This window comes from Capsicum annuum, chromosome 7 (genome assembly GCF_002878395.1).
Source record: "Capsicum annuum cultivar UCD-10X-F1 chromosome 7, UCD10Xv1.1, whole genome shotgun sequence".
Lineage (NCBI taxonomy): Eukaryota > Viridiplantae > Streptophyta > Magnoliopsida > Solanales > Solanaceae > Capsicum > Capsicum annuum.
Window position 1 is genome coordinate 206,603,001 of NC_061117.1, and position 72,089 is coordinate 206,675,089.

At 34.3% G+C, this 72,089-nt stretch overlaps 2 protein-coding genes and 2 long non-coding RNA genes across 4 annotated transcripts; all 4 read left to right on the forward strand.

Moving 5' to 3' along the window:
• The first annotated feature begins 30,391 nt into the window (after window positions 1–30,391).
• Window positions 30,392–31,012, forward strand: LOC107878352 (non-specific lipid-transfer protein 13). Its single transcript, XM_016725306.2, has 2 exons — window positions 30,392–30,753; window positions 30,865–31,012. Exons 1-2 carry the CDS (start codon window positions 30,392–30,394, stop codon window positions 30,869–30,871), a joined length of 369 nt encoding a protein of 122 aa, XP_016580792.2. The 3' UTR covers window positions 30,872–31,012.
• Window positions 31,013–32,177: 1,165 nt separating this feature from the next.
• On the forward strand, window positions 32,178–32,903 carry LOC107878351 (non-specific lipid-transfer protein 13). The gene is made up of 2 exons (XM_016725305.2): window positions 32,178–32,571; window positions 32,710–32,903. Exons 1-2 carry the CDS (start codon window positions 32,210–32,212, stop codon window positions 32,717–32,719), a joined length of 372 nt encoding a protein of 123 aa, XP_016580791.1. The 5' UTR covers window positions 32,178–32,209; the 3' UTR covers window positions 32,720–32,903.
• Window positions 32,904–48,280: 15,377 nt separating this feature from the next.
• On the forward strand, window positions 48,281–49,096 carry LOC124900096. Its single transcript, XR_007057814.1, has 2 exons — window positions 48,281–48,717; window positions 48,858–49,096. It is a non-coding gene; the product is annotated as an uncharacterized LOC124900096 (long non-coding RNA).
• A 1,475-nt stretch (window positions 49,097–50,571) lies between these two features.
• LOC107878350 lies at window positions 50,572–52,097 on the forward strand. Its single transcript, XR_001676848.2, has 2 exons — window positions 50,572–51,041; window positions 51,836–52,097. It is a non-coding gene; the product is annotated as an uncharacterized LOC107878350 (long non-coding RNA).
• Window positions 52,098–72,089: the final 19,992 nt, after the last annotated feature.

Sequence of the window (72,089 nt, forward strand, 5' to 3'; positions counted from 1 at the left end):
ATCACTAGTATTTCCTGCATGTTCATCATGCTCCAAGCTGGTGAGTTTATGGTTAAATGCTAGAGGATTTAATACAGTTTTAGGACCACTCAATCCTACTTCAGAGATAAGCTGCAAAGCATATTTTTTTTTATTCAACAGTATACCTTCTCTTGACTTCAATACTTTTATCCCCAGAAAATACCTTAGTGCACCTAAATCCTTCATCTTGAAGTTTTGACTCAAGGTGTCTTTAGCATCTTGTATCATTTTTGAGCTCGAACCTGTGATAAGTAAATCATCAACATAAATCAATATCAATAATATATCAGTTCTTGTCTTCTTGGTAAATATTGAGTGATCATGTATACTTTGACAATATCCTGCCTGTAATAATGCATCTGTCAACTTGATATTCCACTGTCTTGAGGCTTGCTTCAAACCATACAAGGACTTCTTCAGTTTGCATACCTTGTCCTTCCCCTATCTGTGAAATACCTGAGGCAATTCCATGTAGACATCTTCTTCTAAATCGCCTTAAAGAAAAATATTGTTGACATCCATTTGACATAGATCCCAACCATTTGAGATAGCTAGACTGATGACTGTCCTTACGATTACCATTTTAGCTACTGGTGAGAATGTTTTATGGTAGTCTAGACCCTCTTGTTATTTGTAGCCTTTGGCCACTAACTTGGCCTTGAACCTTTCTACATCACCGTTGACTTTGTATTTTACTTTGTAGACCCATTCTAACCCAATAGAATTGACACCAATTGGAAGATTAACAATAGACCAGGTTTGATTGTTCTCCAGGGTAGTGATTTCATACTGCATTGCATCAATCCATCTGCTATCTTGAGAAGCTTCTTTATAAGAGCTTGGTTCAATGATGGCAGAGAATACACTAAGATATCCTTAGTAGGAATGAGATAAGTGATCATATTGAACATAATTTGTGATGGAATGAGGTATTTTATTCTTATTGGGAACAATGTAATCCTTAATCCAGATAGGAGGTTTAGATGACCTTACTGGCCTCTGTTGAACTGCAACATCAGGTGGTGGTACTGAGATATGATCATTTGTTAACATCTCAGTTTCATCAATTGAATCAGTAGTTATAGGTGATTCTGTTGGCATTAATGCATCTGCAATACCAGTGTGATCTTGATATATGCCTGTGTTATGTACTGGTTCATCAGTTGAGAGAACTGAACCTGAACCTTCAGAATTAGGCGACATGGTATGATAGTATCAGCTTCATGTTCAGCATCTTGCACAAAAGGTGATAGTAAAGGTAGAGCCACTTTAGGTCCTGTGGTATCCTTGAATGGAAACACATGCTCCTTAAATACTACATCTTTACTAACAAAGTGCGTATGTGTGTCAAGGTCATATAGCTTGTATCCCTTTTGTGTATTTGAAAACCCAATCAGCACAGCTTTTCTTGCCCTTAGTTCAAACTTATCCCCTCTTGGCAACACACTTGCAAAACACAAGCATCTAAAAGTCCTCAAGTGCTCAAGTTGTGGCGGTTTACCATACAACAACTCATAAGGTGCCTTCCCTTTCAACAAACTGGTTGGCCACCAATTTATCAAATACATAAATGTTTGCACACACTCAACCCAAAATCTTGCAGGAATATGAAACTAAAATTTCAATGCTCTTCCTACTTCAAGAATGTGTCTATGTTTCCTTTCTACCACTCTATTTTGTTGTGGAGTATATGGACAACTACTTTGATGGATTATACCATTATTAATCAACAATTCATTCATTTGACTATTGAAAAATTTCGTACCATTATCAGACCTCAACACTTTTATTTTTGCATCAAATTATATACAGATCATAGCAATAAAACTTTTCAAAACAACAATCACTTCCTTCTTAGATTGTAAAAGAGATATCCAAGTAAATCTACTGAAATCATCAACTATGGTAACAAAGTAATGCTTTCTATCATTTGTTGGATGCTTATGATGGCCCCAAACATCTAAGTGAACCAGATCAAACAAACCACTAGAGATACTGCTACTGGAACTAGGAAAATGTAACCTGCATTGTTTAACCAAAGGGTATACTAGACAATCCTGTTGTGATGCATACTATTGTAATCTCCAACATTATTATGTGCTTTATAATCTCTTGTGAAGGATTCCCAAGCCTGAAATGCCATAACGATTGACTCACTTGACTCCTTATTATTGTGTTAGCAATTGAAGATATTTTATTCCTCAAGATATTCTGTTGATTCCTTACCAATCCTAATCACTTTGCTAGTGAAGAGATCCTGCACCACACACAAATCAGGATAAAAGGATACAGAATACCTTAGTTCCTTAGTGATCTTTAACACTGAGAGTAAATTGAATTTAAAATATGGGACATGCGAGACATCTTTCAATATGTAATATCCCAGAATCACTGTGTTTCCTATGTGTTGTATTTGTATCTTGCTTCCCGTTGGTACTTGTACTTGACTTTTCTTTTGAGCAGTAACATCTCTAACATTATTTAACACCTTATCTAATGGTGTTATATGGTGTGTGGCACCGGAGTCAATAATTCACTCCGTGCAATCTACACTACCTATATTACTGAATAATGAGATCATACCTGATCCCTCAGATTTGCAAGCTCCTTTTGAGTCAGATCAATCCATCATGTTCAACAACTCCTCATATTATTATTTAGTGAAACAACTTCCTTTGTATTGATCAACACTCCTTGAGCCACTTCTTGCTTCCACAAATGTGCTATTGACATGAGGTCTGAAAGTTTCACCTTGAGGTTTCCTCTGTCTCTTGAAATCTAGTGGAAATCCAACAATTCTGTAACAATTTTCTTTATTGTGACCTTTGTATCCATAATGCTCACATGTTAGTCCTGGTTTTCTTTTTTGAAAACTCTGATTCTTATAGTAGTGGTCTCTTCTAAAGGGCTGAGCCTGGTTCTTCAAAAATGCAAATCCCTGCTGCTTGTCTGCTAGCATAATCATAGGATTTTTCCCCCATCTGTGTTTACGAGCTTTCTTTGGCTTTCCTCTTGGATTGTCATCGCATATGCTTAGTTCACACTAGGAACAGTAGCATTAAACAAAATATTACTTTGCACCTGTGCGAAACTTTCATTTACCTCAACCAAAAATTATAACAATCATTGCTGCTTTATGTGCTCTACATGATGCCTCAATTCAACACAACCACACGCAGGTGAACGCACTATAACATCAAGCTCATCCCATAAATCTCTCAATTTGGAGTAATATGTAGTAACAGAGTCAGTACCTTGTGTCAACATGTTGATTTCCTTCCAAAGATAATAAATTCTATTTAGGTTAGATTTATAGAACCTTTCCTTCAAATCTCCCCAAATCTTCTTCGAACTAGATGCATAGACGATGCTAGTCATCAATTCCGATGCTACCATTGCACTGATCCACGACATCATCACTGCGTCATATCTCTCCCGCTTTGCCACCAAAGCACCTTTGTATGAGCCTTTTGCACAAGTTCCGCCAACAAATCCTAGTTTATTTTTGACTAAACGTGCTAATCTCATCAACCTGCTCCATACACCATAGTTTTCCAGCTCAGTGAGCTTCATAGGAATCAATGCTACGCCTGGTATATCTGACGCTTGCAAGTGCAGGGGATGATTGTGATCCATCTATGGATCTTTAACACTTTCTGCTGTTTGTGGTTCCACCATTACTAAGCTTTCAAATTCAGCAAATCAAGTCAAAAAATGAAGATTAACGGTCTTCAATCGTAACCTGTCGCTCTAATACCATATAAACTTTGTAATCTATTGAAGCTATAAGCTATCTGCGATTATGAAACAATGGAGAAATCTGTTTCATTCAGTAACTGCCATGGGCAAAGTGCCTGTTTTATTGGAAATGTTTATAATCTCTATTGAAGAGAAATCCACATATACAATGATAGTGTGTATATATAATGACAACTCACACTACTAATCGACTCTAACAACTCCATGTTCTAATCACGTGCACTATTCTTTTCTAACTAACTCAATGTAGCTACACTTCTTCACTGTATTCACAACACACTTAATAAAACTTGTATTGGAGAAAGAAGAGTTGTTGATCATTGGGAAATGAATATATATATATATATATATATATATATTCTATGTTGTATAATGAACTTTGAATTGGAAGAATAATGATGTGTTCTATATATTATAGTAATACATACTCTATGTTGTATTTATTAATAAGGTTAGAATGGAATTTATATATGGAGTTCAAGTTTATGTTTTAGTTAATTAGTTGTTGCTCGATAATTTAGATTATGAATATTGGATCATGTGAATGAATGAAATCCAAAATGATATACTTCCATATGTATGTTTTTTGGACACTTATATAGAATTCTACTTATTGGATATTGGGTCACCCGTTTGTGAGTATTGAAATTTTATTAAATTTAAATTCCTATATTTATTTGAACTATATTAAATTAAAGAAAATAGTTCAAATAATGTGACTAATATAATTGAGTTAATCAGCTAATCTCAAATTCATTGGGCTAATTCAATTGAAATGATGAGCCCATATTTATCAACCCAAAGCCCAAATGGGTGCTAGCCCAGGTTAAAAGTCCAAACTCATGCATCTTGTCACATGAGGTGGCAATCCATGTTAAATGAAATGAGTCACTAAAAATATGTCATATGTTAATATGATGTGGCAATCCAAGTTAAATAAAATGAGCCACTAAAATCATGCCATGTGTATAGATGACATGTTCTAACCAATCAAATTACAGCTTGTCACCAAAAGAACGTGATTGGTCAATTTTGAATCAACCAATTAAATCATACTATGGTCTTACCCCCTCCAACTATAAATAGGGGTCCTTATAATTCACAAAAGGAGGATTTTTGAAAAATAAGAAGCAGGAAGAGAGCTCGTGGATCAAAAATCATAATTTCTCTACAAGTTATAAGTTTTAAGCAATCACGCTCAAGATCAAGTTCAAGATCAAGAACGAAGGAAATTTTATTCAAGATCAAGTTACTTATTCATATTTACCATTCGTGGCAATCATTCAAGTGTTTGTAATGAATTAATATCCAAATTCAAATCCGAAGACAAAGATTCAAGATCAATCTACTCAAGCCCTTGAATTCAAATGAAGTTCAATTCCAAGTTCATTTTACTTTGAAGAATTAGAGGATTATCATAGAGATTGTAACACTTACTACCTTTGAAATCAAATATTACATTTTGTTACTTCAAGTTTTCTGTCTCGATTATTATTTTCTTGACTCGGAGAATATATCGTCTACAAATTATGGCATGCCCAGTGGGACACTTTCTACCTCTCATCTCTTCGCATTAATCATCTTATTTAAGAATACCGAAATGGCTTCCAAGAAATTTTACTCCAAATTTGTTATTGCTAAAACTACTCACTTCAAGTTTTTCTCTGAGGTGGATAACATACTTGATGCTACCATGGAAAGTGTGGGGCCTATTACTAGAAATAAAATAAATTTACTAGGACAACAAACTCTTGAAGTGTCATCCGTATCAACTCCTGTATTTGATATGCAACCCTCTAAGGGGGCAAGATTTTTTCCCAATGAGTTGGAAAAAGAGGAGAATATCGCTAAGATCATTGAGAAGACTTTAGCTCTACTTAGCCTATTTAAGGCTACGGACCACACCATGCATGAAGATGATCATGCCTTGATCACTAAGTCTACTCTAATTACTCCGTTGAACTATTTTACTCAGATTTTAGTTTGAGGTAAATCCATGTTTTGATCCTTCCTCTTCGGTGGCTATCCAAGCAATGGTGACTAACACCTCAATTGTTGAAGAACAACTTGCAAGTTAGACTAAGGCAATTGAAGGCCTAACAAAATATGCGCAAGATCAGAATAATCGAATTGCCAAGTTAACATACAGGGTTGAAAGTGCTATGGAGGGGGGATCAAGTCATGCATCTGGGAAGCATCCGATGGAACAAGACAAAGGAGACTCATATGCAAGGCAAAGACATGTTTCTGATGAACTACAAGTATCTGCTGATGGGTTAATCCCAATTCACCAACTGAAGGACTTTATTATGAGAGCCATTAAACAATGCTGCTTTCAAACCCTCTCTCACATATGCTAAGCCATATACTTCAAGAATTTAGGATTTGAAGATGCCTGCAGGTTATCAACCTCCAAAATTTCAACAATTTGATGGTAAAGGAAACCCAAAGCAACATGTTGTACACTTTATTGAAATATGCAATAATGCTGAAACTTAGGAAGATTATCTTGTTAAACAGTTCGTGCGCTCTTTACAAGGAAATGTATTTGATTGGTATACTGACCTTGAGTTTGGTTTTATTGATAATTTGGACAACTCGAACAAGAATTTCCCAATTATTTCTATATCACGGGACACATTGTAAGTATGGTTGAACTTACAAATATATGCCAACGAGAAGATGAACGATTGATTTTATCAATCTAAGGAGGAATGCAAGTCTTAATTGTAAAGACAGACTTAGTGAGGTTTTTGGAATAAAAATGTGTATTTAAGGAATGCATTGGGGACTTTGTTACATCCTACAAGGCATCAAACCCAAGTCATTTGAAGAACTTGCCACACATGCTCATGATATAGTATTAAGCATGTCCTCAAGTAGAAATCAAGGACCACCTATTTACGAGCCCCAAAAAGGAAAAGGCAAACTAGAAGTGAAGAAAGGGGGCAAGTTTGTGCCAAAGTTCGAAAGTAAAGAGGCAATGAATGTTAATGTCGCACCATTGAGGGTCACCATAAAGCTATGTAAAAAGCAAAGTGTGAAAACCACATCTTTCCATAATAATACCAGTAAAAAGTTGACTTTAAAAGAGATACAAGCAAAAGAGTATCCGTTTCCATTTTTGGACTCAGATGTCATAATAATTTTTAAAGAGATCCTTTCATCAAAACTCTTTGAGTTACCTGAAATGAAGCATCCAGATAAAGATGAAAGGAATAGTGATCCAAACTACTGCAAATATCATCGGTTGTTGGGTCATCTCATAAAAAAGTGTTTTATCTTCAAGGAAAAGGTCATGGACTTGGCCCTCGAAGGAAAGATACTGCTCGAAGATGAGAAAGAAAGTTCAAATCAAGTATCTGTAACTTTTGGTTCACTTGATTCCATATTTCCTTGCAACTTTGTTAAAGTGTATAAATATGATGATGTCCTAATCCAGATCTTACAAAAGATGATTAAATTTGGCAACTTTGAACCCATCGATGTTAGTAAGTTATTGCTTCTTTCTATGATGAATGAAGTAATAGTGAACGAGGAATTATTAGAAGGAAGTCAAACCCTTATTGAGAACATTGATAATGAAGGATGAATCTTGGTGACTCAGCGAAGACGTAGTAAAATGAGCTCATGAAAAGAGCCGAGCAAACAAGCAATAAGAGGAAAGATGGTCAAAAAACCCTAAAAGAAAATGATGGAGAAGAATGTGAGAAAGATGAAAATTGAGAAGAATTATTGTCTAAAGCCCTATTACCCAGTGACATTAGAGAAATTCTTGTAGAGTTGGTCTCATGTGGAAATGTCTTATATTGGCGTCAAGGACTCATGTTATAATATCAATAAAGAAGACGCAAAAATGAGAGATTCATCTCCATCAATCCTATCACATCAAGATCCCATTAAGTCTCTTTCTAATGAAGCGAACACTTGTGATGCAAATATCACATTCACTGATAATGACCTCTTGTTAGGCAAGACATCACATAATCGTCCCTTGTATATGGTTGGCAATGTGCGCAAGCACAAAGTGAAAAGAATTATGATTGATAGTGGTTCTGGAGTTAATATTCTTCAAATTCACATGGTGAAAAATCTTGGAATCTCGATGGATAAATTGTCTGAATGTCATCTTATGATTCAGGGATTCAATCAAGAGGGGCAAAGAGCCATAGTTTTTATAAATCTGGAAATCAACATGGGAGATGTGATTTCAAGCGTATTAATGTATATGATTGATGCGAAGACCTCATATAACATCTTAGTAGGAGGGTCATAGATACATGATAACAAAGTGATCATGTCCACCTTCCATCAATGCTTTATGTACTTTGAAAATTGAGTCCAAAAGAAGGTAGTTGTTGACGATGAGCCTTTTACTGAAGCAGAAGCCCATTTTGCAGATGCAAAATTTTATTTGAAGAAACATATTAGGAGGAGGTAAATATTGGTGAGGTGTTCCCTAGGAGGTTGATAGTACAAAGAAGAATGATGACACAGCTGGAGAGGCAAGAGTGGTGGTTGAAAAGAGTCTAACATTTCTGATATGAATAAAGTACCTGAGATAGCTATGGCATTGTCAAGTAAGAAGGTGACTACAATTATTCATTTTGTCCCAAATAAAAAGAAGGTTGAAGTCCAATCATCTAGGTTGCAGCAAAATATGTTAGGAAGGTTGACTTTTTCTATTAAGCAAATCGATGTGATCAAGCCACCTTCAAGGTCGGTGGAAGGATTTGTTAAGTCATCTAATCTTTATCCGTATAAAATATTTCCTAATAAACATATAAATGAGGGTTTTGACCCAAACTCCTATAAGTTATTGGCAAAAGCTGGATATAATCCCGATGAATCTTTTAAACTAGGGAAGCTCCCACCTGAAGCATAAGGAGGGCCAAACCATGGTCTAAATCCTACTCAGAGGATGATGATAGAGAAAAGGTATGTCATCAAACAATCGCATAAAGTTTTGGGTTATAAACAACCATCACTAATACGTATATCTATAAATAGGGTATGTATCAACTGCATTACCCCTAAGGACGATTTTATGGCATCTAACAAAAAGGTTTCTGTGTTTGATTTGCTCACTGACCCAAGTGTATAAAATTTGGTGTTTGATAGTTTGGGGACAATAAAGAAGAAATACAAATTCCAAGAAAATGATAGAAGGATGAAAGACTATGTTTATGCTAAAGAGCCTAATTTTCACAAAATTTTCTCCAGTTTGATTCCTTCTAGAATGAGGAGAGAAACCAAAGTCTTAGTTTCATGCAGAGATGTCTTCAAAGCAAGAACTCATACTATAGTTCATACTAAAAAGCATGAAAAAGATGTAGAAAGTATAGGATCATCATATCACATCATAATGTGCGACAAGAAAGGTACTCTACCACATGTGAAGATCGAAGATGAGTTCGTTAATATCAACACATGTCATCACATATATTTCAATGATGGTGATCCTCAAAAAGATGATGACACTAAAAATACACCTCCTGAACTTGACGAAGCGGTGAAGAACACTGTTGATGCATTAAAGGAAGTCAATCTTAGGACTCAAGAAGATCGAAGGCCTATATATGTAAGCGCCTTACTGGAAGAAGATGAAGAAAACAAATATGTTGAGTTGCTTATAGAGTATAGATATATATTTTCTTTGAGCTATAAAGAAATGCCAGGATTAGATCCTAAAATTGTAATTCATCATCTTGTTATGAAGAGAGGTGCTCGCCCCATTAAGCAGGCTCAATGTTGCTTTAGACCTGAATTAGTACCTTTGATTGAAACTAAAGTTAACAAGCTCATTGAAGCAGGTTTCATCCGTGAAGTCAAGTATCCCACATGGATTTAAAGTATAGTACCTGTAAGAATGAAGAATGCTCAAATTCAAATTTGTATTGACTTTAGGGATCTTAATAATGCGTGTCCTAAAGATGAATTTCCTCTTTAGATACTCGAGCTTATGATTGATTCCATAACAGGATATGAGATAATGTATTTCATGGATGGTTCATTTGGTTATAATCATATTTGTATGGCACCAAGAGATGAAGAACTCACTGCATTCCGTACTCTTAAAGGAATATATTGCTACAAAGTAATGCCTTTTGGTTTAAGAAATGCTGATGGTACTTACCAACGAGCTATGTGAATTATTTTTGATGATATGCTTCACAAGAATGTTGAGTGCTACATTGATGACTTAGTGGTGAAATCAAGAAAGAGAGATGACTACCTACATGATCTGAGAATGGTATTCGAATGACTCCAAAGATGCCAACTCAAAATGAACCCTTTGAAGTATGCTTTTATAGTTGCTTGTGGAAATTTCCTTGGATTTATTGTTCAACATCGCGGGATTAAAATTGATCAAGATAAGGTAGATGCTATTTTGAAGATGCCTGATCCTAAAGATATTCACGAGATGAAAAGTTTGCAAAGAAAGTTGGCGTATCTTAAGAGGTTTATTCAAACCTAGCTAGGAGATGTCAACCATTCAGTCGTTTTATAAAGAAAGATGTACCCTTTAAAAGGGACCAGGCCTGCACCAATGCTTTTGAGAGTATCACGTATTATATAATGAAGCCTCCAGTGCTTTTAGCTCCCATACCTAGAAAGCCATTGTTATTGTATATTGCGGTATAAGACAATCAGTAGGAGCACTTCTAGCACAAGAAAGACATGAAGGGAAATAAAATACCCTTTATTACTTGAGTAGGATGATGACACCAAATGAGATAAAGTATTCTCCTATAGAGAAGTTGTGTTTGGCACTTGTATTCTCAATTCAGAAAATGAAGCATTACTTTCAAGCTCATGTTGTACGACTCATCTCAAAAGCAAATCCTATCAATTTTGTTATGTCCAAGCCTGTCATCAGCGCTGAAAGGACAAGTTCTGGCAGATTTCTTGGCCGACCATCCAATTCCACATGATTGGAATTTTTCTGATGAACTACCTGATGAAGATGTTATGTTTGTAGAAATCTAATCTCCTTGGAAGATGTAATTTGATAGCGCCGCACATCGTGAGAGAGCTGGTGATGGAGTAGTGTTTATCACTCCTAATGGGGAAGTTTTGTCATATTCCTTCACTTTAACACAGTGTTGCTCTAATAATGTTGCTGAATATCAAACGTTCATACGTGGACTCAAAATGGCTATTGATATAAAACATTACAATTACAAGTCTTTGGAGATTCCAAGTTAGTGATCAACCAAGTTTTGGGTAGTTATGACGTCAAGAAGCCTGAGTTGCTTCCTTATCGCAATTACGCTCAGGAGTTGATAAGTTGGCTTGGAGAGGTTACCATTCAACATGTCCCTGCGAAAAAAAACAAAAGGGTTGATGCATTGGTAACCTTAGCTTCTGCATTGGTATCTTCTGATCAAATGTAAGTTATCATTTGCCAAAGATGGGTAGTACCACCAAATGAAAATATAGAGAAAGTTGAACAAGTTATCACTGCTTTTGAGGCCAAGATTAAATACTGATAGCAACCAATAATTGATTACTTATGTTATGGAATTTTACAAGAAATCCCTAGAAAGAGGACAAAAATTCAATGATGAGCCCCTCGCTTTATTTACGATAAGGGTATACTCTATAGATGATCATTTGATGAAGTACTCTTATGTTGTTTAGGAACAGATGAATCTATTCAAGATATTCAAAAAAACTTATTCTAGAGTGTGTGGGGCGCATCATTCTGGGCTAAAGCTTCATTTTCATATAAAAAGGATGGTTATTATTGGCAGAATATGGTGAAAGATTGCTTAGATTACGCTCGAAGGTGTAAAGTTTGTCAATTTTATGCAAATTTCATACATCAACCCCAAGAGGTATTACACCCGGCTGTTGCTTCATGGCCATTTATGGCATGGGCATTGGATATTGTTGGACCATTACCAAAGTCTTCCGGTGGACATTTATACATCCTAGCTGCAATTGATTATTTTTCAAAATGGGCTGATTCTCTGAAAAAAGTAAAGATAGAGAATGTGGAAAACTTCATTTGAGTCAATATTATCTATCGCTTTGGCATTCCTAGATATATACTGACTGATAATGGTAAGCCATTTGATAATAAGTTGATGACCAAGATATGTGATCTTTTTTTCTTTAAGCAACGAAACTCCTCTATGTATTATACTGCTACCAATGGGCTTGATGAAGCATTAAATAAGACACTCTGTAACTTGTTGAAGTAGGTCGCTTCAAAATCTAAGAGGGATTGGCACGATAGAATGAAAGAAGCTCTTTAGGCATATAGAACAATGTATCACACACCAATATAGGCAACTCCTTATTTACTTGTTTATGGAGTTGAAGCAATTTTGCCACTTGAGCATCAAATTCTATCATTATGGCTTGCTATTAAAAAAGGGATTACTGATGAAGAAAATGCTTAGTTACACCTTGAAGAATTGGAGGCTTTTGATGAAAAGAGGTTAGATGCTCAACAAAGCCTTGCATGTTATCAAGCCCGCCTGTCTCAATCTTTTAATAAAAAGTCCGCCTTAGATGCTTTCAAGTAGGTGACCAAGTTTTTGTTGTAAAAAGACCCATTATCACCTCTCGTCGATCTTGAAACAAGTTCTCAGCTAAGTGGGATGGGCCATATGTCGTACAAGTGGTATACTCAAGTGGTGCTTACAAGCTTGTTGACTCGAAAGGTTTGTATATTGTCCCCATCAGTGGAAAGTTCATAAAGAGATACTATCCTTAAGGAGAAGAAGAATGCTCCTTAAGACACTCGCCTAAACTGCATGTCACTCCTGGCCCTCAAGAGTAGAAACTGTGTACGATCCAAAAAGAAAGAAAAAAAAGTCCGCTAGGTTGAAAATCTCGAAAACGGCGGCCTAGGCAAAAGTTAGGACACAACAAAAAAATTAAAAAAAAAACAAATAAATAAGCAAATTTATTGCTCCTTCAAAACTACATTATGACTTGATCCTCTTCACTGAGGTACATAGGCGCATAGAGTTTCATTATAAGTTTAGTCTCATTAATTGTCGCACCCCTTTTTTAACCAAAAAGATTAATTTTAAGGTTCAAAGAATTTTTATTATTAAGTGACAAAAGATGAAAATTTGTTTCGAAAAGGATTATTTATATTCAAAACTCAGAGCCGTCACTTGGCATAAATTGAGTGTGCCAAGTTACCTTTGGAAATCCTTTATCAAAAACGGTTTGACTCTAAAATTGATCCGCGAACAGAGATTTCGATTAAGAAATTCTGTTGACCGAGGGGAAGGTGTTAGGCACCCCTCGATCTCGTGGTTCGACCACGGTCGCTTGATGGAGTATATCGGCTAATTTGAACAATATGAATGTATAAAATACATAAAATAATCAAACCAAATGAAAATTCAAAAGTTAATGTCCAGTCCAATTATTATAAACCCAAAATAAAAAGATACTGAAATGTAAACCTACACTAATCCTAAACTACGCTCCACCCGGTGCCTCAGGTCTTGATCACGAACATATTTCGTCAACATAATACGTCGGGGCATTCCCCGGTGAATAAGTACATAAGGCCTCGGGGCATTCCTCAACGAATAAATACATTTGATAAAATACGATATAAATAGAAAAGCATTTCAAACAAACATGCACTCATTCGTGAATATAGAATCCTAAGGCTTGCCTACCCCAAAAACCTATAATTTGCCTATCGACTTCAACCTATCATGATACTATCATGTTCCAACAACATTCATGCTTATTTAGAATTAAACCGCTAAAAATGAATCAAAATAAATAACATTCACTTTTATCAATTTCAATTCTGCCCTCAAATAACCAATTTTTATTCTCAAACGAGATACCATTTCACCATGCAAATCATAATCAAAGGAACCAACTACAAATCAAAATAAATACGCATTCATCACCAACAAGGATCAAACAAAACACACGATATTCAATTCAATACACCGAATATAGTAAATAATGAAATAGAAAAGGGAGAGAATAGAATTGGACCTCATTCGTAGCTTTCGAACTCAAATATTAATCGAGTAAAAAGACAAAGACCGTGTCCGAATACCCCAAGTAGAACCTTAATCAACGAACCCACAACTCGATTAAAAAATCACCAAATAAAATAAAATTGTACCCAAACCCATGCACGACGTCACTGTATCGTTCGTTTTTCGGTGGTTCTCCAGCAGGGTCAACGGAGAACGGATCTATTTCGGGTGTTGGTCTCCATTTTTTGATTATTTAGACAGCCGATGAGCTCAGAACCAATGTTTTCATAACCTCGAAACTCCGACAACCTCCGATAGTCGGAATGAATGTCTTAACTGTTTCTCTTCCTCTCCGTTCAACTTTTCCCCCTCCCCGTGAATATGTTCGGTGTGTGTTTATGTGTTGCTCTGTAAAATCGATATCAGTAGTGAGTGTATTCTTCCATGGAAATTGAGAGTGTATGGAATTTAAGTGTGCGTTAATGGAGTCTGTGTAAGGTTTGTGAATGGAGAAGCTATTTTTGTGTGTGTTGTGTGCAGCGAAGAAGAAAAGAAAAGGGACCCTGGAGTCCTCCCTGGTGCGCGTGATCTATTGGTGTATTTTTTGATGTGATCCCCCCCCCCCCCCCCCAAAAAAAAAAAAATGGAAAGAAAATGGGGACCCCCCTTTGTGAATGATATGTTGCTCTCTCTATTCGTGGGCACCCTTCTTTTTGTTTTATTGGTCCTCATGAATTGTGTGAAAAATTCTCCTTATATTCTGTGAGTGTAGTATATGCTGTGTATTATGCGTATATGATATGAGAAAACAAATGTGTAAAGAGGTAGGAGGTAGGGGTGTGGGGTGTGAGGTGGGGTAGGGGTGGTTAGGATGGGATAGAATTTGTTAGGATAAGAGATTAGGGATTTAATTTGTTAGAAATTTATTGAAATTTTATTATTTTTTGTATTTTTGTGGGGTACAATCACATGGGTGAGGGTGTATGATAACGTGAGGTAAAAATGGATGAATTGAGTTTTTTAGAGGGACAAAATTAGGTGTCTACATTAATGAAAAAATTCGTAGTTCGAGCATTCACATTTCGAGTTATAAGTTTTGTATCACAAGACGTGCAAAGCTGAAAAGTCAAGAAAAAAAGAACCTGAGCTGACTTCAAAATATTATTAAGAACGATCCAAATGCTCTAAAATTCTAAATTTTGGATATGTTTTAGATTTCGGAGTATAGTTAATGGTGAATTAAACGGATTTCAATTTCGGTACTTCTACATCAAGATCTAATTTTTTTTGGTGTAGTCGCGCAAACCTGAAAATATTTGTCTGACAACATTTAAACTTGACTTCAAAATATTATTTAGAACGATTCAAATGCTCTACAATTTTAAATTTTGGATATGTTTTAGATCTGGGAGTCTAGTTTATGGTGAATTAAACGAATTTTAATTTCGGTACTTCTACAACAAGATGCAATTTTTTTTTGTGTAGTCGCACAAACCTAAAAATGTTTGTCTGGCGACATTTAAACTTGACTTCAAAATATTAATTAAAACATCCCAAATACTTTAAAATTCTAAATTTTGGGTATGTTTTAATTCGAGAAGTCTAGCTTTTGAAAAAAAAATGAAGTAGCTTATAATTTTTGGTATTCTCACCTCTGAATACGAATTTTCTACCGTAAAGGCACAAACTGTTGTACAACGAAGCTTAGCTGAATTTGAGGCTTAATACAATATCACCAATGCATTATAAGTAAATAATTTTGAAAGATAAAAAGCAAGAGAAGTTTTGAAAAGAATGCAAAATGTAAAGCCAAACAGAAGGGGTTTATTAATGTTACTGAATTCAACTGATCAGATAAAATAGAAGGAAAGAAAACAAAAAGGTTTGAAAACAAAGAAAGACATATACTAAAGCTAATCTAAACAGTTTATAATTAACTAAATCCTAGAGAGAATCCTCTAACTCTTTCTTCTTCTTTTCAACATCATTCCAAGCATTTTTAGTTGCCAACTAAACGTCAGCACATTTGGCAAACTCCTCTTCAGAAATGGAGACTTTCGATTCAATTTCCTTAGCTTCTTCCTTGGCATCATCTCGGAGAGCTTTCAACTTATTTGCCTCCTTTCTTGCCTCCTCAAGAGATTGACAAGCAACAGATAGTTTTTCAAATTTCTCATTTCTTTCCTTCATCACAAGTTCAAGATGCTCCTTGACTTTTCTATATGACTTTAATTTTTCAATTTCTGTAGCCTTATTAATAAGGGTCTATCGTGTTTGGTCATAGGAAATAATGAGCTCGAAGAAAGACTCCAATAAATACTGTAAAGGAGAAATGTCTACACCCATTCCCCTCATGTCTTTAAGTACTACTTGGACCTCATCAGTAAGAGAAGAAGCACAGTCCGCAGTAAGGCTTTCTAACTTGGTGCGGATGCTAGCCCAAGCTTTCATAACGAATTCTTTTCTAAGCTTGAAAACAACCTTCTTTCCATAAAAAATAGACATGATCATTGTTGGTTGTTTGTGGAAGTCTGATTCTGCACTTTTTTTAGCTTTCACACCGGGGGTAGAAGTGACCTCTTTCTCTAATTTTGATGCGGAACATGCTTTTATGGAGTTTGATCCGGCGACAAATTCACCACTGGCTTGTGGCCTACCGTAATTTTGATTATCCAGTATGTTGATATTTTTTGGCCGTAAAAAGGGGGGAACAATTTGTGAAATAATTGAATAACCATAGAATAAGTGAGAAAGCTTGAATTATTACCTCTTTGATAGCTGTCAGTGTCCTTGAAGAACTAATATTATCGCCAAAAATCTCCACCATGTGCAAATTATCATTTGACAGTTCTTCTAAGGATTGTCTCACTTTCTTCCAACAATAATCTCCATGACTACTAGCATTCTCATCTTCAGATAGTCACTTGTTGGGAACTTGATGAGGAAGGATTGGCATCTTTTATTCTTGAATTTCTTCATGCAAATGTTCTTTAATCTCTTCTACGACTTCTTTGAACTTTAAAATGAGAGGCCTGTTCACAACTAATGCCTCTTTCTCACATTTTGAGGGGCGTTAGTGTTAGGACCCACGACACTCACTAGAAATCCTATGTGATCTTTTAGAACACTCTCGTGCACCTTTTTCCACCAAGACTTATAATTTTGATGAAGATAATCTCTTTAATTTGGAGTCACTAGGGGGAAACGTCGCCTTGGCCATGGATTTAGCAAACACACAAATACGTGCAAGTCTCAATCCATCTTCAAACAAATCTTCTCAAAAATCTTTGTCTATTAAGGTAGGAGAATGTTAGAAGAAGCCAAATTGATGGCTAAATTTGTGGGGACTATAAGGCTCAATAATGAAGGCATTTCTATTTCTTAAAGCAAGATATTTGGAGTTAATGCTCATGAGTAAATTCGACTGGAATTCCTTGGAATTTCCGTCATCACGGCAGCGATAGGCTTGAGTCCTCTTAAGTAATGTTCCCTCCCAAGTAATAGTTCCTCATCCATGTATAATTTTTCTTGCTTCTTTCTTACCATAATACCTAGAAGCACCTTCACCAGAATATTCAACCATGAAAGGAACGGTTGGTCCATTTGTCAATAAAAAATGAGTATTGAAGTAGCGGGCCAACCAATCATATACGTAATGAACTGGGAATCATGCCCGAACAAGATTAAGTTGAGGGCATTTTGATATTGTGTTTAGTCCCCTATAGATACTATCTAAGACCGAAACTACAAGACTAACTCTTCGTCCGCTTGCTATGTGACAGACAACTCTAAGGACTCCTGGATAGATAACATCTCCGTCCTTCGTAGGAAACACAAATACACACAGCTAACAAGACAAAAAGGCAGTCAAGTATGTATCATCCTTCTTATGACTCTTAACTCCTAGCTTATAAAATAAGCCTTCCTCTTTAGATGACCAATTAACAACCTTATTGAGTTTTCTAGTCAGGTTATGTGATGATTTTAGATGGATGGATTTTTTCTCTCTTCTTGGCGGAGGTGGTTCGTATATAGAAGCTTTCTTACACTAAAACTTTATCCATTTGCTCACAGAAATGCTCGAATTATCACCAGGCTCTTGGGGAGGAACCTTTAAGTGCCTATAAGTTCTGTAACATCCGACACGACTTCCTCATAAAAACTTTTGGTTATTGAAAGACCTCCAATTGTGTGTAAATCCCAAAGAGATAAGGATATTTCTCCAATCGCGGTAAGCAACGTATTCGTAATAGGACACCAAGATTCACAAAAGGCTTGTAAGATGTTTGTATTATGGTTATAAGTAAAGAGTGAACCATATATGGCATAGTAAATCCTTGAATCCTTTAAAGTTTGGCAGCTCCTACTAAGAACATCTTTAGCCCGTTTCTAATATCCAGGAATGTAGTGAAACTCGCCACTAAGCTGAAAAGTTTCACCCCACCTGTTATCTTCATTTATGATTCGCCGTCCCAAGCATGGGAAAGTACTAGCAATATTTTTGGTATGATGATTGGAAAACGAAGTACCCATGTCTTAGGTGGATGACTATGGAATTCAAGAGTCTATTAGTCTAAACCAAGTATATTTTTCAAAAATGGCCACAGAGCAATATATTGTCCAGCCAATGGCATACCAATGAGTAGCTTTGTCTTCACCTCACTATTATTTTGATTTGATATTATAATATATCGCGGCTCGAAGGAAGAAGATATTGAATCTCTAAAGTAAACCATGATTTAAACTACAAAATAAGAAGAGTATTTCATTAGCAATTACTTGATAGTTCAATAATCATGAATTTATGAACTCTAAATTCAAATGCGATCAACTTCAGTTAAGTATTGATCATATGAAGTCGTCGACTTGGACAAAGTGATGCCTTCAGTGCAGACAGTGTAAAGTGGTTGCCTCAAATAATGTAAGGTCTTTGGCTTAAGCAGTGTAAAAGTCTTGGTGGCAGATCATTTAAAGTCTCTGTCTTAGACGGTGTGAAGTCTTTAGCTCGGATAAGGCAATATTTTGGCTCAAACTGTGTAAAATCTTTGCCTCAGGCAACATAAAGTGTTTGGCTTAGATGGTGTAAAAGTCTTATACCGCGGACCATGTAAAGTTTTTTGCATTAGACGGTGTACAATCTTTGACTCGAATAAGGCAACACTTACGACACCTTATGCTCAAATATTCAATGTTTCATAAGGCCTCAAATTTATGATATTGAAGAAAGGACATTAAACACAATCCTTTGCGTCATATTAGAATATTATGTTATGGTAAAGTTGTCCATTTTATGGTATCCACGATATGCACATTGTTCATCTTGGCCTACGAAAAAAGAGGAGGCAACGGAATAATAGACACAAAAATGAGAAAGAGAGAGAGAAAGGGTTTACCTTAGTGTTGGTATCTCTTGATTTTCAAAGATAGTAAAGCTTGTTAGTGCACCGGAGAAAGAAAATCATGATGTCAAATTATAAATTTATTAAAAAAAAAGGATATAATACATCAAAACCCCCCTAAACTTGTGTCCCCAACTTACTTTAGCACTTAAACTAATCTTCTATTATTTACCCCCTTAACATCTTTATGGTGAATTTATTTCCCCTCCTTATGCTGGCGTGACATTTTTTTTTACAATACGTGAACAGTAAAAGAAAAAATATCCTCCTCTTCTTCACCTAACCCCGCCAACAGCCCCCCCACTTCTCCTTAGCCAACACCCCCACCCCACTTCTCCTCCAATTATGAAAGTTCATGGGCGGAGCCAACTTAAAGGAAGGGTGGTCAGATGAACACCCTTCGTCGAGTAATTACGTGGTCTACAAAGGTTAAATGTTAGATATTATGAGTAAATATTTAATTTTGTACACCCTTAATATAATTGGGAAGAAAATTTGCAAACCCTTTACTAAATTCTTGGCTCTACCACTGTGAAAGTTGTCACCTCCACTTTTAATTTATCCTCCTTCGACCTCTTAGATCAATAAAAAAAAGTTGAATTTAAAAATTAAAAAATCTACATGGTTTGGATGTTTGATTGTTGATATCTCTATTCTCTACCATTCAGGCAAGGTGAATATGGTAGCGGATGCCTTGAGTCGGAAGTCAGTAAGTATGGGTAGTTTAGCTTTCATTTAAGATTCTTAGTGGCCGTTGGCTTTGGAAATTCAATCCTTAGCTAACATGATAGTTCATTTGGATATTTCTGAACCTCGAAGAATCATTGCTAGTGTTGAGGCTAGATCCACCTTGTTGGAGCAGATTTGGAGTCGTCAGTTTGAGGATGACAGGCTTTGCAGCCTTCGAGAATAAGTGTTGAGGGGTGAGTCTCAGCGGGCTACCCTAGATTCTGAGGGTGTCTTGAGGTATGGCGGTCGTATTTTTGTTCCAAGGGTTGGAGATCTAATCCAGTTGATTCTTCATGAGGTTCATAGCTCCAGATACTCTATTCATCCTAGGATAACTAAGATGTACAGAGATTTAAGGAAGCAATACTGGTGGAGTGGTATGCGGAGAGATATAGCAGGGTTTGTGGCTCGATGTCTTTGTTGTTAGCAGGTAAAGACCGAGCATCAGAGGCCTAGTGGATTGTTGCAGTAGCTACCCATTCCCGAGTGGAAATGGGAGCAAGTTACTATAGATTTCGTAGGTGGATTGCCTCGTACATCACGTGGTTTTGATAGCATTTAGGTCATCATGGATCGGTTGACCAAGTCTGCAAATTTTATCCCCGTTCGAGTTTCCTATAGTGCCGAGAGGTTAGCTCGTGTTTACATTCAGGAGGTGGTTCACCTATATGGGGTCCCTGTGTCCATTATTTTTGATTGAGGCTCTTAGTTCACTTCTAGATTTTTGAGGGTATTTCAGGAGGAGTTGGGGACCCGGGTTGACCTTAGCACAGCTTTTCATCCCTAGACTGATGGTCAGTCAGAGAGGACTATCCAGGTTCTAGAGGATATGCTCCGCACTTGTGTGTTAGATTTTGAAGGTCAGTGGGACTAGTTTCTACCTTTAGCAGAGTTTGCTTATAATAACAGCTTTCACTCGAGTTTGAGGCATTATATGGTAGGAGATGTCGATCTCCTATTGGTTGGTTTGAGACTTCTGAGGCTAGACCTCGTGGCACAGATTTTCTTTGTGATTCGTTGGTTCAGGTTCGAGTGATTCAGGATAGGCTACGAGCAGCTCAAAGCAAACAGAGAAGTTATGCTGATCGCAGACGTCATCCATTGAGTTTCAGAGTTGGTGATAGGGTATTCCCACGAGTATCACCCATTAAGGGCATGATGAGGTTCGGAAGGAGGGGAAAGCTTAGCCCTAGATATATTGGACCTTTTCAGATCCTACAGAGAGTTGGGGAGGTAGCTTATGTGTTGGCATTGCCACCTGCCTTCTCAGCCATTCACCCGGTGTTTCACGTATCTATGTTGCGGCAGTATATCCCATATGAGTCACACATACTTCGATGGGACTCGGTTCAGTTGGACAAGGGATTGACGTTTGAAGAGGAGCCATCGTCTATTTTGGAGAGGGATGTCAGGCGGTTGCGCTCCAGAGATATTCTGGTAGTTAAGGTTCAGTGGCGTCACCGTTCAGTTGAGGAGGCTACCTGGGAGATCGAGCGTGATATGCGCACCCAATATCCCTACCTGTTTGAGCCTTTAGGTATGACCTTATCTTTTACTTTCGCGGACGAAAGTCCTTTTAGTAGTGGATGTTGTAATGACCCTTACGGTCATTTTGCGGTATTTTTCATATAATTCTAGTACTATCTAAATATATTGTGGATTATTTAATTTAATTTGGCATTTGGTACAAATATAATTTAGTACCCTTATAACATATATTCGATATTGATAAAATTCTTTAAGGGACGATATATTTATATCACTTTATAATGAACTTTTATGATTTATTAATATTTTAAGCGGAGATAGTAATTTTAGAAATGTTAAAATATTATTATTATTATTATATAATAGAGGTTTTGTTAGAAATATTTTTTTATTAATTATGGTATATTCAAATTATTAAAATTATTTTACCATGAATTTATGCAATGCCCAAATATATATATGCTGTGCAAAAAATTAATTAGTGTGTCCACCACCACCGCACACTTGGAAACGAATGGATGGACACACGTTGCTGCTACTTTCTAGGAAGTAGCCTTTGCTTTTTAAAAAGGAAGTAAAAACAATCAAGAGGAGTGAACTTTCATTCACTACTTCTGCACACATATACACGTCCATATCTATATTTCTCTTATATTGGCATTCTCTGTTCTCTTCTTTATTTTTTTTCTCTCTTTAGAAAATCAATTAAAGTTCTTGATTAGTCTTATAAAATTTGATATAAATTAATTGTTCGAATCAAGTATTCAAGCTCGGGTTCTACTAGTATTATTCGGAGGCTTCGCGGATAGATATTATAGTTTTGACGTCCAGGTAGGCTAGGTTTACCCCTATTTTAGATTGATCTTACTTACCGAAAATGTTAACTATTATGTTACCTTTGGATAAGTGCTTGTAGATACGTATTATTTGATATGTATAAACTGTCATATTTATTCGGATTGGGACCCCGTTGTAGTAGATTTTGGTATTTTATCTTTCGATATAATATAACACCTTTCACTTTGGGACATAAAATTTAATTGTAAAATCTTTAATTTAGCCCTTTTTAATTAAAATAGGTGGATGATTATTTAAATGTTGACATTGTTATAATATGGAATGGATTTTAATATTATCGGTGGGTTATGATTACTATAAGTTCTGGTTTGAGTCCGACATTTGACTATTATGGTTACTATGAGTTCCGGTTCGAGTCCAACATTTGACTATTATTGTTACTATGAGTTCCGGTTCGAGTTCGACCTTTGATTATGGTTGTGATTCCTCTGATTTTTGATTCGAGTCCGGCATCTGATTATGAGTTCTGTATATGTGGCCTATCGTTATTACGCAATATGTCCGGTTCGAATCCGACACGTGTCCTCTCGTTACTACCCATTGGTATCGGTTTAAGTCCGGTGCACATCTGGATGACTATTATGATTGCTTGAGATCAGTTCGGTTACAGATTATTTATGTTTATTTTCATTACTTGTGTGTCCCACTGGCTTATGGGGTGGGGGGTACAATTGGGTTAATTGTCTTCTTCAGTGTGCCTAGTGGGCTTATGGGGGCCCCAGCTAGGTTATGTTTGACTTGTCTGTCATTACTGCATTATTTATTTTCTATACCGCTTGCATTTAATCCTTTATCTCATTGGCGTAACTTGGCAGTTGTTTGCCCTTTTTGTCCCTTTACTGTTGACTCAGATTACGTCCTTGCATTGTAGTTACACCTTTTTTGTATTAAGCTCAATCGGCCGATGATGCCTATTGAGTACCCGTGATTTTTGGTACTCATACTACACTTCTGCATCTTTTTCTGATGCAGATCAGGGTAATAGCAGTCGACGTTAACATGGTTCCTACCTTCGATCATTGATTCAGAGTAGGGTGAGCTTACTGTCGTCCGAGGTTGATCCTCTTCTATCTATTCCAGTTAGTCTTTTGTTCTCGAGACTGCTTGTGTATATTGTGTACATTTTATATTTTTGTCTAGTACTCTAGGTACCTTTTAGTAATGGCTCTAGTACTGACGTTATCAGGTCTTGGGAGGAATTCATTGTAAGTTGGTCCTTTTTCCTCATCTCGTTTTGATATAATATATATGCTTCTTTCTTAGTTTTTACTTATTATTATTATACATAATCCTTTATTTGGTCTCTGCCTGTTAGCCCGTTACTTATCATTCTGGACTATGGCTTGACTTGCCTACTGGTGGGTTAAAGTAGGCGCCATCATAACTTGAAAAATCAGGTCGTGACAATAATTCTGCAGGAAAATATTTATTTCAAAATGTATAATTACTTGGAAAGCTTGTGTTAGAAAGAAGTGTATGTAACAAGTTTTACACTTGTCAAGTGGATAGCATTTGCATGAAGTCTCGAAGACTAGTGTCCTTACACTTGTCAAAATTTTACTTGTTCATCCCCACTATAAATACCCCCTCAATTCTTACTACAAAACACAACAAACAATTCTAATTTACTCTTTATCATCTCCTCACAAGCTTCTCTGCCTTTTCCATTTTTTTTTTTGGCTTCTTTTATTAAATAATTTTTTTGTTAACTTGTTGGTATTTGTATTAATAATTTTGTTGATTCTTGTATCCTCTAATTAATTAGGAAAGTGCTTGTTTAATCCTGGACAAATATTTCACGCAATTGAAATAGTTTCGTAGGACAGTGCCTAGCACGACTCAAGTATAATTAATATCACTTAAGATAATATTGCAACAATATTTATTTAATATTCAGTATCATTAATTTGTCAATAAGAAATTATATTACTGTTATAATTATAATATCGGTTATAATATTATTATTTTATTAGTAGTAGTATACAATGTTATGTTATTGTACTACTAATATTATTATTATATTATTATTTTGTTAACAGTTAAATAATATTTTTATTATTATTTTACCACTGTTTTCCAACAATCTAAGAAACTACGAAAAATAATTCTACTCCTGGTACTTCTACTACTGACACAACTCCTAATACTCCTGTTCCGGTTATTCTATCATATGCGATGCCGTTTCTTGATGTTTCAAATATTGAAATATTTACTAATGAAAACTTTAAAAGGTGGCAAGAACGAATTTTTTACTACTTGATGTTCATGGTGTGACATATGCTTTGTCACAAACACAACCTGATGCAAACATTGACAGTCAAATTTTGGAATCATGACAATACGCCAATAGGGTATATCGCCATACTATTTTACAAACAATTTCTAATGAACTATTTGATGTGTATTGCAGTTGTAAAGAAACAAGAGTCATTTGGGAAGCTTTAATTAAGAAATTCATTATTGAAGATGTAACCAAACAAAAACTTGTGGTTGAAAATTTTTATAATTGACAAATGAGTGATGTGAAAGAAATGAAAATTCAAATAAATGAATATTAAAAATTGCTAAAAGATTTGAAGACAGAGGAGATCTCATTACCAAAAAAATTTGTTGCTAGAGTGTTGATTGAAAAATTGCCCAAATCATGGAATGACTATAAAAATAATTTGAAACATAAGCAGACAAACTTTACTATCGAGGAAATAATAACTCATATTCTAATTGAAGATACCAACAGAAAGGAGTCATGCAAAGCTAAGCAAGCTGCGCTCAAAGCAAATTTACTATAAGGTCAACACAACAATAATAGAACGTATGGTAGTAAGTCCCAATATGATAATAAGTCTCAAGATTACAAGCCTACTAATCCAAATTTTAAGAAAAAAAAAAGGCACTTAGTTTACTTGTGAAAATCAGGTCATTACGCCGCCCAATGTTGGCACATAATAAGAAATAACAAAGAAATGAGAAATCCTCCCAAAGCTAATTTAGCTGAAGGGGATTAAATAATTGCACCTGTTATTTATCAAGTGAATATGGTGGCACATATAAAAGAATGGGCGGTAGACTCTAGGGCCACTTGACATATTTGTAGGGGTGTGCATCGGTCGGTTCGGTTTAATTTTATATATTATTGGTTCGTTTTATCGGTTTTTGATTTTTAAATATGCTAAACCAATAAGATATTTTTTATCGGTTTTCGGTTTATTGATTTCTAGTCCTTAACGGTTCGATTTTTGGTTTAACCGATAAGAAAATACTCATAAAATAGAAATAGTAGTAACTAACATGAAAAAAATTGAATCTTAGTTGCAACCAAAAATCCTACATGATGTGTTTTAATTTACAAGAATCGTCAAGTTTTGACTAAATGTTGTTAGGAGAAATTAAGAGTTTGTATTATTGAAATAATAAATTTGTTAATTTGTAGAAATTAAAGAATATATATATATATATATATATATATATATATATATATTCTTATTGGGTTATCGGTTTAACCAATAACCCAATAAGAAAAAATCGAACCAAACCAATAACCCAATAATCTTTTTTGTAAAACCATTAATAAACCGTTAATCCAATAACAATAAACCAATAACATTTTTATCGGTTTGATTTATCGGTTGGTTCAATTTTTGCACACCCCTACACATTTGTACAAACCGAGAAGCATTTGCCTCTTATACATCAATAGGAGATGACAGTGAAGTGGTCTACCTTGGTGACTCAAGAACTGCTTAAGTCTTGGGCAAGGGTAAAGTGCTCCTAAAACTCACTTCGGGAAAAACTTTAGCCTTCACGGATGTGCTACATGTTCCTACAATACGAGAAAACCTGATTTCTGTGACTTTGCTGGATGAAGCTGGAATGAAAGTGTCTATTAAATCTAATAAGATTATTTTGACAAAAAATACTGTATTTGTGGAAAAAAGCTATTATAACCATGAACTTTATGTACTTAATATTATCAATTATAATGCATCATCATCTGCTTATATGATTGAGTCTATTTCTGTATGACATGCTAGATTAGGACATATTAATATTAAATATATAAAGAATATTCTATAACTTGGTTTAATATCTGGTTTAGATTCAAGTAATTTTGATAAATGTGAAATATGTTCTGAAGCTAAAATTACTAAAAAAAGTCATGTTTTCAGTTAATAGAGAAACTGAAATGTTATCTTTGATTCACTTTGATTTGGGTGATTTAAAACAAACTATAACTAAAGGCGGAAAAAGATATTATGTAACCTTTATTGATGAATTTTCTAGATTCACTAAGTTATATTTACTTAGAAATAAAAATGATGCATTTGATGCTTTTATTTCTTATAAAACTAAAGTTGAAAATCAGCTTAGTAAAAAATCAAGAGATTTAAATCTGATAGAGGTGGAGAATATATATTTTTAAATGCTTTTTGTGAAAAAGAAGAAATTATTCAAGAAGTAACTCCACCTTATTCACCTATGTCTAATGGTGTAGCTGAAAGGAAAAATAGGACATTGAAATAAATGATGAACTTTATGTTAATTAGCTCTAATGCACCTGATAATTTGTGGGGTGAAGCTATTTTATCTGCATTGTTATTTACAAAATAGAATTTCTCATAAAAGAACTGGCAAAACTCCTTATGAATTGTGGAAAGGTTATAAACCTAATTTGAAATATTTAAAAGTGTGGGATTGCCTTGCTAAAGTTCTTCTTCCTGAACCTAAAAAGAGAAATATAGATTCTAAAACTGTTAATTGCATGCTTAATGGATGTGCTGAACATAGCATTGCATATAGCTTTCTTGTATTGAAAAGTGATGTACTTGATAGTAATACTATAATTGAGACAAAGAATGCTGAATTTTTTTAACATATTTTTCACCGTGTGATAAAATCTCCGATGCACCTATTAAAAGAGAAAATGAATCTACCTCTAATATTGAGGAATAGAGAAGGAGTAAAAGGCCTATAAAAGAATATTCTTCTTTTGAAAATGATTTTCGGACTTTTCTTATTGATAATGAACCATCAAATTATTTTGAAGCTATATCTTTTTCTGATGCTAAATTTGGAAAGAGGCAATAAAAATTGAACTTGATTCAATTATGAAAAATAATACATGGATTTTAATTGTTTTACCTCCTAGTGCAAAACCAATTGATTGTAAATGAATTTTCAAAAAGAACTTGATCCGGATGGATCTGTAGATAAATATAAAGCTCGGTTAGTAGCTAAAGGATTTTCTCAAAAGCAAAATATTGATTATTTTGATACATTTGCACCAGTAACAAGAATTTCTTCTATTCAAATATTAATTGTTTTGGCATCTATTCATATGCTTTTTATCCATCAAATGAATGTAAAAACAGCTTTCTTAAATGGCGATTTAGAAGAAGAAATTTATATGGTTCAACCTGTGGGATGTGTAATTTCTGGACAAGAAAATAAAATTTGTAAATTAATTAAATCTCTTTATGGCCTTAAACAATCTCCTAAACAGTGGCATGAGAAATTTGATCAAGTCTTTAATAAAAAACAGATTTTCTTCTTTTGAGGTGGATAAATGTGTTATGCAAAAGTAGTAGATGTTGACTATGTGATAATTTGCTTATATGTTGATGATATGCTTATATTTGGTACTTGTTTAAATATTATAGAACGTACCAAATTATTTTTGTCTACTAATTTTGATATGAAAGATCTGGGTGAAGTGAATATGATATTGAGAATTAATGTTATAAGGAGTGAAGATGGTATAATGTTGTCTCAAGAACATTGTGTGGAAAGACTTCTTAAGAAGTTTGAATGTTGGAAGGTAACTACTGTAACCACTCTTATCATGCTAATTCTAAATTAAAAAGGAATAATGGTGACCCAGTTGCTCAGTCTAAGTATGCATACATCATTGAGAGTCTAATGCATTTTATGAATTTTACTAGGTCTGGTATAGTCTGTGTTGTGTGTAGATTGAGTAGATATATTTACAATCTCAATAATGAGCATTGGTCTGCATTAATGCGACTGATGAAATATTTCAGAGGAACCGTGAATTATGGTATCTCGTATAGTGAATTTTCTTCTACTTTAGAAGGGTATTGTGATACAAATTGGATCTCTAATTCAAATGAGACAAAACCACTAGTGGTTATGTGTTCATCCTTGGTGGTGGTGCGGTATCACAGAGATTAGCTAAGAAGAAGATCATTGCTAGATCAACTATGAAATCAGAATTTGTGGCTTTGGAGTTAGCTGGTTCTTAGTCTGAATGGCTAAGAAATTTCTTAGCGAATATCCCTTTTAAAAAAGATGATTTGTTGTCTAATATCTCTTTAAAAAGGACGATCTGGTGTTTCCTGTGTATATACACTGTTATTGTCGAGCCGCATTTGCTATTGTGAAGGATAAATCTTACAATTACAAGAGAAGACATATGAAATTGAGGCATGATGTTATTAAGAAATTATTGAAAGATGAAATAATTTCTATTAATTACGTGAAGTCAGAATTGAATTTGTCTCTACTCTATAGCTTGGCCTGGAGATTAGGTATGCAAAGAGCTGACTTCAAGAATAAGTCTTTACTCTGTAGCTTGGCCTGGAGATTCATCAAAAATCCCCATAGTCTCTAGGCTAAATACCAAAATGGGACTAACCATTGTAGACCTAACTCCTCAAGAATTTAGAAGAACCTCTACAAGGGCTATCTCCTCCGTGAGGAAGCCACTCGATGGGTTGCCCATGATAGTAGTCAAATTAGTTTCTGGTTTGACAAGTGGATTCTCCCCCCCCCCCCCCCCCCCCTCAGGCAGCTCATATATGGGCTTTTCACTGAATCTGAGAGCACCCACAGACTCTCAGATATCTGGTGAAAGTTTGAGAACCTTTTCTTTGAAATCCCCCCTTCCATAAAAATATCCATCATAAGCATCTTCTTCCCTAATCCTAGGATGGATAAAGACTTACCAACCTGGGGTCTCACTGGAAATCGTATGTTTACCAGTGCCAATGCTTATTCCTTCATTACCAATAAAAGGAGCCATGGCTCTACCACCTCCACTCAAACAGAAGACTTCCATTGGCTATGGAAACTTCCTGCTCCCAACAAAATAATTTTCTTTCTCTAGATGATGCAGCATAACAGTCTTCCAACCAACTTCACTTTACACAGAAGAGGCATAGACATAAACCCCCTGTGTCACTTCTGTAACCATCCTTTTGAAGACATTAACCATATCCTCTTTGATTGCAATGCCAACCATGATTTCTGGACATCTACCCTCAACAAATCTACCTAGGGTCACACCCATTATTCAATGAAGCAACAACTGATACATAAAAATGCAACCATGAAATCAATGATGAACAATCGTCAAACCATAAAAATTAAAGGGAATAAGCCAATGTGTGAAGTTATGTCATAACAGAATTTTTAATATTCGCAAAAATTATTAAATTTTTTATTTCACGAGAAGTAGAAATATTATTGGAAGCTAATCTTACTAAAGTATTTGGCCTCTATATATTGGACCTAAAACCTTTAAATTTGAACCTTAAATCAGTCTCTTTCACATAGGATTTTCTCTTAAATAAGTTTTCTCATGATACTGATGGGGAACTTATCCACGATAAGAAAAGACGAGGTTTTTGTTGAAAGGTTTTTGACGCCCAACTCAAATGAAGTTGAAAGTACTTTTTTCTTATATGTATAAACAAAATAACTCTTTGAAAGTGCGGCGGGTGTTCATTATTCGATTTAATTCGATTTTATGTATTATTGATTTAGTATTAATTTTTGATTTATAATCACCCTACACCGATAACCAAACCAAAAGTTTGAGAATAAATTTTTCCAACGTTACCTGCCAGTCAATGAAAACTTAAGCATTGATTTGAACTTCTTTACTGGTGTTTGTTACCAGGCAGCAGTCAAACTTTTATTCTTTTTTTCAATTTTGTCTTTCTATTTTCCTAATACAAGTTAATTAAACAATAGAAATCAATTTAGTTACGCATTTAACTATAATAATCTCATCCAAATTAAATTATCCCAACTGCAAACCATAATTCATTGACATCTAATTAAATGAATTATATCTCCTATACTAAATATTCTATATAATCCTGCTCTAATTACTTACTAATCCAATTAATTAGCATAAAAATGACAACCAAAAATCTACTACTAGTTTTTGTTGCACTTGTTGCTCTAAGTCCATGCAATGCATTCACACTTCTCAAAGAAGATCCAATTTGTGAAAATGTGAATGCTTGTTTTGAATATTGTGAAAATTTTGTAGATGGAATTACTGGATCTCCATCTCAGGAGTGTTGTGACAACTTAATGATATTGAATGGCAATGTAAATGACGAGGATGATGGAGTCCGTAGATATTGTTCATGCATCGAAGATTTCAGCAATAACCACGATCATCCTCCTTATCTCCAGTCACGAATCGAACTACTTAATCAAATATGTAGTATTCATCTTAAGTTCCCCATCTCTGAACATATGGACTGCTCTAAGTACTTTCACTTACTCTCCTTTAATTTTTCTCTTCCTTTAATCCATCTTTTCTATGTTTTATTCCTTTTTTCTTGGGGTTAAGTGAGTTCTTTTTAATTTTGTGCTTGCAGGCTTTAGTAAGAGACTTGTGTTTGAGGGAAGCTATAGTATGTATGTTCGTTCACCTAATCCATTAAATTAAAATGGCCTGCGAAATTAATGTATACGTACGGCTGAAAATATAATAAATTTATCTAGCTATTGTATACGATCTCAAATTACACCATATATAAAATTTAATTGGTAAGCTATTTGTATCATATTTTGGTCACTTCGTTTTAATTAATTTCACTCTTACCATGGATCATTATTTGAGATAATTGCAATGCCATATTTGATTTATAAAGTTCAAAAGTATTATTGCTAACAAATATTTAGCTAAAATAACCTCATTTGTTTGCACTTATAATTTGTTTAGTCAAGCTTTTGAGGAGTTAAAATAATTTTTTTGAGAAACACTTTTTTAACTTTCGAAAAGCTATAAGAGGTGTTTGATCAAATAAAATGCGCTTCAATTTTGAGTATAAGCTATAATTTTCTGCTTCTTTTCAAAACAAAAGCAAAATATAAATTTATTCAAGATAATATTCTTTCCAAAATTTATATTTATCAAACTATCTCTCGTTAATTTAATCAATATATCTCCTGAATATATAAATGTAACCCTTTCTCTTCTTTTCTTTTCCTGTTTAACCTATATATATTGATTAAAAACCTTAATGGAGTATATAATATACCTACTATAAATAATACTAGATACAACATAAATTTTATATTGATATTTTAAGTTATTATTATTTTTTTAAAAGATTAGCCAAACAAAATTTGCTAATCAAATAATAAAGAAGCACTTTTCAAATAAAACTGCAAAATACAAATTGTTTCCCTTCAATAGTACTCTTCTAAAAACTATTTTATTACAAATTCTTGTCAAATAAGCATTTTTCGTAAAATTTGGCCAATCAAAAGAATAATAATAACTGGGTCTCAAATATCTAATGAATATTATACCCACAATATTCAATCATACTATTGTTATCCACGATGGAACAATAATACGATTTGATAAAACTAATGTTTAGAAATCTTTTACGTCGTAAGAAGATGACGACCTATTAGTATAAAAATTTATGAATAAGTTGTTACAATATTTATTTATTTATTTTTCTTAAAAAAGCACAACCCAATCTAAACTCTCAGACCATAGCAATAAAATCCACACAATAGAGAAATCTATTTTTATCACGTATCAACTATAATAATCTCATACAAGTTGAATGATTACAACTGCTAACCACGTACAATTCATGCACACACACTTAATTAATAAATCTCCTCAACAACTACGTATATAAAACTATGCTACCAATATTGTGTCTTTCCAATTAATTAAATCTAACAACAAATTAAATTAATATGGCAGCCAAGAAGATTGATCTGCTAGTTTTTGTTGCAATTGTATTAATAATATTAAGTCCATGCTACATATCCCGAGACGCTCAAGTCTGCGACTATGTCGCTTATTGCTTCGCGTATTGTGAAGATTATGTAGATGGAACCGTTGAGAAACTCACACGCGAATGTTGTAACATGTTAGTTGCGTTGAATAAATCGGTAAAATATCATGCTGATGGCCCCCGTAGGTATTGCTATTGTATCGAAGAGTTCAGTAATAGCCACTATCATCCTCATTATCGCCAGTCTCGTATTGTAAATATGACTAGAATATGTGGTGTTCATCTTAGCTTCCCCATCTCTGAACGCATGGACTGCTCTAAGTACGTATATTGGTTACACTTAATTATTCTTTTTTTTTTTTTTCTTTTCCCTTTTGTAGTTGGTTTTAGGTATATTTTATTTTTAGAATTAACTAACACTTGTTTCTCTCTCTTCGTAATTTAATTTGGTGCTTGCAGGGTAAAGTAATAAGAGTTTGAGGAAGAATAACTGTTCTCTCAAATTTGATGCTGTAATAAGTTAAAATATATTTCTTATTCTCTCTTATCATGAGCCTTGTATTGGGAAGTATAACTTTATTGGAGGTATATATTAATGAATAAATGTAACTTTGTGTTTATATTAATGAAAAATTCAAATTTTAGATACTGTAGATTTTGAGAAGAGTTAATGGATTCCAAAATGTATATACTAGTTTAACTGCACGTGCATCACACGTGTAACATTTGATTATTTAAAATTAAATAATTTTATCTACTGCAGAGATTTTTAATGAAGTACAAAAAGTTCAAATCACTTTTCAAAAATTCCTTCATACTTTAACATAATAATGTAAACATAAACATATATTTTAGTGTAAGTACATCTATATTTTACCACCAGAAGTTTCAAGTGATTGATGGATTATCATTTTTGCATTTTCCATGCGGTACCTCTTTCCTGGCTGGCTAAGAGAAACACATCAATTTAGTATTTGTGGCGCGATATTCTTTTTATATTTAAAATATTTTCTTACCTTTAAAGTCAAATCTTTACAAAATCATTGATTACATCACTTAAAACTTTTAAAAAATTGGTACTTCTTAAATTTTTTTTATTCTAACAATTTAATGTTTATTTCTAGATTTTTCAAATCTTCTTAAAATCAAATTTAGTTGATTTAGAATTCTTAAACTAATTAAAAAGTATTAGTAGTCATTAATTCTATTGACTTCTAATAAGAAAAGATTTTACCATAAATATATTTAATTAATTTCAACTCTTAAATATTAAAAAAATAGTGAAAAGACGATTTGTCTGAAACAAAAACTTTTAATGAAGGGTAAAAAGTCCAAATAACATTTTTAAGGCCCTTCACACTTTTAATATAACTAGTCTAAGAATACGTGCCACGCGCGTGTATCTTACTTCAATGAGTTCACTTTGATATTATTTTTTAAAAATACCGAATTAATCAATAAATTAATAATTTAAACGCATGCATGCATCTCGCACGTGGAGCCTTTGCTTATTTAAAATTAAAATTTAATTATTTCAATTAATTTCAAAATGTTAAATACTAAGAAAACAATAGATTAAAAATTTAGACCCTACAAAATTAAAATTACTTATTACACAAAGATTATTTGATATTGAATGAAATTATCATAAGCTAAGTTGGTAAGTAGTATGATTGTACTTAAACTTGGTTTCTGACAAAAGTACTATCTTTCAAATCTATTATTTATTAAGTCTTTAAAACCAAACATCTTGTTCCTTACATTTTATTTTAAAATTTTAACAAAAGTTTAACGTAAATATGATTCATAAGTAAAAAATATCAAGTTCATATAAATCTTTATTGAAAACATACGTAATAACCTGAAACAGTAGTAATCACTATCTGTTATTTTGAAAAGAAATTGAATTGGATGGTCATTACAAAATTCTTTCAAAATCATATTAAACAAAATTAAAATAAAAGACACGATGAACTAAACAAAGTAAAGAAAATATTATATATCACATGCTACAAAATAATAGCTTGAAGAACTCACATTGTTAAGGAGAAATCAACCTCAATGGAGGATAAAAAAAGTAGGATGTTACTAAAGTTTTAAAGTTTATTAATATTATATATCACTAGCTTTTTTAAAAAAAAAGTTTTAAAGACGCACGGGTTCCTGACCGCACTTAGTAGCTCAAACTATCAGTAGCAGACTTAGTGGTGAGTCCTCATAGTTCGAAGACAGAGTTGTTATTTCAGCATTTTTAGTATATTTTCAGTAGTTGGAGTTAGTTGAGGACTTGTCCCATCAACTCCACCTTCAATAGTTAGAGGCTTTCGAACTAGAGTATTTACAGAGAGATGTTCAGTTTTCAATGTTTTGATTTCAGTTTTAAACCTTGTGGCTATTTTCGCCTAATTTTTGCATTATACAGTATTATTATTATTATTCAGTGATTGCAGCAGTACCAGTCATGGGTTAGCTTGTGGTCCTTCCGGATTATCAGTACTGTGTAGCGTCCGGAGTACAGACTCAGGACGTTACAGATAGCCGGATCCGTCAGAGCTCTGGCAGTAGTGAACTAATCGAAGAGAGAGATTATAGAGAGAGGTGAGGTGCTACTATTTTAGTGAGATGTGCGTGTGGTGTGTGGTGTGTGGTGTGTAGTGTGTGTTTTTTAAAGAAAAGAAATGTCAGTGTATTTGTGACTTTTCTTTTCTCAAGGTGTAATTTGTGGCTCCCCTTTTTTCAAGCTGAGAGGGTTTCAAATATACTGTAAAAATAATTGATCCGATTTAGTGTTTGTGGATCGTAAAAATACAAAAAATAATTTGTAATTATGAAAAAATAAAAAAACATGTTGAAAATATTAAAAATAAAATGTAATTAATTTTAAAATGTTATAAAAATATGATGTAAGGTTGTGTAAGTATGTATTTGTGTATTTATTGTGTGTATGTATGTTGAGTATTTAAAAAGGAAAAATAATAATAAAAAATAAATATCAAATCTACTTTCTTCCCAACATATCCCTTAAATTATGGATAGTAAGTGAAGGAAAAGTCAAGTGTCATAATAATGACGAGACCTTGATTTAACTGATTTGTTGTTCTATGTATTAAAATAATTGACTCGACTCAACTTTTGTGGATTGTAATAAATATACAAAAATACAGGTATTGATATGTAATTACAGAAAAAATATAAATAATATTGAAATTATTGAAATGTAATTAATTTGAAAATACTGTAAAAATGTGACGTTATGTCGTGCACGTGTGCGGGTGATTGGAAAATGTTAAGAACGATAATAAGTTGATAAAAATTCTAAAATAAGAAAAAATATTAATAAATCATAAAAATAATAATATGACAACAAATTGACTAAAATCCTAAAGTAAAGATGATTATCATCAAGTTGTCAAACAATTATAAAAAAAATGTGAAAAATTGTATTTTGTGCCTTTTAGCGATTAGAAAATCTGAAGACGTTAATTTTAGGAGCAAAAATTGGGTGTCAACACTCTCAATACATTCCTTAAATAAATTTAGAAAACTTTGGCCAATTTCTTATGGAGCATGAAAGGTAACATGAACAAAAAGCATTGGATGACTTAGAGTGATCTATGTTATCCAGTGTGTGAAGGAGGGGTTGGATTTAGGTTTGTGGGTTATATTTGCATTACATTCACAGAAAATTTATGATGGAAGTTGCAGACTGAAAATTCTCTCTTTAAAACTCTTTTAGAAGCTAAATATTGCAAGAGATATCATCTCGTGGCTAAGAAATAGTCTTCCAAACAAGCTCATACTTGGAAGAGATTAATGGATAGTAAAAGAACTATTGAAACTTACATATTCTGGAAGTTGGGTAGAAGGGATATCTCTTTCTGGTGGAATGATTGGACAGGTATTGGTCCATTAGCCAATCTGGTACAGGGTCAAATAACTCCCAACAGTACTCTTGTTAAAAGCTTCTTTGCCAACGATAACCGAAAACGGGTAAAGCTAAGGAGACTTCAGCCCCCCAATATCATTTATACTATTTTAATTATCAAGATCGATACTAGTAAGATAGACAACCCAGTATGAACTTCTGAGAGCTCGAATATTTTAACTGCAAATCTGCATGGCATGTGGTGAGATACAAAAATGGCACAACTCTTAACGATAATAAAATCTGACATAAGAAGGTACCTTTTAAGATAACATTCTTTATGTACAGAGCACTTCATAATCGAGTGCCTACCGATGTTTCTATCAAGAAAAAAAACACCACACATCTACTCAGCGAGGGTCAAAATTGCTACTCAGGTTTGAAACTTCTTTTGTAAAGCATATGGTATTAAATTTGCACACGGTCAATTGAGACAATCTACTATGAAGTACTGAATTGCAAAAGGAAAAAAATAATGTTCATAGTTATATTTTACACGTGTACCAACAGTTATGTGTTGAAAAATCTGAAAAAATAGATGCAGAGCCAGATTTGAGAACAAGAAAATGCCTTCTTGGTTCATTGTCCAACAAGTGAACAAACTAATATCTATGATTTTGAGTATGGAATTCCCTAATCTAAAGTTTCTTACGAACTGGAATGAGAAAATTAAGATAATAGAAAATTTGTCCTCAGTGACTACCTTTATAATTGTATTCCGGTGGAAACTCGAGATTAATTGGCTTAAATTGAATATGGATGATTGTAGTAAATGCAATTCAGGGTCAGCACGAGTGGGGATTATCAAGGACCACTTTGTCCATATGGTCTATGCTTTTGCAGAATTCTATGGGCATTAATGCAGTAATAATTTGGCTGAATCCAAAGCAATCTTGAAGGGAATTAATATTTGCAATGATGTGGATCTTTACAATGTAATTGTGGAATCTGATTCATTGTTGATGATTAATTAGATTAATGGTAAAATAAAATCACCTTGGCAAATTGATCATATGATTGAGCAAATAAGGATGAGCATCATAGGGTCCAATTTTATTTGTAAACACATTCTCAGAGAAGGCAACTCAACTTATGAGCTTCTAGATATTCTGGGAGAAGAGTCCAAGACAGTGCTGACCTTCAATCAAGCTCTTTCTCTTCCTCCAAGAGTTAAAGCTTTGTCATTGATGGCTACCAAACAAGAGTGTATGTTAATGATGAGTTCTGTTTATATAGTAGTCTTTATTATTAATCATTTAAGGGCTACTCATGCTTACTCTTTTGTACAATCTCATTATAAGATGTATTTTTCCAACCTTCACTCTGTAACCGAGGTCAAGTACTACGTCTCATCCGTGTAATTATTATTTTTGATATAGTCGAGTGGCGCTTTTTGGCATTTGAGAATCTTTATCTGCTTTAAGTGGGCACGAGCTAGAATTCGTATGTCAGCTTGGTTGTTCAAAAGACTGTCTCTTTATCCCTTGAGTCTTTATCTTTTCGAAAGTCTGGGCCTTGGGGATAGTTTTTCTCTTAACTGCGCAGGAATATGAACAAAACACGTGCATCCAAACACTCGCAAATGTCTGTTATAGTACTGCCCCAGTAAGAAGCTCGTGAGGTGCCGCTGCAGCTTCGATTATCATAGAGTAAGAGGAGTCGTCTTAGGAAATGACTTAACTTAAAAGACAAATGCCGCCGCTGCGAGGCGAAGGAGAAACTTGTCTGGTTTTGCGGTGCACTTATTCCCGTTACGAGAATGAAATGACGCCCCATCTTGACTCAAAATTAAGACTTCTTACAACTCACACCAATAGCGGTACTAAGCGGCCGGAGATTGATTGACAAGTTAAAATCATACCTAAATCCTCCATCATAAGGATGGACTATTAATTTTAAAAAAAAAATCTATCGAATTCGTAAAATTATAGCTGGATCATGAATGATTGAATTTGCTTGTGATAAAAACTTACACATCACCAATTACTTGAACGTTGAGACATCACATAGTTAGATTTCATTCTTATTGGCCAAATATATTAACAGATCCTTAAACTTCATCTTTATTTTCATTTTGGCACTTTAACTCAAGCTTGTTTCACTTAAGACTCTTTTTTTTTTGGTTAAAAGGGGGGCAATTCATTAACAGCTTAGCCAAGGTAAACATGAGTATCAGTGTGTAGAGCTACTACTCCACTCGAAGTATTGGAGGGTGGGGGTTTAGATGAGTTAGCATGAGCCACATCCCGACCATGTAGGTCCAAAATAGAAGGATTAATTAGCCTAGCAAAAACTTTTCCTTTCTTGTCTACTTCTACAAAAGGTACTGCAGAAGCCGGTGGGCTTGACAAAATAATTGGCACGCCAAGTTGCATGAGTTTGCTGCCTTCCTTAGCCAAGCTGTCCGCGACTCTATTTTGTTCCCTGAAGGTATGGTTGATTCTTGTTGCCTCGACCACCTGTAGGCGGGACCTGCACTCAAAAATCAGGTTAGCATAAAGTTCGTGGCCACGGGTAATAGCGTTGACAAAATCCTTTGAGTCAGTACAAATGATGAAAGGTTTGATACACATTGTACTAGCAATCCTCAGGCCTCTCAGCAGTGCCTTGAACTCAGCATGCAGGGGGGTCGAAGGAGGGGTGCATTTTATGTATCCAACAACCCATTCCCCCTTATAGTCTCTAATAATACCTTCTAACCCTCCATTGTCCAGATTGGATGGGTTAGCCCTATCAGTATTAAGCATGAATAAACCCTCCGGGGGGGCTCCCATTTAAGGTAAATGGTTTTGGTTGCCCTAGTGGTCGTTTTCTTTTAGAAAGCAATCATGCAGAATTCCTGAGCCATACTAATGGCATGCTTCCAGTTAACGGGATTTATTTTATTGTTAAAGAGGTTTTCATTTCTACTAAACCAAATGGTCCATAAGAGTTAGGGTAGCAGATAGTCCCAAGTAATATACACATTGTATTGGACATTATGTAAGTATTTTCAGGCCTTAAGGGCCTGGTTGACAGTAGAGTATTTTCCTATGGAGATGTGATGTATTTGCCTGTGATTGATTATGTTGTTCCAGGCAGTGGAGGCATTGGTGCAAGTCAAGAAGATATGGTCAATATTCTCACATGGATGTCTGCACAAAGAGCATGAGGAGTTATTGGTTATGCCAAGTCTGTGCAAGTAGTATTTGGTTTGTAGCCTGCCATGGGCAAGTAGCCAAATGAAAATCTTGATCTTATTGGGAGCTGGCAGCTTCCAGATCCAAGGGAAATCAAAGGGAGGCTGGGCATTCCCTTTTTCAGCAATGGAGGTGTAGACATTATTAGTAGTGAATCTTCCATTAAGAATTGTACTCCAGTATATAATGTCCTCTTTGGTGGGGTTGGAGTGAGCTAGAGTGTCCTCCATGTGTTAAAGGATAGCCGAAGGGAGTTTAAAGGGTATGCTGGACAGATTCTAACCTCCATCAGTTAGCAAGGTGCTAACAGTGATGTTATCCCTATTATGAGGAAGAGGGCCTTCTATGAGTTCTCTTAAGAGTGGTTTATGAGGGATCCATCTATCCAAGAAGAACTTGGCCTTATCACCCTTGTTCACATGCCATCTAAGACTTCTGGTGCATTGGTTCCATCCCTGTTGAATGTTTCTCCAAGTGCTAGACACCACTTTATTAGCCGAGTGACCCCTGGGGGGTCTCTGATAGTTAGAGGTGAGGATTTTCCCCCATAGGGAGGTAGGATTCTTGACTAACCTCTAATCCAAGCTTCCATTGAGTGCCCTGTTTCTGATGTCAGTTTTGTGAAGACCAAGCCCCCCTTTGGTATTAGGTTTGGTGATAGTATCCCAACTGAGCAAGTGTAATTTCTTCTTCCCATCCTCAGTTCCCCAGATAAAGTCTCTTTGCATTTTATCCGTGGAGCTAGTGACTTTTGTAGAGATTTTTATGTATTGCATGAGGTGGGTGGGCATGCTGCTAAGGGTAGCCTTAGCCAGAACAGTCCTACTAGTCATATTGAGCAGCTTGGTTTTCCAACCAGAAAGTTTGTTAGCCATGTTGTCAATAATAGATTGGAAATCAACATTATGGGGTCTTTGTAGAAGATAGGGAAGCCCAAGTATTTGTCAAACTCAGATTTCCTATCTATGCCTAGGATGGTAGAGCAAGTGGTAGCATTGTGGTTGGTGGTGTTGGAAGAGAAGAGGACTCTAGACTTAGCTTTATTTATTTTCTGTCCATAGAGAGAGAGCTGAATTGGTCTAGGGTAGACAGGATGGTTTTTGCAGTTGGCTGTATCAGCTCTAGCAAATAGAGTGAGGTCATCTGCAAAAAACATATGGGAGATTTTTGGACCACCTATAGTGATGAAGATAGGGGTCCAATCTTTTTTAATGACATGAAGGTCTATGGCTCTAGTTAGTCTCTCCATGTAAATGATAAAGAGGTAGGGGAAATAGGGTCGCCTTGTCTGATCCCTCTGGCAGGGAGAAGTGGGTAGTAGGGGTCCCATTAACAATGATGGAGAGAGAGCTAGTGGTGACACAGGACATGATGAGTCTAGTGATCTTGTTAGGGAAATTGAAGAAGTGGAGAGAGTCATAAATGAACGACCACTCTAGCTTATCAAAGGTTTTTTCAAGATCAATTTTGAGGATCATATTATGGTGTTTGCCATGCATTTTTTAAAGTGTGAGATGTATTCCTGGACAATGATGGCATTGTCTGCAACTCTTCTATTGGCTAGGAAACTAGCCTGAAAGGGGTCAATGATGGTCCATAGGATAGGCTTGATTCTATTGACAATAATCTTAGTGATGAGCTTATAGGAAGTGTTGCAAAGGCTAATAGGCCTGAAGTTCTTCATTGAAGATGCATTGGGGCATTTAGGGATAAGGTAGATGAGGGTTTTGTTTATCTTTTCTAGGATAGTGTAGTCCTGGAAGACCTTGTGACAAAAGGTTGTTGTTTTATCACCTACAATGTCCTAATATTTCTGATAGAAGAAGGGGTGGAGGCCATCAGGCCTAGGATCTTTAAGAGGTTTGAGAGCAATGGTGATCTCAGAGTCTCCAAGAAGGTGTTCAAGGTTCTCCCTTTGAGTTGAGGGAAGGATGTGGGTAGTATCTCCAGTGTGGTTTCTGTGGAGGCCACTGGAGGTGTGGTCAGAGGTATAAAGCTTGTGGTATAAGGTGGATATGTGGTTCGTAATACCACCTTTATCAGAGATGATGTTACCTGCCTCGTCCTTAAGAAAATGGATCTTTTTCCTCCTCCTCCTTACCAAGGTTGAAGTGTGGAAGAATTTGGTGTTAGCATCACCACATGTGAGCCAGTTAATATGGGATCTGACCATCTAAAAGTCCTCATCTGACTGTAAGAGCCTGTTGTAATCGGAGAGGAGGTCATTTTCTAGGTCATGAAGCTATGGGCTGGTATAGTAATGAGCAGACTTTTGGATGCCACCTAGCCTAGCTAAAATCCTTTTAATTTTGTGAAATATGTTTCCAAATGTGTCTCTACTCCAGATGGAGGCCTTATGCTAAAAAAGTTGGATAAAATGGGCAAGGGAGGTGTGTTCACGAAAGAATTGTCTAATGATGTTTTAAAGTGTAAGGTGTGAGCACCACATGGGCTCAAATCTAAAAGGCTTATTGGGGTAGGTGGGAGAGGGATTGGTAAGAGTGAGGAGCATAGGGCAGTAGTCTAACTTTGTTCAAGACAGGTGTATGACAGATGACTCCGGAAATTGATTTATCCACAAGGTATTAGCAACACACCTGTCAAGTCTCTCAAGGATAAGGTTCCTCCTATCTTTATACCTCTTATTGGTCCAGGTGTATTTGCAACCTTTAAACCCTAGATCTATCATCCCACAGTTATCAAGACACTCTTTAAAAAGAGAGGATTTATTATTGTTAATACTTAGGCCACCAAGTTTTTCTTTTGCCAAGAGAACTTTATTAAAGTCTCCTCCCATTAGCCATGGGCCTGAATGGGTCTGGGCCATGAGCTTAAGCTCCTCCCAGATGCCTTGCCTAATAAAAAAGTTAGACTAGCGTAGATAGCAGAGAAAATCCAAGGGGGGATTTGGGAGATGGGTTACCTTGAGAATGACGTGAATGCCCTGGGCTGTGACCATAAAGTTGTCAAGATGGATGCGATCTGGGTGTCACATAAGGACGATGCCTCCAGTAAAACCAACAAAAGAAGATTAAATATTGGCTTCAAAGCCCATAGCAACAGTGAGGTGCTTGTGCTCAGACATCTTAGTCTCGAGAAGAACAAGCATGGCAGGGCGGTGGAGCTTGAGCATTGTATCACATTGATGCCTGAAGTTGGAACTGTGTTCCAAATCATCGTATTTATTGGGGTGGTGAGTGGGGGAATATATATGACTGGGTATTTTCCCTTGTCCAGTTGGGGGTGGTCCAGAACCATGATGATTGGTTTTAGTAGCATTGCTGGGGGGGGGGGGGGGGAGGGGGCTCATTGTCCTTAGAGATAGCGAGAATGGCTTCTTCTCCAGAGAGAGATACACCATAATAGCTGAGCTGAATGGCTCGTTAGATTCTTTCTTTAGTGTCTTGTCTAGCGCTAAGATGTCGAAAGTTGGCTCCCCGAACATTGCCAGAAAGTTTTCTAGCTCCTCGTTGCTCTGTCTGAGAGAGTCCAGGAAAGTTGAGCTTGTGCTTTCTGGGCCTTCTGCCCCTGATGTTGGGGGCACTGGGGCAGCTGTCTCTAGAGGCATGGGGATGAAATTAAGTGCCTAGGAGGTCGACATGTAAGTTTTCATGGAGAATAATGGTATGTTCGCAAAATCTTGGTTCATGAGGTTGTTGAGCTCTTCTGGTAGAGTCAGGTTCCTGGCTTTGGAAAAAAGAGTTTTGAGCATTATTTACTGCCATAGTTGGTTCCTCATTCCCATCACCGCTTGGTCCAGGGCTTCCTTGGTTATTTGGGCTAGGTATGCCAGGTCCTGGAGTATTAGAGTGATGATATTCTCTCCCATCTTTGCCTGAAACTGCAAATGAACTCCTTGAAGTGCAAGTTCCATCCAAGAGGTCGGAGTTCTATTTGGTGCAGGTGGTGTTGAGATGAAGATTGAGAGCGTCGTGCTGTTTTCCAAGTTTGGGTCCATTGGGAGAGGTTTGGAAAAGGCCAGTATTAGATTTGGAAAAGGTGTGAGTAGCTTCCTCTGGCCATTCTTTCAAGGTGGCATTAGTAGTAGTAATATCCGGGCAGTTAATTGAAGTAACCTCATCAGTCACTTCAAATGTTTTGCTCTCATTATTGCTTAAGGCAATGGCAGAGGGATTGCTTAGGGGTTTTCCAGTAACCGTGAGATGGATGGAGTCTCCGATGTGAAGGTAGGGGCAGTTCTATGAAGAAGGGGCCCCATCGCATTTAATCAATGCGTCAGTTCCCAGAGGAATAAATTTATTGAAGGTAATAAATTCAGGGGGTACATTGGTTGAGGCATTCTCATTAGGGTGCACGTGTGGCGCCGGAGTGGGCCTGGGTTGGCCTATTATTGGGGCCTTTCTTTTGGACTTATTTTGAGGTGCCCTGCCAACATGATGGGGAGTTGGGCCACAATCCAAGATTTGATTTGGGCCACTCAGGTTTTGGGCTGAAGCAGGGTTAGTGAACATACTGTGGTCTTGTCATAGACCTTTACCTGTGTTTGGGCCTGGGCCATAGTATTGCTAACCCGTTATGGGCTTCTCTTCGAGGGCGTCCTCCTTTTTGGGAAAGAGACGACCCGTCATTGGCCATCCTTAGGAAGTTGTATAGTTTCACTGGTGGATAGGGTGCCGACGTAGATTGGTGTCGTGGTGGTAGGGCATTTCCCGTGAGTATGTCCCAACATGCCGCAGTTGGTACACAAGATCTTCTCCCCTTCGTAAATCACCATTTGTCTATGAGCACCAATGGTAACGTGGGATTTAAGTAAGTGCTCCAGTGGTACTTGTACACAAATGTATGCATAGGGTCCGCACAGCGCAGTAGAGGTGCAGGTGTCGATCTTGAGTAAGGTACCAAGTTTTCTTCTGATCTTCTCGAGAATCAGCTAGTTGTAGAACTCAATTGGTAGTTGTGGTAGACGTGCCCAAATTGCAGTGTGGGTGAGGCTCGCTTTCTGGGAGACGAAATTGGGCTCCCATTTCTGAATGGTAAAGAAGTTTCCTGTGATGAACCATGGCCCTTCATTCAGGACTCGTTCCATGTTTTCAATTAGGGAGAATTTGGCAATGAAGTAGTCATTCCCCAGATCAATGAGGATTAGGTTCTCACCCAGTTTCCACAGGTCAGTGAGTTTGTTTCTAAAGTAGGCATGTGGTAATCGTTTCTTGTAGAGTTTAATGATTACTGATAGACTCCATGGTTGATAGATCCTTTGTTTTTCTTGGTCGGTTAGTTCAATTGCATCTTCATCGTTCTCATCCTTTTCCAATGGGAGCCCGTCATAGATGTTGTAGAAACGGTTGATTTCTTTTTCCTTATTGAGAAGGACGTTCTTGAAGGAGGAGTAGGCTGGGCTTTCAATTTCCATGCTGGATTCTCGAGGATCGGGAGGTTCTGGTGGGACCGTGGTAGTTATCGACGGCGTGTTAGGTATAGTCATGGGGTTAAAAATTCACTTAAGACTCTTTGATCCACATGAAAATGTATTATTTGAATCAATCTAGACTAACTAATAAATAAAATATATGGAGTGTGTGGACCTTCACTCACACTAATTTGGATAGAATATCCAATAAAAGAGTGACACTTAACCTTGACTAATTAACAAATAGAAAAGAAGAATAAAATTTATCCCCTTCCGTCATTTCTCTTCGACTAAAATGGTGACAGATTGTTATTTCATTTACCTTTTCTTTTTTTCCTATATGTTATTTATATTTGTAGCATTGATAGTTTCGGCGTATATTTATTCCGCCGTTAATTTGATTTCTTATATATGAATGAGAGAATCAAAATTGAGCTAAAATTATTTTGATTCGATTTTCAATTTGAACCTACTTATTAGGAAAAATATATATCTATTGTATTTCCTGAAAAGGAATTAACTCAACAGTTTTTCTTTTGACAAATTCAAAAGTAATTTGTACATGTAAAAGGACAGTTCCAAGAAAGCTTTTAAGAACCAAGAAGCATCTTCTTATTATTTCACAAAAACTAATCATTGAACAAATTACATAACTGATAATTTTAAAATATATTCGATACTTGTAACAAGAAAAATAATAATACAGAAAATCAATTTTAGAAAACGACAATCATCTTCAAAAAGTAATTTGTGTACATGTAAAAGGACAGTTGCACGGAAGCTTGAAAGAAGCATTTTCTTATTAGTATTTCACAAAAACTAATCATTGAACAAATTACATAATTGATAATTTTAAAATATATTCGATTCTGGTATCAAGAAAAATAATAATACAGACAATCAATTTTAGAAAACGACAATCATTTTTTTAAAATAAATTAATATAATAAGAGGGACTAGTACATAGTTGAGGATCAACATGTCTGTGTACTTCTGTCACATAAGTATCACTTGACTTGATGGATAAAGTGTAACATTTCATGCAGCACGTCACGGGTTTGAGCCTCTGTGGCTACCAAATTGTTTTGATGAGCTACAGTCGCTGTTTATTTAATTAAAAATTACACAAATACACCATGTATGTTTTCTATATTATAAAAAATCTCAACTCTCTAAACATATTATTTTCTCCATTTCATAATAAATGAATTATTGAATTTTGACACAAAGATTAAGAAAAAAACATTAAAAACATAAATTTAACACAACTTTTCATTTTTACCCCCAAAAAAAAAAGTTGACCTGGTAATACCTTTTCATAAGTTAATTGGTTGTCAAATCATAAGGATAAATTTAGAAAAAAATTCAATGATTCACTTATTTTGAAACACCAATAAATACCCTAATAATTCACTTATTCTGAAACGGATGGAGTTCAAAAATTCCAACATATACACAGAATGCTATGTATATGTCGGTTATGTTATGTATATATTAAGAAAGAGAGAGAGTAAAGTAATTAAAAAAGTGAGAGAGAGTGTAATTACTTTCAAAAGAATTAATATTTATGTTATTTATATTTTATTCAAAGCGAAGCACAATTGGCCCACATTAGTTTCACTCATTCAATGCAATAGGGCCTGTACTAACACCACTTTTTATTTTTTATAATTGTGTATTTTTATTTGCAAAAAAATATTTTCAATAATTAAAAGGTCTTTTTTTAATATTTTATATATTTAAAAATTATGTAAAAATTATTATAAATCACGATAATAAATAATTTAAAAGATAAATTAGAAAATTACAGTTAAAAAAATTGTTTGATTCTCAAGATTCATCCATCTCACATAAATTAATGTAAAAAAAAGATAACATAATCACAATAATTAATAATTTAAAAAAATATTAGAAAATTACTGTCAAAAAAGTTGTTTGACTCTCAAGATTTCATCCGTCTCAAATAAATTAATGTAAAAAAAATAAGTAACATAATCATGATAATTAATAATTTTAAAAAACCATATTAGAAAATTACTGTTAAAAAAGTTGTTTGACTCGCAAGATTTCATGGTCTCATATAAATTGATGTAAAAAAAAAAGTAACATACTTTATTTGTTCTAATTTATGTGGCAGATATCAAAAATTAAACAATTTAGTTTTCACTTGAAATTCGGACATAAAATTATCTTCAATTTTTTTCAAATAGCATCTACATATTTGAAAGCTAAGCAAAAATACAACAAGTCACAATAATTAATAATTCAAAATACTTAAAAAGTGTATAAAAAAAATTATGATAAAAAAAACTTGATTGAATTATAAAATTTCAAAGGTGCCACATAAATTAGACTATGAAAATATTATTTTCATTTACAGATACTATTAATAATAAAATTGAGGTTATGCTTACAAAAATTAATTCTAATACTTAATTTTATATTAGTTGGCTCATGCCTTGCACGGATGCTTCTTGACCAGTTTAGTAAGAGAAATCTACAAGTAAAAAAAGAAAAGAATGCATTTCACCTTTCACTTGCTCTACGTGGAGTAGAGTCACTCTCTATGCCATGTATGCAGTGTTCCAATGATACATTTTAATGTTAGTTGGAAAATTTAACCGGAGCAAATTTGAGTTAAAGTGTCAAAATAAAGTTATGAAAATTGACCCCAATTTTAAGGGTTTGTTTATGTATTTGGCCTTATTTATCCATAATATCCATCATTATTCTAGCGTTTGGGCACGAAAATAAAAAAATCATTTAATTATTTGACAATTTTAAAATTAAATTTAGCGTTGAAGTCATGCTTGATTGTAGTTTTGCAATAAATATTTAAAATTTACCATGTTGGTAGACAGTTTTATCAAAGCACACACACAAAGCAAAAAAGGTGCAGCCCCGTATGGGAGACATATTCAAGACAGAACAAGGGAACATTGAGGGTGTCTTCGATTCCGATAAATGATTTTCTATTTAATTTTTCATGTTTGTTTGGCTAGAATATTTGAAGAATATTTTTTTTAATAAAAGTAGAAAAAATAGTTGACATTGTCTCCTCCTATTCTCGTAATTGTCCACCCCACCACCAAATGCCACCTTGCACCCAACCCATCCCCAACCTAGCTCAATCCACCCTCACCAACCACCCATCTCACCCACCCACCTCCATCACCCTACCATGCCCGCCCCCTTCCGCACCACAACATGCACTCATATCCTACCTCTACCCATTCTTATTGTTTGTCTCATACATATGATTTTAAGATAATTTTTTTACTTACTTATCGAACACAAGAATAAGTAAAAAGCTTCTTGTTTTCTTAATAATATTTTTTTTAAAATATTTTTCATGAAGAACATTTTCCTCCCTATCTAAAGGCACAATCTTATTTAAACTCTCAACCCATATCTAACAATAAAAATTTTCACATTATAAAAATCATATTTATCACGCATCAACTATAATAATCTCATCCAAATTGAATGATCACAACTGCAAACAACAATTCACGGACACACATCTAATTAATTAATAAATCTCCTCAACAATATTCTATATACATAAAACTATATATGCTACCAATATTATATCTTCCTAATTAAATGTAACAACAATTAATTAATATGGCAGCCAAGACTAATCTACTATTTTTTGTTATAATTGTGTTAATTATACATCCATGCTTCACATCCAAAATACACTATGAAGATGAAGTCTGTTATGAAGTCGCAGATTGCTTCGCATATTGCGAAGATTATGTAGACGGGATTGCCCCTAACCCGGCCAGCGATTGTTGTGGCGCGTTATTATCTTTGAATGGTAGGGTAAAATATGTGAAGCATGGGGTTCGTAGGTATTGTCAGTGTATCGAAAACTTCAGTAATAGCCATTATCATCCTCCTTATCTCCAGTCTCGTATTAAAGATCTGTATAGGATATGTAATTTTCATCTTAGCTTCCCAATCTCTGAACGTATGGACTGCTCTAAGTACGTATTAATTTCACTTCTTATTTAATTATTCATTTTTTTTATCCTTTTTGTAGGTGGTTTTAGGTATTATTTTAGTGTTATTATAACTAACAATTGTGGTTTTTTTTTCTTCTTAATTTTTAATTTGGTGCTTGCAGGCTAAAGTAAGAGGACTTGTGTTTGAGGATCTCTGACTCGATTCTACGTATAAATAAAGATATATATTGGGAAGTATAATTAGTACTATATTGGAAGTATATTAATGAATATTATGGTACTTTATTTTTAAATTAATGAAAGATTCAAATTTTAGATATAGTAGATTTTGAATTGAGTTAATTGATTCCAAAATGTATATATAATTTGATATAAGAGTAATCTTTGACTTCTATTTTCATTTTGGACTTTAACTCAAGTTTGTTCCACTAGCCTTTAATCAACATCAAATATATCATTTGAGTCACTCGTGACTAACTAGTAAATAAAATGGAGTATTGTGCACCTCACTCATATTAATTTGGTCAAAATATCAAAAAAAAAAAAAAAAAAAAGACGTATAACTATAACTAATTTATCCTAGATTAAAAAAATATAGAAAAGGAAAATAAAATTTAGCTCCTTCCATCATTTTCCTCTTTGATTAAAAGGTGACACATAGTTATTTCGTTTACCTTTTTCTTTTCTCATTGTTATTAGGGATGTGCATGATCATTTCAATTTTCATTTATTCGGTATAATTAATTTGATTTTAAATTTGTGAATAAGAGAATGAAAATAATACTAAAATTATTCCGGTTCGATATATCAATTGAACCTACTTATTAAAAAAAAAAATTGTATATCTATTCCCCATTCGCTTTTACTTGACACATTTTGACTAGCACATCCATTAAGAAAAATAATTAATGATATAGTTATTTTACTATAATATTTTATTTGTTGAAAAGGGATTGGCTTAAAAGGAAAAGAAAATTGACAAAGTCAAAAATAATTTCTAGAAATATATAATTTTAAAATAACGATCATCTTCAAAAAAATACTTTCACTTGCTCAACATGAAGTGAGCGCTACCTCCTTTGCCATGTATGCGTAAAGTGTTCAAATGGTATGTTTTGACGTGGGTTGGAGACTCTAACCGAAACAAACTTGAGAGAGTTTTAAAATGAAAATTGAACCCAAATAAGGATCTTCTACATAATTAACCTTGTTTAGTGATATTCATCAGTTTTGCAGAATAATAAAGTGATGAATTCCACCACATACAGCAACAAGGAATAGATCGATTCGATATCTGTTCTTTGTAAGGGAAATGAAGAATAACAAGAATATAAAAATAATCAGCAGTAAAGTAAGATACAAGATATTTTTGAGAAAACTTCCTTGCGGCTCAAGAGAGTAAAATCTCGACCTACTATACAGTAGTATTTCACAAGCAAATATCACTAAAACAAGAGCAATGATTGGATTACACACTCTCTCTCTTCCGTAATCCTATGGTTAACCTCATAACCCCACCCCCGTGAGCTAATGACAACACGAGCCACACTGCAGTATTCCAACTATGGACTATAGTCAACTAACTCTAGTCGATACACCTTGTCTAAACACTCGCGTAGTGCTATCAGAATCAGTTGACCACATACTCATGCATTTCAAAAATCAATTCCTTTCATGCGATTTGTTAATCATCAAAACTATGAGTAGAATAGAAAGTTTTCTCTACCGAGAATATTCGTGACTTTCGTTTTCATTTTAATCTTTTTGTTGACAATGGATATCATTACCAAAGAAAATATGGACAAAAGCAAAACAATAGTCAATTGTTCTCACCCAAATTTGAATAAATATAATCACAACTGCTAACCATAATTCACGGACGTACATCTAATTAATAAATCTCCTCAACAACAATCTATAAAACTATGCTAGTTACCAATATTTGTGTCTTTCCAATTAAATGTAACTACAAATAATATGGCAGCCAAAAAACATCTAATACTTTTTATTGCAATTGTTCAAATAATAAATCCATGCTATTATGCATCCAAAATATTCAGTAAAGATGCAATCTGCAATGAAGTCGATGCTTGCTTCGCGTATTGCGAAGCTTATATCGAAGGGATTGGTGCAAACCCAACCCACGAATGTTGTGACAACTTACTTATATTGAATGGCAGGGTAAAATATATAGATAATGGAGTTCGTAGGTATTGTTATTGCATCGAGGGATTCAGTAACAGTCATTATCATCCTCATTATCTGCAGTCTCGAATCCAAAGTATGACTAGCATATGTGGTATTCATCGGAGCTTCCCCATCTCTGAACATATGGACTGCTCTAAGTACGTATACCTTCACTTATTCCACTAATTTCTACCTCTTTTTATTGAAAAATGTACATGATTGCATACACTCTGATGTATGAATTAAATGAACTATTAATAAGATTAGAAGGTAAGAAATATTTTTATCATATTCATTAATGAAATATGATTTTGCAATGTGTCCTTTATTTTTTCTTTGGTTCACACTTAGTAAAAGTCAACCAAAGACTTTTTGAAGATTATTTGTTGGTTTTGTCAAACAAAGTTGCTACAAAAAATTCTGTTGTAAATTTTCCTCATTCACATGCAAATGTTGAAATTTACATCTTCTGTTAACATCATGGATGACATCAACAAGTCCATTTTCATCTCTATAAATAGGGACCTTATTTCTCATTCATAATAAATTGGTATCAGAGCCGGATCTGACCAGGTTATTTTCAATAGCCAAAATGACTATAACAAAGACTTGTGTTGAGAAATTTGATCAAAGTGCAAACTTTGGAATATGACAATTAAAGATGGAGGCTATTCTAGTTCAGGTCACACTAACCGAAGCACGTTAAATTTGTGTCTTCTTTATTTTCTTTAATTATCGTCATTATCAACTTGTTGTTGTCTTTGTTATTGTCATTATAATATTGTTTGGCTAAATTTCACAATAACCGGGATCTCGATCTTAACAGATTCTTTCATATATAGTCGTATCTATTTAATCAAAATGAAAGATGAAGGGTTCCAGAAATTAATTTAAGGATTATCTACCTTCATTTTTCTTTTCTTCTCCTTTTTCATAAACTTTGTTCTTGCAGGCTTTAGTAAGAGACTTGAGTTTGTGGAATATTGGCTGTTCTCTCAATATTTTTATTTTCTTTCTTTGACACTACGTTATCTAGGTTAATAAGTTTGCATATATGTAGTTTTGTATTTAAGCTAATGGCAGATCCAAGATTTAGATATAAGTGGATCTTGGTCATTGAGAAATAGATTCAAATATATGTAAATAACTCTATATATGCATGTTTTCTTGCAAAACATATTATATGATCAGATCTCGAAATACTGAATTTTATCGAACTTTTAAATTCTGAATCCGCTACTGATTACCACGTATGATTACCATCACCGACTTCACTCGTATAATTATGGCCACTACCAGTACTTACAACTATGACGACCATCATGTTAGTCTTCGCTGCTAGCTTTCAATATTGAATTGTGGTTCACAAAGAAACAATTTGTGAAATACCATCTAATTTGATTTTTTAATATTTTGTCAATAATAAATCAATTAAATGGTTATTAATATTCGAATAAAAATATATTATGCAAATTCCAATGCCGAGAAAATAAATAATATTAAAAGTATTCAATGTTCGAATCTAGATGTAACATATAAATATTCATACATGTTTTCTAATTCAAGCGTGAAAAATTATAATTCATAATAAAAACAAATGAAACTTAAATTAGAACCAAAATCATATTTTCAATTGTTACTATCTATATTCATATTAAGTATCAATGGCATTACAAATACTTCAGTTATAACACTGTTATAATTTGTGCATAACTTGTCTGCTAACCAGAAAATACCTGAAAATCAACCTTTTGATTGATAGATACAAATTGCATGCAGTTCCTCGATACTAGTGTAATTTTAGAGATACTATGAAAATTAAAAGAAGAAAGGTAAACAAGTGCAATGCCATTCAGACTTTAATACAACTAGAAAAAATTACTGTAATGTCATTTAGACTTTAATAGAACTAGAAAAAATTATTGTAATGAACTTGGTAGATATATGTAAAATAGCGCCATCCAGCAAAAAAATAAATTCAGTGCCAACATAAGGAAAAGTTGAAGTTGTCAGAATTGTTCTGGAAAAACAAAAAGAAGTGGTCAGTGTAGACATACAAAATTCAACGGGTTAAATTCATATAAAATTTGAGTTTAATTCATGATTATTTGGGTTGATTAACTAATTTGGGCCCTACAAATTAATTAGTCCACTTTGTAAAATTCAAGCCCAAGGTCCATTACACTTTGAAGCCCAAGCTTATCAAGTGATGTGGCATCCCAGTCAAATCCAAGACCAATGAGACGCCACCACATGTACACATGATGTGAAAATCTCATTCAAATTCAAGAACCAGTCAAAAGGCGTCAAGTGGTAAAGTGACATGTTTCGGTCAATCACAAGCAACTAGGCCTGCCCCTACAACTATAAATAGGGGAGCAACATAACATTCTAAGGAGGAAAAAAGAGGACATTCTGCAAGCATTGGAGGAAGCTTCTGCATTGACTACACAGCTCTTCAACGAATTGACTAACAGATTTCTATCCGGAGATCAACTCAACAAGACGAAGTGCTGTCAGATAATTCCTGGAGGTCCAAACACATTTTTAAGAGGCTCAAATCATCCTACATTCGAGAATCACGCTACAAAGGCCTTCGAATCACGGAAAAACTTAGGAGAAAAGAATTGAGAGAATAACGAAATTGTACCCGCAAAATTCATTTATATAAAATTATTCTTTTTGTTTATTTTATTTTTACTTGCAGTTAATTTCCAATTTTACAAAAATTTATTACGAATAAATTTTGGCACGCCCAGTGGGACCAATTCTGTTCTTCATCTCTTCCTCCTACAAGTCAAAAAATCACAAATTCAACTACTACAATGGACTTCAGAAAAATCAATGAAGTTTCGTGCAAGAAGTCTACTACTGTCGCATCTACTGAGATCAAACTTGTTGGCCCCATCAGTCGACGCAATATCAACGCTTGTGCTTTGGATGGATCCCAATACTTCACCTCTTTGGAGATGACAAAAGTGAGAAAATCTCAAATTTTGGCAGTAACTACAACCCCCCGAGGGCAACTTTGCATCTATGTTATCAGAAGGACGGTCTGAAACTGGCTGCAACTTTGGAGAATCTAAAAACTTAATGAATTCTCCAACTTCAACGAAAGTCAAAACATTCATGGTTGATGCAATTGACTTGGACGAGAAGTTTGCAATGATGGAGCAAATCATTGAAGCCTTGAAGAAGTCCGTTGATGAGAAAGATCATCAAATCGCTCGAATTATGAGCAAGTTAGATCTCTACAATCCTGGAGAGTCAAAATATAATCTAACACCAGGAGAAAAAGTTTATGGTAAATCTCTCATCAAGACAAGTGACAATTACTGCGATGATCGATCCGCTTCAGTGGCTACTCTAACAGTTCAACAACTGAAAGATATGATTGCAAACATCATCAAGGCACAATATGGTGGTCCGTCACAAAGTTTCGTAGGATGCTTAAAGCCGTATTCTAAGTGAATCGAGGGCTTACCGATGCCAATTGGATATCAACCGCCAAAGTTTCAATAATTTGATGGAAAGAAAAATCCAAGGCAATACATCGCTCATTTCCTTGAGACTTGTAGCAGTGCTGGTACACATGGTGATCTTCTTGTCAAGCAGTTTGTTCGCTCTTTGAAAGGCAACGTTTTTTATTGGTACACAAACTTGGAATATGAATCAATTAATTGTTGGAAGTAACTAGAAAGTTAGTTCCTAAATCGTTTCTACATCACCCATCATACGGTCAACATAATGGAGTTGACAAACACAAAACAAAGTAAAGATGGGCCTATAGTGGACTACATAAATCGTTGGCGAACATTGAGCTTCAACTGCAAGGATCAACTTTCTGAAACTTCCGCAATTGAAGTTTGCATTCAAGGGATGCATTGGGGCCTTGAGTATATCCTCTAAGGAATTAAACCTCAAACTTTTAAAGAATTAGCTACGCGGGCTCATGACATAGAGCTAAGCATTGCAAATCATAGAATGACGTCACCTGCTTTTGATCCTAGGAAAGAAGTTACGAAATTTAAAGACTCGTTAGAATATCAAATTGGAAAATCTATGACGACAACAGTGAATTTTACGAAGGCCTCCACAAGACAAAAGTTAAAAGAGGAAGCTCCAAAGCAACAAATGCAAGAGGTAAAAATTTAATCAACCTTGAAGGAGTTATAATGTGCAAGGGTATATCCTTTCCCCGACTCTGATGTTCCTAGGATTCTTGACAAGTTACTAGCCAAAGAAGTCATTGAACTTCCAAAGTCAAATCGATCTGAAGAATCAAACAAAGTCGACGATCCTAAATATTATAAATTTCACCGCATTATTGGTCATCATACCACAAAATGCTTCATCTTGAAGTAAAAGATCATGATATTAATGCAAGAAGAAAAACTCATCATCAATGATGGCGATACAGTTGATGCAAATCATGTTAGCGTCGAACTGGACCATAAAAAGGATTAATTTCAAAAGTTCTACAACCCATGTACTCTGTGGCATCACCAAAAAGTGAGGGAATCATCATGCTGCAATTTGGGAGCTTTGACCCAATTGAGGTTCCTACCACGAATAAAATAACAAACAAATCTATGCAAAAAGACTTCTCCAATAGCAAGAAGGGTGATACTTGGACATTGATAGCTCGCAAAAGAAAAAAATGTCAAAGGGCTTCTAAACTCTAACTTTTAAAAGTCGACACAAGATCAAGTGCAAATCTGCTTCAACCAATGGAGGCAATAATTATCAAACTGAAGTGCAACAGTACTCCATTACAAAGGGTTGGAAGGCAAGTCAAGTTGCTCCTTGATGCACAAGCCTAAACTGCAAGTCAAAAATGCTCCTCGATGCACAAGCCTAAACTGCAAGTCAAAAATGCTCCTCGATGAGCGAGCTTAAATTGCAAATAAAAAATATTCCTCGATGCACGAGCCTAAACTGAAAGTCAAGATGTTCCTCGATGCACGGGCCTAAACTGCAAGTCAAAATGCTCCTCGATGCACAAGCCTAAACTTCAAGTCAAAACGCTCCTTGATGCATGAGACTAAATTGAAAGTCAAAAACGCTCCTTGATGCACGAGCCTAAACTGTAAATAAAAAATGCTCCTCGACACACGAGCCTAAACTTCAAGTCAAAAATATTCTTCGACGCACGAGCCTAGACTGCAAGTCAAAACACTCCTTAAGGTACGAGCTTAAACTGCATGTAACTCCTAACCCGCATGAATCTAAACTGTGAACGACGTCCTCTAAAAAAAAGAAAAAAAATGAATGACAATTTTTTTTTTTGTAAAAAAAGTAAATTAACTCATCATGCCCGAACTATGCTATGACTTGATCCTCCTAGGTACGTAGGCATCTTAGAGTATTTTTACTCTAAGTTCATTCGTATGAGTTTAAAAAAAAAAAAGAAAATCATGTGTTATTATTTGAGCATGGTTAACACTTTGAATTGACATGGATATCAAATGAGGATAGATGTTCCTTCGCTAAGTTTACCACAGACGCGCAAAGGTAAAGAGACCAGCAAGGCAAAACGGATTTCAACAACATATTTGTATAAATCCGTATAGATGTTCACATCATTTTGAAATATGTGGTAGATCTTAGAGACTTCTCCGCAACAAAAAAAAAAGATGACTCATGATTCAAAGGTTCTTATGCCAAGTTATGAATTTTCCATCATACCCATTCAAAGTTGCAAAATAGGCCATCAGATTCCAAACTAAGCTAATTTTGATGACGTATCTGTATAAATTCATAAGGGCATTGAGTGTGGTTTATTATGTATGTCGTAGCTCTGCGAATCTACTTTCTAATGCAAAAAATGACACCTAATTTCAATACTCCCACGTCGAGATATGAAATTTATGGTGATGCTGCGCAAAGCTGAAATAACTAGCGAACCAAGATTAGAAGGCCATTTTTGGAGCAATATCTGGGACGATTTGGGTGCAATCTGATTGTGATTCCCTCGTGAGACGTATCTCAACGAGTCTAGTTTCCAACGCAAAAAATGGATCCTGATTTCGATACTCCTACATCAAAATATAAAATTTATCGTGACGCCGCGCAAAACTGATAAAATAGATGCATCAGGACATTGAATTCCATTTGTATGCATAAAACAACTCATATTTTTGTTCTCCCATCGGAGAATAAATATTTTTGTGGACGTGTGCCTTGTACTTGCTCACCAAAGTCAGAAAAGGCTACTCCCCGTGTCAATATTATCAATCTGGATGATACTACGTACATGCTCCTTGAAAAGAATAAGATGCTCTCACTCAAGTCTCTTTATCGCCGAGCCCCACGGATGAGATGCACCACATGCTTGCTTTGCAACAATGGACTGCAGACACTCAAAAATTCATCATCATAAGGTCTCAAGAATGATACCAAGTACATGCTCACTGAAGCTAAAATGGGAAACTTTCAGCGTCGTCAAGGATGAAATCAGATCATTCCAAGTCACTTTCTTATCAAGCAGTAAGGAAGCAGTGCACTAAATGATTCAACATCAATCATGTCGACCTTTTTGGTCTAACATCAAGACCATTTGCATAAACCTACAAAAAAATATGAAGATGAAACACATCTACGGTGTTGACCGGATGAAGCTTCTCGATTCTACGCGGATTGATGCCAATTACGTGAAACTTCAATCTGGCGATAAGTGTCGGTGTCAAATGCACGATGCTTCGATTTGGTATGATCAACATTGGTAGAAACACATCAATTTAGTTCAACATAGCTGATATCAATGTCAATTAGCATGAAATTTGGTTTTCAACCATTGATCTTCTATGCCGAGATGCAAGGAGTTTTCTATTCCAAAATTTAAGGAAATAGGCAAAAATTTTCTTGCCAAGGATAAAAAAGAGTTATTCTGAGTGTCCGTTTCCAAGCCATGACAGGAAATATTGCTCACCAAATCCTCAAGAAAATAGGTGAAGCACTTAGTTGTTGCTCATTAAAAACTGCAACTCAAAAAATGATGCCTCAAGTGGTTCCTGACCAATCATCCGGAAAATGTTTGTATATGCTTGGTGTGATATCAACACCACTTGCATTTTTTCGTGAACCTACAAAAAAAAAAAGCAAAGAGGAGTGATCACGAACATGCAATCTGGAGTCACGACATGACAACTTATAGCGTCAACTTCAAAAATTGATTCTCGTCAATACAGAAGGAGTTTGACATTGATTTTTAGATATGACGCATCAATACAAGTCTAGCCACTCTAGAACTAAATCATTCAACATTTGGACATTTCTACAGTCGATGTGATTTTTACTCTGTGAGCGTTTGAAGCTAAAAATTGGGAAAGACACTCCATGTACTTCTTCGTTTGGTGTTATGAGGAGCTTGTATACTTTGCACAACGTCCACCAATGCTTCTAAAAAGGTTGAGGTGCACTAGTAGTGCTCTCCAAATACATAGTTACAAGGAATCCAAGGGATGTCTTTGCAAAGGTTACGGATTTCAAAAGATTGTGGTTGATGTGATTTCATAACATCCCCTTATATAGAGGCTCCTATGAAGAATTTTCAGTTTGTGTACAAGGAATATTGTGGTGAAATTAGAAGATGAGAATCTATGGAAATTTCAAATTTCCAACCAGTTGAAAAATTACCATATTAAGGAGATTTCTTTGGAGGTGATTTTAATTCTTTCTTGAAGTCAAAAGGAAAGTTAATATTTTCTTGGTTAAAAAGTTCAATGCAAGAATCTTTACTTACATGCAAGGGGCAGTAAGTTAAGGATTTACTCAATATGGTCCTATTTCAAATCCTTATGGAGGGGCCTCAATATTGTCTAGTGTGTAATGGCTTGGACAAATATTAGGGGTCAATGATTTCACGCTTAACCAAGAGAAGAATTTTCGCTATGTAAAAATATGTGGCGAAAATTTTAGACCGCTCACAAGTGGCAGTCTATCTAGAAGGCACCGACAAGAAACAAATACCTTTAAAGAAAAAAAATGAAAACACATTCATAGGTACTTCAAGTCTCGTCGCCAAGTTTCGGTAAGCCTACAACGTCGATAAGTATCGAAGTAAGGGGCATTTGTAGACATACAAAATTCAACGGGTTAAATTCATACAAAATTTGAGTTTAATTCATGATCATTTGGGTTGATTAACTAATTTGGCCTTACAAATTAATTAGTTCATTTTGTTAAATTCAAGCCCAAGGTCCATTACACTTTGAAGCCCATGCTTATCAAGTGATGTGACATCCCAATCAAATCTAAGACCAATGAGACGCCGCCATATGTACAAATGATGTGGAAATCTCATTCAAATTCAAGAACTAGTCAAAAGGCGCCAAGTGGCAAAGTTACATGTTTCGGTCAATCACAAGCAATTAGGCCTACCCCTACAACTATAAATAGGGGAGTAACATAACATTCTAGAGAGGAAAAAAGAGGACATTCTGCAAGCATTGGAGGAAGCTTCTGCATTGACTACACAACTCTTCAACGAATTGACTAACGAAGTTCTGTCCGGAGATCAACTCGACAAGACGAAGTGTTGTCAGACAATTCCTGGAGATCCAAGCACATTTCTAGGAGGCTCAAATCATCCTACATTCGAGAATCAAGCTACAAAGGCCCTCGAATTACGGAAAAACTTAGGAGAGAAGAATCGAGAGAATAACGAAATTGTACCCGCAAAATTCATTTATATATAATTATTCTTTTTATTTATTTTATTTTTTGCTTGCAGTTAATTTTCAGTTTTACGAAAATTTGTTGCAAACAGTCAGAAATGTATCTTATGTTGATTTTAGAAAACGATCACCACTTGCAAGAAAAAGAGACCGCTTGGTACACAAAATATTTTTCTATGCTAGTAGAATTCGAGAATGGGCTGCATCCTAAGAAGTGTGATATAGACAGTTAAGTTTTATTACAAATATTAACGTCTATTTTCACGCATTGAATTCGGAACCTATTGAGCGTAAGGATGCAACATATTATTGCTTCTGCTCCCCAATTGCATGTATCCAATGTGTAACTATTAGAAGTCCATTTCAATTTTCATTGTCCAGCTTTTTAAATTCAGCATTGACAATAAATTCAAAATGCATAATACATGCATGGAAGTAGGTGAAACATATACACAAAATTAAATAAATCCATTATATCTGTGGCCCTCGGACCTAGAGACCTGTCCCAATCCTGATAATTTTTAATCAAATATGGCGCTTATCATCACTCTTTTAAATCGACAAATCAAAAAGAGCCAAATACATAGGTTAGTTATAAAAGCCAACTAAGTTAATCCACAAATGTTTTTTCAAATGCGAAACTATGGATAATAGTATATATTTTAATATCTTACGTATTTCTCCAAGTTATACCTTCCAAAAGTAGGTGGCTTGAATATTTTTTAGTGCTAGCCTGCTAGGTGTAAAAACAGCAAGAGAAGTTTCCCTTAAGAAAACATTTGAGTTATGGAAACATTTTATTTGGTATATCGCTCATCATTGTATTCTAAGGGTTTTTTGTTTTCACTTTTTATTTGGTATATCGATTATCATTGTATTCTAAGGGTTTTTTGTTTTCACTTAATGGAGGTCTGAATCTGAATGGTTCAGACTTCAAACCATTAAGTGTATTTGCTTTTTATTAATATTTTAGCTCTTAGTAGATCTAAATGGATTTTAATCATTCAGATCTAGAATCAAGTCTTAATAGGGGTGAAGAGGTATTCTGGTGTTGGATAATATTCACCACCACTCTATTCATAATTAGCAGTCATCACCACTAACCACCTCTGTCACCTCCACCATTGTCAACCACCTCCACCATCATAACCACCATCGACAGCAAATATCGCTACCAAGCGCTATTATCAACCGTTACCACACCTACTACCTTTATTATTCTTATTATATTCACTGCCACCACCATCGTCAACAGCATCACCATCATCAACCACTACCGGTCAATTCCTACTATTCCACCTTATCTATCACAACTAGCATCACCGCTAACTACCACTAATACATCACAACCTCCACACATTCTTCGACCGCGGCCACCATTATCACTAGTAACGCCACCTCTACCATCACTTCAACCACTAACATCGTTACAATTTATCTCTACTAACAATCATCTCTACTGTCACAACTAACAACATCTCCAACTAGCACTAACACATCGTCAACCATCATGCATTCATTTTTCAGTCATCACAATCAACACTTTCAACTACTAATATCAAGCAACGTCACATCACAAGTCACAACCACCACCACTATCAACCACCACCATCATAACAGTCACTACAATACCAACCATCACAACTATTACCACCAACATTACTAATCAGTAATATCAATCATTGTCACCGCAATCACCATTATAAACCATCTCCACTATCACTATCAAATATAAATATTTTTTTTCAATCAAATAATAATTTTATTATATTAAATTACATACTTTTCTGATGTATAATTAGTTTTTTTGTTTGAATTGTAATTTTTTATTTTATTATATATACAAATAAATTTTTTTTTGCACATTCAGATGTTGAAAAATAAACAGTCTTAATCATTCAATTTTCAGATCTAAAGACAACATCTTAATTATTCGGATGTGCATTCAGATTCAGACGTCTGAATCTTTAAAAAAACAAATGCAGCCTAATAATAGAGAAGACAATGATTGGCACATATAATTATTACTCTTATATATAAATGAAGAATGAGTGTACTATTATATCTTTTTGTGTAGTACACCAATCCTTCATTTATATGTAATTATTATTATTATTATTATTATTATTATTATTATTATTATTATATTTATTTCTTTTTTATTATTATTATTATCATTATTACTTTACTTTACTACTATATATTTTTTATTATTATCATTACTATTATTATTATTATTATTATTAATAATAATAATAATATTATTATTTTTATTATTATTAATAATAATAATATTATTATTATTACTTTACTTTACTACTATATATAAGTTAAGGTTGGGATGACTATCAAAGATAGTTCAGTAATTTTAGTCACCCCAACCTTTACTTGTATATAGTATTAAATAGAATGGTTACACATGCATATAGTTTTTTCCTTATATTTATTAGTTTGGTCCTATTTTTATTGTGCAATAAAATGGTTACACATGCATATTATTTTTTTCTTATATTTATTTGTTTTCTTTTTGTGCATTACATCAATCCTTCATTTATAAGTAATTATCTATTATTATTATTATTATTATTATTATTATTATTATTATTTGCTATTACTATTATTATTATTATTACTATTGTTACTTTTTTTTACTACTACTACTACTACTATTATTATTATTATTACTATTATTATTTTACTTTACTACTATATATTTTTTACTATTATAATTACTATTATTATAATAATTATTATTATTGTTATATTATTATTATTATTATTATTATTATTACTTTACATTACTTTACTACTATATATAAGTGAAGGTTGGGGTGATTATCAAAGGTAGTTCGGTAATTTTAGTCACCCCAACCTTTACTTATATATAGTAGTAAATAAAATGGTTACACATGCATATTGTTTTTTTCTTATATTTATTTGTTTTCTTTTTATGTAGTACGCCAATCCTTCATTTATATATATATATATATATATATATATATTATTATTATTATTATTATTATTCTATTATCAGTTTTTTGCTATTACTATTATTATTATTAGTAGTAGTCTTTTTTTTTTTACTATTATCATTACTACTACTACTACTACTACTACTATTCTTGTTATTATTATTAATAATAATAATAATAATAATAATATTACTATTATTACTTTACTTTACTACTATACAAAAGTGAAGGTTGGGGTGACTACCAAAGGTAGTTCGGCAATTTTAGTCACCCCAACCTTTACTTATATATAGTAGTAAATAAAATGGTTACACATGCATATGGTTTATTCCTTATATTTATTAAGTTTTGTCCTCATGTATTATTTTGATAGTATTTTTATTTAAACTTTTGTAATTGAATTATACATGATACTTTTTTTTATACATATCTTTTTATTCCTTATTAAATGACATCAAGGGTATTTCAATAATTTTATGCTGCAATAAAATGGTTATACATTTATATTATTTTTTCCTTATATTTATTAGTTTTGTCCTTATTTTTATGGTGCAATAAAATGATTACACATGCATATTGATTTTTTCTTATATTTATTAATTTTGTCCTCATGTATTATTTTAGTAATATTTTTATTTAGACCTTTATAATTCAATTATACATGGTATTATTTTTTTATAAATATTTTTTTGTTCCTTATTAAATGACTACCAAGGATATTTCGATAATTTTATGGTGCAATAAAATGGTTACACATGCATATTGCTTTTTCTTTATATTTATTCGTTTGGTCCTCATTTTTATGGTGGAATAAAATGATACACATGCATATTATTTTTTTCTTATATTTATTAGCTTTGTCCTTATAAATTATTTTAATAATATTTTTATTTAGACCTTTGTAATTGAATTATACATTGTAGTAATTTTTTATAAATAGTTTTTGGTTCTTTATTAAATTACTTATTTTTTTATACCCCAAGGGTATTTTTTGTAATTTTGGTGCAATAAAATGGTTACACATGCCTTTTGTTTTTTTCTTATATGTATTAGTTTTGTCCTTATTTTTATGGTGCACTAAAATGGTTACACATGCATTTTGGTTTTTTCTTATATTTATTATTTTTGTCCTCATGTATTATTTTATTAGTATTTTTATTTAGATCTTTGTAATTGAATTATACATGGTATTATTTTTATAAATATCTTTTTGTTCCTTATTAAATGACTACCAAGGACATTTTGGTAATTTTATGGCGCAATAAATATTTTGAAATCGGCGTATGTCTATTCAACTTATATATTTGAAACTTCCAAATGAGACGTGCATCATGTACTTTTTCAGGAATATCCAAATGAAAGACGTGCCGCCAAATATAGTTACAACAATCTAACTAGATTTTTATCGACATATATAATTACTTTTGTATTGGTTGGACCAGTCTATCAAACTCAATGTTATTCTATACTGAATATATATATTATGTTAACATTGGTTCATTGTACTATATTTCTTTTTTTTTACTCCTATACTAAACAATTAAAACGATTAGAAAATAATCTTTCCCAAAGTTGAATCTCTTTTGTATATTAGTGCTGCCAAAATACTCGTGCCTTGCACGGACACGGGTATCTAGTATATTTATACATATTTAAGTAGGGTAACAATAACCCTTTGCCAAATCTGATTAAAGAGATCAAAAACTACTTGTTATGACCCAAAAGGTCATGAGTGGCACCCACACTAATCTTTCTGTGGGAGAACCATCTAAATCGATCCATTATCCAAACACTTAAACAATATTAAGATGATATTATTATAAATCAACATAATAACAATAATCCAGGACTAATTACTATTAATGCGAAAGTCATACAAACTAACTACTGAAACCCCCAAGACCCGAAAGTCATCGTACAAGAACTACTAATAAAGATCATGTCTAAAGAAATACGCAAAAATAAAGTAAATAAAAAATACTTCATTGCCTGAAAAATGGACAAGAACAAATAAGATGACCCATGGCATCCTGGTGACGGAGTGCTCACCCTTGGATCAAGATTTGCTATCAAATTCTAGAGGTGAGGTCATGTCTGAGTCTCTAAAGCACTTTCTGCACTCAACAAAAGAAGAGTACAAGGTAGTATCAGTACAGATCACTATGTACTGGTAGGTATCATAGGCCAACTCAATTTAATAGCATGTACACAACATAAATCAAATAACAAGTAAACAGGCATCGTCACAGAACAAATATTCAATGAATCAACAATGTAGCAACAACAGGTCAAACAGTGCTCACAACTAAGCTACATAACCATCAAGAGTATCAACCATACTGTAAATATCCACAGAATCAACACAAATATGTACATACATGCTATGGGACTGATTTTTGCCCAAATAGTCATGACCTGCAAGGAACAATCTATGTTCATGTACTGTACCGGTGTGGTACCTTATCCAACATATACATATCCACACCGGCATGGTACTCGATCCAACATATACATATCTGTACCGGCGTGGTACCTGATCCAATATATACATATCCATACCGGCGTGGTACTCGATCCAACATATACATATCCGTACCGGTGTGGTACCCGATCTAATATATAAATATCCATATCGGCGTGGTATCCGATCCAATATATACATATTCGTACCGGCGTGGTTCCCGATCAAACATATACATATCCGTACCAGCGTGGTACCCAATCCAACATATACATATCCGTGCCGGCGTGGTACCCGATCCAACATATACATATCTGTACCAGTGTGGTACCCAATCCAACATATACATATCCGTACCGGCGTGGTACCCGATCCAATATATAAATTTTTGTACCGGCGTGGTACCCGATCCAACATATAAATATTCGTACCGGGGTGGTACTTCATCCAACATAAACAAGTAATATCAATATCAAATTTACATTATCTCACAGCATACCACACAGTGTACCAAGTTTACAAGTACACTTAAAGTCATAATTCCATCAAGTAAATTTTCAATAATCATTTATACACGCATTAACAATCCAAACATCATCAATTTCAAGCATGTCCGAAAACCAATCAACAAGTATCCAACTTAGGAGCATACACACAATTAAGTTGAGTCTAAACTCCAATTAAACTGTAACCTACCTCAACCAACAAATTCAATTGTACTTAGTCTGCAAGCACCTTGCCCTTCCTCGCAACTTTAAAATGTTCAAAATTTGTTCAAATATATAATTCTTATAAGAGTACGAATCTAACGACACCCTTTTTATTCAATTCTTCCACTTTAAAAAAGAAAGAATCTAAGCCTAAAACCTAATTTGTAAAAGAAAAATATAATTCCTACGTGATAAGTAATTTCCCAGAAAAAGAAACTCAGACTGAAATTAGGTAGGAACGAAACCCGTACTATAATAGCATTCATAATGCCAAAGATTTTGCCTGTCACCATTCCTTAGCCTATGATTTGATTTTCTAATTGAATGATACAATAAGTAATGATTAGTTGTAATCATTACAGTGGATCATACCTGTAGTATATCCCAATTCGTGTATTTCCAATTACATAAAGTAAAGAATCATGCAATTACTTAGTTTTTATTATTCTATTGCATTATTGTGTATCAATTAATTGAATCTACTCTAACCTCAAATTGTCGAGCACCTTCTCTTCCCAACTCAATCACGCGCAAGTTGTCTTTTGTGTACACTTCTGTTACCATTCAAAGTTAAACCTATTGACTTTAATTAATCTCAACGTGGGTTATGGGAGAAGAAAAATAGTTGTAGTTTTAACCTATTGCCATTAATTAAATTAATTATTTAAAATACCCAAAACTTTTAATAATTTCTCAGAATTTGTTCGAAATCCCATAGAAATAAATTAAATGTGTGTGTTGACTAAAAAGTACATTCTGAACCTACTGAAAATATTACGACATTAATTTGAGGTTGTCTCGATTAAAGATTGACCATTATCGGGTTTAACTTTCTCAACTCAATAACCCCGTTTGTGACTTAAATAACTTTCGTGAGTCATAATCCACGTATACAAACTACAGAGAGTGCTAAAATAAAGAAGATGAGAAAATTTCACAAATAATCGAAAGGGTCGTTATATCAGATACTAATTAAACAACCGTTCGTCCTCGAACAGACAAACACAAGACAAGGAGGGAAAACTAGGAATTACCTGAATCCGCAAAAAGATGTGGATACTTGCTACGCATTTCTGCTTCGGTCTCCCAAGTGTCCTTTTTAATAGGACGATTCTTCCATTAGACCTTTACAGATGTAATCTCCTTAGTCCTCAACTTACGGACAACCAAATACCTAGCCGATCCTATGCTACCCCCACCGCTCCAGACTCAGAAGGTTCAATCAGTATACAACAATACAAGGCATATTCTTCACCCATATATATGCAACCGTCCTATACCGGTTGATAAATATAGTTGCATATTGGTGATAGGCTATATGCATGCAGAAATGAATGCAAAGTACACAATCAATATCACAACTCATCATCATAATCATCCTCCTGCCTTTCTGGATATCAACACATCATCAATAGTATCCTCTGACCCTGCCGGATATTAACATATTATAAATATATCCTCCGGCCTTGCCGGGTATCAATATCATCATAACAGTATTCTCCGGCCTTGCTGGGTGTCAATATCATCACATTAGTCATTACTGAATAACATACACTAAAATACTCATAAGTATAGTCATATCATCATAGAATATCTATCTAGTCAATACTTCCCAACTACTCGTTATTAGCTAACCAACACTCATTATAATAGAATCACTAGTTCGCTAGTCATCACATAACCCCTAGTTATTAGCATAAATATTATTCTTCACACAATCCTTATTCACGGGATAGAAACTAACCACTATTTATTTAATAGCCAACGTCTAACATCTAGTCAAGGTTCATCACTAGACCAAAACCGTCATTTATCCATCATTCATTATTATCAACTAATCATCCTATATTCGTTAATCATTACTAGACAACACATTCCTACTTGTCACCTAGCCATCTTTTATTAACTGACTCCATTCATTAACTAACAATCGTTTCCCAACTAATCCTTGCTTAACTATTCATTAGTTAACCATTTAGCAACTATTCAAAGTTATTAACTAGTCAGCTCTTATTACCAACATGTCTTAATATTTAGACTCATTAACACACATCTCCTCGTTTATCGACTTATTGACCTCACAAACTTAGTCATCAATACCAACTAATCTTCACCTATGCTAGACCCAACCTCACCATAAGTCATGCATTAACCATCACTAGCTATCATGTTTCAACTAAGCAAGTTCATTAACTAATACATTAGATTCCTAGCCATCACCAGTATTCAATCAATAAAGTCGTAAGCAACATACCGCATCTTCCTCCGTCTCATATCGGAGAGATGTGTATATATACATATATGTATTCATAAACTGTAATCGTATCCTTTACACTAATAAACACTTCCCAGATATTCAATCATTATCATAACACAACTCTTGGCCCATTAATTTATTCAGAATAGTCACAACTACATAATCACGGCCTTAGGCCCATATATCTATAATCATATTTATAAGTCGTAACATATCTCTAATCATCTCACATATAGGAGGTATCTTATATATTGGAGGCATAATATAAATAAACATGTTAGCGTCTATAGGAGATCTTATATCGATCGATAGGTTATACATCATGACTACGAGGAATATCACCTCTCCAGGCCAATTTGCATATCTAAGAAGAAGTAGCATCTTTATAGGCCAATTATCAAGTTTAAGAGGAAATAGCATCTCTATAGGCCACATAATGTATCTAGGAGAAATATCATCTCTAAATGTCCAATATCACTTCCATAAGAAGTATCATAACTATAACTCAAAGCCCACAATCCAGGAACATCAATACAAGTTATCAAGTTACGAAGTAACCGTATTCTAAGGTTTATTAGCCTCATCTATGTCTAGCATCCGGAACTAAGTCCACAAGACTTAACAAAAGTATAGGTCTAAGTGGGCCAGACGATCTCACTTCTAATCCTCAATTTTCATAATTAGGCACACTATGCCCCCAAACTAGGCTAAGGTACCTAGTTCATCTTATAGATGTCAAGTAAGTCATATTCAAGTCTAAGATAGCAGCTTCGACTAGAAACAAGGTATTCAAGTCAACTTTACCCAACTTACTATTTCAAGACTACCACACTAGTCCAATAAGGCTAAATATACAAATCATGCTTCAAATACTAAAACCACATCTCAAACATATGTTTAAATCATAACCACGCTACAACTAATCTAAACTAGAGAGGAAAGGCAATAGAATTCAAAAGGGGTATAAACATGTCATTTTACGGGTACCACAAAATTAGAGCCTATAACACATTATCCTCCACAACATTGTTAATAACCATCTAATCATCATACCTTAACCACTCAACAAGAAATATCCACCAAGTATCACTCAAGGAAAGATCAATCATGCCATTTAATAATTCATTTATTCTCCCATTCAGGATCATCCTTAATTATTTTATGAATGTAACTAAGCCATTTGATTTTGCATTGCCACTATCATGGAAATTACTATCTTCAAAAAGTGTCACATATCTGCTAACTTTGTGGGACAATGCAAATGTATAATTCAGGCACAAGGTCAAGTCAATAATAATTTATCTTCTAAAAAATTTTCCTAATGCATAAATCCACAGCTACAACTTATGTCCTGATAATTACTAACTCAATATTTTTTCAACGACAAACACTTCATGGTCAAGCCAAACCTCTCTTATATCACTAACACTAATTTAAGATATACATAGTCATTCTTATTTCTACCTAACAATATTTTCATTACGGGCATTACTTAACTCCTAATTACCTCAAGAGTGGTCTCCACACCACTAGCACATAAGCAAGACCAAACAAAATAAATCGATTATAGGTCATTGACAGTCTTATCACCAATATCACATTTCAGACAAGTCATCGACCAAATTCTATATGTATCAACAACCTCTACTAGTTTTTGTCACTTTTATTTAAAACTCATTATTTTGTCAAGCATTAAGAATTTGTTCACATAAGGAACTCAAAGATAATGTCACTTAGCTAGTCCCCACAAGGAACCCATTATAATTTCAATAATAGAACTACACAAAAATTCTACATAGGGTCTCAATGACCAGACCACACAAGGATTCCCAAATAATATCAAATAATCGAACTACACAATGATCCATCCACAACATCATTAACAAGAACCTCTTATTACGGAAAACACATATCACCTAAGTTTTTTATTCATGTCACTTTTTCACCATCTTTTCTTGACATCATATTCTCATATCATCCTTTCAATTCTCATACAATCAATCTCATCAGTATAATAGTACCAAAAATACATAAGAACCATAGAATTTCTAGTTTCACAATAACAAGAAATCAAATAATCCCATCACATTTATCAACAAAAACTTAGTCAATTTTCATCACTTAACAAAAATTATTCACAATAATGATAAAAATCTAGCAACACAAGTTTGGCCAAATATCAAACACAAGCAATCAATAGGTTCACAACTTTCACAAGTCTTTACCTATTAACAATAAATTTTAGACCTTATTAATAGGTACCAATTGAAATCTCCTAGATTTTTATTCAACATTATTAAGATACCAATTGGAATTTTCTAGATACCAATTGGATTCAATCTAGTAGTCCAAGATTAGGACGACCCGATGGAGAGAAAAAAAAGAAAATAATTTTTACATGCCTCATAGTCTTACGAAGATTGGGTGTGGGGCCCTACACACCAATCTACGAAACTCTACTTGACATTACTTTTATTAATAGATACCAATTGGAATCGCCAGATACCAATTGAATTCAAGTAATAGCTTGTAAGAAAGAAGAATTTGAATTTTTCTAGTGTCCTATAGCCTCTCGTAGAAAAGTACAGACGTCTCTGTACCGTTCCGTAAGATTTTACTAGATATGTTCTTGTATGACGAGATCGACGAACCTAGGGCTCTGATACCAACTTTGTCACTATCCAAAAGGCCATGAGTGACACCCACGCTAATCTTCCTATGGGAGAAACATCTAAATCGAACCATTACCCAAACACTTAATCAATATTAAGATGATATTATTATAAATCAACATAATAACAATAATTCAGGACTAATCACCATTAATGCAAAAGTCATACAAACTACTTACTGAAACCCCCAAAACCCGAAAGTCATCGTACAAGAACTACTAATAAAAATCATGTCTAAAGAGATACCCAAAAATAAAGTAAATAAAGAATATTTCATTGCCTGAAAGATGGACAAGAACAAATAAGATGATCCATGGCAGCATGGTGATGGAGTTCTCATCCTTGGATCAAGATCTGCTATCAAATTCTAGAGGTGAGGTCATGTCTGAGTCTCTAGAACACTTTCTACACTCAACGAAAAAACAGTACAGGGTAGTATCAGTACAGATCACTATGTACTAGTAGGTATCATAGGTCAACTCAATTTAATAGCATGTACACAACATAAATCAAATAGCAAGTAGACAGGCATCATCACAGAATAAATATTCAATGAATCAACAAAACAGCAACAACAGGTCAAAAATGCTCACAAATAAGCCACATAACCATCAAGTGTATCAGTCATGCTGTAAACATCGACAAAATCAATACAAATACGTACACACATGCTATGGGACTTATTTTTGCCCAAATAGTTATGACCTGCAGGGAACAATCTATGTTCATGTACCGTACGAATGTGGTACCCGATCCAACATATATATATCCGTACCGGCGTGGTACCCGATCTAACATATACATATCTGTACCAGCGTGGTACCCAATCCAACATATACACATATCCGTACTGATGTGGTACCCGATCCAACATATACATATCCATACCGGCGTGGTACCCGATCCAATATATAAATATCCGTACCGGCGTGGTACCCGATCTAACATATACATATCCGTACCGGCATGTTACCCAATTTAACATATACATATACGTACTGGCGTGGTACCCAATCCAACATATACATATCCGTACCAGTGTGATACCCAATTCAACATATACATATCTGTACCGGCGTGGTACCCGATCCAATATATAAATATCCGTACTGGCATGGTACCCGATCCAACATATTAATATTTGTACCGGCGTGGTACCCGATCCAACATAAACAAGTAATATCAATATAAAATTTATATTACCTCACAGCATACAATACAGTGTACCAAGTTTACAAGTACACTTAAAGTCATAATTCCATCAAGTAAATTTTCAATAATCATTTATACATGCATTAACAATCCAAACATCATCAATTTCAAGCATGTCCAAAAACCAATCAACAAGTATCCAACTTAGAAGCATACACACAATTAAGTTGAGTCTAAACTCCAATTAAACCGTAATCTACCTCAACCAACAAATTCAATTGTACTTAGTCTGCAAGCACCTTGC

Coding starts and splice junctions, on each gene's coding strand:
- LOC107878351 (XM_016725305.2), top strand. CDS start 32,210: ATGGCAGCCAAGAAGATTGATCTGCTAGTTTTTGTTGCAATTGTATTA.
- LOC107878352 (XM_016725306.2), top strand. CDS start 30,392: ATGACAACCAAAAATCTACTACTAGTTTTTGTTGCACTTGTTGCTCTA.